Source organism: Capricornis sumatraensis, chromosome 13 (genome assembly GCF_032405125.1).
Source record: "Capricornis sumatraensis isolate serow.1 chromosome 13, serow.2, whole genome shotgun sequence".
In the NCBI taxonomy this organism is placed as follows: domain Eukaryota; kingdom Metazoa; phylum Chordata; class Mammalia; order Artiodactyla; family Bovidae; genus Capricornis; species Capricornis sumatraensis.
In genome coordinates this window covers 90,705,814-90,775,912 of record NC_091081.1, presented here as the reverse complement: position 1 = coordinate 90,775,912, position 70,099 = coordinate 90,705,814, and positions in this window count along the sequence as shown.

The following is a 70,099-nucleotide window of genomic DNA, read 5'->3' as shown; positions in this document are numbered from 1 at the left end:
GGGCTGGAAGGGCCCTGGGGGGCGTGGTCTGAGGCACCTTTGGGCAGGAGACTCCGGACACACGTGACCCTGCAGCCTGGAGTCGGCCTTGACCACTGGCTTGAGGCAGAGCCCAGAGGGTAGGCGGGGGCCGTGTGAGAGGAGGGGGTAGCAGGCATTGCTGAGAGTCTGAGTTTGGAGAACTTCGGGGCTTGGGGACGGGAGCTGGGCTGCAGGAGACCCAGAGCGGGGTGGCCAGTGCAGTGGAGGCGCGAGCCCATGGCACGGTGGAGCCCCAGGCCACCGGGAGCAACAGTGCGGGGTCGGAGGCCTGCGTCTGAGCATTTCGGGGACGGCCCCGTTGCAGGGTCAGTCTGGCACCCGCTCCTCTGCGAGGGACACTAGCCCGTGCCCGCAGGGAAGGGTCCCTGTGCCCCAAGGAGCTGCTCAGGCCAGGCCGGCCCGAGTGTGCACCTGCGTGCACACCTGCGTCTCTGCCTCCGCCCGCGACGCCTGCTCCCCAGGTGCCCGCGAGGTTCCAGCTGAGCAGGGTGCAGGTCTCAGAGGTGTGGCTGTGAGTGGCGGACGCCGGAAGCCGTTTTGCCCCCATCGGAGAATGAGGGGTAGTGACGGTGGAGGCTTGCGTGTGTGGGCGCTCGCACCCAGGGGGCCTTCCTGCCCCTCCCAGTCCCACTGCTTTCCCGGCTCCGCCGGCATGTTCCACGCGCCACTCCTGTCTGTGCCATCAGCGCCGCTGAGGGCTCGGGCCTCCCTGCCCACCTGCCTGGCCCCTGGAGGGAGTTGGTCCCGATCAGGACCCTCCAGGGAAGGGGCGATTGCTGTTCCTGGGGTGGGGCTGGGGTATGTGGTTTGCAAAAGCTTGTTTAACATCAGGCATTATTCTGTATTGGGGAAAAAGCAAAAGCTGACCTTTTCTAAGGAAACAACAAAACCCTGTTGGCTGTTTTGAGACTTCCAGGAAACAAGAATCTCCTCCTGACGTGTCCAGGCCTCAGAGCAGAGGCTTCTCCACGAGGCTGTCCCCCCAGGCTGGTGTTCAGGAGGCGAGGCCCAGCCTGGGAGGAGGAGGAGGGCCCTCGGGCCTGCTGGAGGACAACCCCCACGAAGTCGACACCTGAGAGCCGGGCTCTGCACGCAGCTGCCAGCACCTCTGGCTGGTCCCTCGCCCGCCTGGGGACTCTCAGCCAGCAGCCCTCGTAGGCGGCCCCTCCCTGACCACCCATCTCTGTTGGGCCAACGGCCACTCCCCTCAGGCTCCGTGGCCAACCCGTCCAAGGTGGGCGGCCATTTGCTGCTGACCGGGAGGACGGAAAAGTGCCTGTGCCCTTAGCTTCTGTCCACCAAGCCTCTGAACCCAGTGAGCTGACTCATGTCACAAGGCCAGTCGCTGTTCTGATTTGCTGCGACTCTTACACAGCGTGGTTGCAGGTCCGTCTGGAGGCCACTCCCCGCTCAGTCGCCCCTGCAGCTGTGGGAATCTGGGCAGCCTGGAATTCCTGCCCTGGGTGATGAGGGGGACTGTCATTGCAGCCACCCCTCTGGGGAGGGTCTAGGACAGGTAGGCCCAAGCTGCATGCCCTCTAATTAGCGGCAGCCTGTGGTCATGAGGGGTTGTTTGGGTTAACGGCTGGATTGGTGTTTAGCCTTCAGCCAGATAAGTCGCCACCTCTGTGAGTTCCTTATGGGCCCCCTGCCAGCTGGGCCTTCCGGTGACTCTTCCTGCACTTGGCAGACACCTTGCCCCCTCCTGATACAGCTCAACCTTCCACATAATCTCAGGAATGCTTAGGGTTTTCCCTGCAGGTTCCACAAGGAAGCATCTCTATGTACAAGCATCTGTCTCTCTGAGTCCCACCTCCTGGCAACCAGGCAGGGGATGAAGCAGGCCTTGTTCCTTTCCAGTTCTCCAGAGATTGGGTCTGCAGGGTCTGCAGGTGGGTCTGGTGTGGAGTTCTGCAGAGGTTTGCTGTGTGGGAGGGTCTGGTGTGGAGTTCTCCAGAGGTTTGCTGTGTGGGGAGGCCTGGCATGAGTGCTGATGAGCCTCCCAGTCCTTGCACAGACTAGAGGGGCTGGGCAGGGCTCCTGTGCTTTTCTCTTAATCTTCATTACCTGAGTTCTCCCTGTGACCTGGGCGAACCACTCACGCTCTGCTTCCTGACTGGAGCATGGCAGGTGTGTGCTCTCGCAGAGCTGCTGTGCTCATGAAATGAGGCCCTGGTTCCAAAAGTTAGTCAGAACAAGCTGTGGAGGTGTTAGACTGTGACTGATCATAGCACTTAGGCTGAGGCAGTGATCAGTGATCAGATGGGCCACTTGAATAAAGATGACCTGAAATCCCACATTTCCAAAGCAGAGAAAAGGGGAGCGGGCAGGCATGGGCCACCTGCGGCACGGCCAGCGCTCCTGCCCGGTGCCTCGTCATCCCTTTACCCTCGGGTGGGCCTGCGTGTGTCCCGGCTGGAAGGAAGTGGTCAGGGGCAGCAGCAGCCGGGCCCCCTGCCTGCCCCACGTCCTGCGTGTGGCTGCCGTCAGCCCCTACCCCCCAGCCCCGCGCAGGCCACTGCCCAGAGCCACAGAGGACATGCCGCCCGGACGCCGTGTCCCAGGGCCTCTCACATTGACTGTCCCCTCAGACACAACCCTCACCTCGGGGCCCACAAGAGGAAGCCCTCAGGAACCGGTTCTAACACCCTGGGTCCTGCCCCCAGGTGGCGAGCCTGTCGCTGCTTAAGAGACACACGGAAACAGCAGCCCCAGGAACCTCCGCCGGGAAGGAGACGACGCCGAGCGTCCAGCGGTCCGGGGAGACCGGCCACGTGTGGTGGCCAGTCTGCACGCCCGGTGGTCTGTCTGCAGGCCTGGGCCACCCTGGCCTGGTGGGGTGGGCTGCGCTACCACGTGGCTCTGGCCGCGGAGGCCTGGGACTCGCTGAGGGAGCAGGGAGCGTCGCGCCGCCCAGCTCGGCCCGGCTCGCGCTGCAGCCCCCTGTGCCGGTCTGGAGGGGCTGCGGCGGGAGCCAGGTGGAGGAGCGTGGCCCCCGTGCGAGCCGGGCTGGGCGGGGGCTGCCTGCAGGGCTCCCGCTCCGTGTGGCAGAGTCGCCCGCATGCATGAGCCTTCGCTCTCGGCACACGGCCTGTTGCGGGCGGGTCCGCGTCTCGGGCACCCTGTGTCTACCCGCGCCTTCCTCGGGGTAAACTCCTCCCCAGGCTCCTTTCCTCTCACTCTCTTAAGCAGGCTCGAGCTGTTTCTCTGTAGCCTGCCATTGCAATCCCCCAGTTACTGAGCAGGGTACGTCCTCCACTCAGTGGCTTTTGCGGGACCTTTCTTGGGCAGGACTGTCTGTGACTGTTACTTGTCGTAGAGCCCCACGTGCAGACCTTTCCTGAGGGTATACAGAGGGGCCTTCACGTCTGCACGGACTTTACGTTAGTTCTGATCTGTGGGCTGGGGCTGGGGACTCAGAGACGATGAGGTAGACGGGTGCTGGCTGTCTCCTCGCCCTGTTGCACGTTCAGAGGAAGTGTGACTGCAGCGAGGCGGGGTGTGAATGGGTATATGCTAGTTGGCCTTGCTTTTTGTTTCCTCTTAGCATGTGGTGACCTGGCTGCATTGGGCAAAATCTGGTATTTTCGTAGAGATGATGGCACCTAGTCTGACTGTTGGCTTCAGTCTCCAGAATTAGCTACTGAAAAACTGCAAGAAGAGAAAAGTGTGGGCTTGAGGGGGAAAGGCAGTGGGGCTCCAGTGGGAACCAGGACTGCTGTGTGTGTTCGGCTGTTGGGCCGGGGCTGGAGGCAGCGGCCGAGGAGGGCTCAGGGAGCAGGGCCATTCTCGTGCCGCCCCCGATGTCTGCTCAGAACCAAGCAGCTCGGCGTGTGCTCCGTGCAGCCGTCACCCCCCATCTGCATCTCCACCTGCACCCCCGAGTGGAGGACACGTCTGCAGAGGAGTGCCCTCTGGCCCCTGTGCTTCTAAGCATGGACACTCCCTAGCGGACAGGCAGCTGGAGGCCATGGCTGCCCGCCGCCCACCCCAACCCCAGCCCACCGCTCTCGTTACTTCCTTGTTGGGGACATGGTCCACGGCTGCTCCCGGCTCTTCTCTGTCCACTTCACCTGATGGGGTAGCTGGCCCCCCAGGGGAGCGTGAAGTCACAGGCCAGGACAGACCCCCACGAGGCACCGCCATGAGGAAGGGAAGGCAAGCTGAACAAAACACGCCAGTGGGGTGCCGCTAGACCTGGGCCAGACGATGCACAGATGAGGGCCAGGGGGCCCTGCATGAGGTGAGCAGCAATGCTCAGCTCCGTCCAGTCACTCAGTCGAGTCCGACTCTGCGACCCCATGGACTGCAGCACGCCAGCCCTCCCTGTCCGTCTCCAACTCACGTCCATCGAGTCGCGGATGCCATCCGGCCGTCTCGTCCTCTGTCCTCCCCTTCAGAAGACTAAATGCCCTCACAGAGGACAGGATGCAAGTAGAAGGAAGTCATGAAACGGGATCAAGTAGAATCATTAGGGCTGAAGCAACGGTAGTGAGCACAACCAAGACGGGAAACGGGGTAGAGAGCGAAGTTCTGACGCTTGTTTAGGAAATCAGTGGATGGGAGATCAAATCGAGGAACCTTCTGACAAGGCGGCACAAACAGATAAAGACTCAGAAGTGTGTGTGTGAGAGGTGGGGGGGCATTTACATGCACACGCACACAGACACAGGTTCATGTGAGTTGTGGACTATGGATTACATTACACCTAGAAACTGCTTTGAGCACATTCTAGAAACAGAAATGGTGGAAAAATATAAAATAAGCAATCAATTTTTAAAAATCTGTAGAACAAATCCACAGGACAGAAAGGAAAGCAGTTAGTAAGGGCGGAGAGAAGCTGAAGAAGCCGGGAACAGAGCGGCAGAGCCGTGCTGCGTGAGCCAGCCGCTCAGTCGTGTCTGACTCTCTGCGGCCCCGTGGGCTGTAGCCCCCAGGCTCCTCTGTCCATGGGGTTTCCCAGGCAAGAGCACTGGAGTGGGCTGCCCCTCCCTTCTCCAGGGGACCTTCTGACCAAGGGTGGGACTGGGGTCTGCCGGCACTGCAGGCAGATTCTGCACCACTGAGCCAGCAGGGAAGCCCCAGCAAAACGACAGAAGATGACAGCAAGCCTCTGCTCTGTTCAGCCGGCGTGTCTGTCTGCTCTTTGTGGCCCTGTGCCGTCCCGAGCACTGTGGTTTATAGAGAGTGCCGAGTCAAGCAGGGCAGCCCCCGGCTGCGTCCTTCTCTCTCCCCACTGCAGTGTTGTTAGTTAGGCCTTCTGCCTCTTTGTATAAACTTGGGAATCAGCTTGTCAAAACCCACAGAATAACCTACTGGGGTCTTGGTTTGGATTGCACTGAATTTAGAGGTTAAGTTTAGAAGAGCTGATGTCTTGAGGATGTTGAGTGAAGGGTCTTTCTCAGAGGCATTCCATACCTTGGTGTATAATAATTGACAGCGAGCCCAGTTCACAGTGGTACAGCCCACTGGCAGTTTCAGAGCACGGCTTCAGACAGGCCATGTGTACCAGGAAACACCTTAGCAAGTCTGGGAACCGTTGTGACCTTGAAAACCCAGCAGTGGCCTCAGGAGGTCAACGGCTGCTCTCTTATCAGGTGTAGCTCTCCCCACGGGGCTTTCACTCCAGCCACTGAGCTCCGGGGCACCTTCGGGCAGGTGGATGCAAGCGGGCCAGAAGTTCCCCGCCTCCCCTCCCAGGCCATCTCAGCCCACTTCCCTCCATTTCTTCTATCTTAGACTCACTTTCTCCTTCACTGAAGTGGGAACTCAGAGCGTGTAGCCTCAGGTGTGAGAGCTCCACGTTGCGGCCATCGGTAGCCAGCCCTGTCCACCTCCAGGCCAGGTCTGCTGCACAGACACACCACGACGCGCCTTCTGTAGACTCGGTGGGCCTCATGGGCTGTTCCCAGGGTCAGACTGTTAGAGATGAAGCTGCTACAACATTCATCTGCAAGTCTTAGGGGGGGCGCATAGTTTTATTTCTCTTGGGTAAACATCTCAGATGGAATTGTAGCTCTTAGGGCAGGTGTGTGGGCGCCCTAGATGGCCCGGGGTAAAGAATCCACCCGCCTGCCCATGCAGGAGATGTAGGAGGCAGGCTCAATCCTGGGCTGGGAAGATCCTCTGGAGGAGAAGATGGCGGCCCACTGCAATATTCCTGCCCGGAGAATCCCTTGGACAGAGGAGCCTGGCCTGCTAGAGTCTATGTGGTTTCAAAGATTCGGGTACGACTGAGCAAGTGAGTGTGCGTGCACACAGGACAGGTGCGTATTTATTTTGTAAGGAATCACCAAGCTTCTCTTCACTGTCCTTGGGTCAAATGTGGTTCCATGAGACGTGTGAGTTTTGTTGCCTCACATCCTTGCCAGTATTTGGAATTGTTCACACTTACCTTTTTAAAAATACGTGTGCATCCTGTGGCAGGAGCTTTCCTCACATCCAGCCTATTTCTGGAGCCTCGGACAAGTGTCAGAGTAGCTGTCTCAGAGTTCCCATCCCCACACCTATGGCCTCACTGGTGGGAGGCAGACCCTTCACACACATGGCGAGGAAGATAGGCGATCACACGGCCGAGGTCCTCACACCCTCAAGTGCAAAGTGCCTGGTTTCAGCTGAGAAAGAATCTCGAGCAGGCGGAAGTGTGGACCCAGAGTCTTGCCTTCTGAATTTGGATCCCAGATCCTCCTCTCACTGAGCGCCTCTCTAATCTTCACAGGAGACTGGATCAGACCGTGGACAGCACTGTCTAATAATGTGGGTGCTTAGATGGATGGTGCTGTCTGAGTTGAGTTCAGCGTCTGGCGCCCACAGGGCTCTGCAGATGAAGGCTGCTATTGTCGTTTCATTACCGTCCCAGCCATGCTCCCACACCCCCAGAGTGTTTGGACTTGCTAAGAGTCCGTGTCTTGTGATTCCTGGGACGCAGGAGAAAGCCCGGGTGGGCAGGCCTGGGTCCTGCCATGTCCCTGCAACCGGGCTTTCTGTGTGACCTTGGGCACATCAGGAATCCTGAGGGCCTTCCCCCGGGACATGAAAGCTGAACTAATGACTTGAGGGTTTTGAAAGTTTGGAGAAACAATATGAAGCACACTGGAGATATTCTCAAGCACTGAACTAATCTGAGGAGCCATCTCCTGTCCTTGAGACCCTTCCACGTGTGGAATCAAGACAGTGGCTTCACTGCCCAATCTATTAGGAGCCGGAGGAGTCGCTGTCCTCTCCACACCAACACGCCTTTGGCGCCCAGGCTCCTTCCAGTCCGAGGACCTGCTCTCTGCCTCCCAGCTGTTTGGGACAAGCTGTCCTTGTCCCCTACTCAGCGCCTGGCTCAGGCCCCTGTGACGGGGGCAGAGGAAGCCGGAGCGTGGCGGGCGGTTTCCGCCCTGGGGCTGGTGGGCCGGGCCCCACGGCCACCCTGCTCAGCATCGGCAGGAACTGGGGTTTCCTGCGCTGGTCCGCTTCCTCCCAGGAGCCCTCACTGGGCTGCGAGGCCGCCACACCCCTCACATCCTCCGGCCGGGCTCCCGAGGCCGCGGCCCCCCGGCCTGCAGGCTGGCGCTCTCAGCATCCGCGCCCTTCCGCTGCCCACCCCCTACCTCATACCCTTACTTATTGACCTGGAAACAAAGGCAAAGGGCAGGCTTGTGAACAATGCGGTCAAACTGGGTGCCTGGCCCGACAGCGGTCGGGGTCCCTGCCGGCCCCAGGCCCACCCCCAGCGCCTCCATCCTCCTCTTGGTCTTCACAGAAGCTCGCCTTGATCTCAGGGCATCGAGCTGCATTCCCTCAGCAGCTTCGTAGAAATCTGGCTCTGCGCAAGACGCCAGTGTTTGCTCTTCCTTGTGGCTGGTCAACCGCTGTCGCGCCTTCCCCACTGGTCACGCCCCACCCGTGTCAGTTCTCACTTTTGTTCTGAGATTTCGCTCCGTGTGCCTTTCTCTTCTAGGAACGTATAATCTGAAATCGTTGGGCAGGGAAAGACGGAGCAACAGGGAGCTGAGCCCAGTGGCCTCTGAACCCACACTCCGCCGCCACGGCAGGAGGAGGCAGCCCTGAGCAGGGAGGCGCCCGGGGCTGGGAGAGCCGCGGGGCTTCAGGGGCAGCCGGGCCTGCACGGCGGCGGAGGAGGCGCCCGGGGCTCCCGCGAGAAGAGCGGGGAGCGGAACGCACCGCGGGCGCAGGCCTGGGCGCCCCGGAGGGCTGTGGGAAGACAGTGGCCGTGACCCCTCGCTGTGGGGCGCACAGAAGGTGAGCCTGGCCGGCACCTGCGGGCTAGGGGTCCAAGGGGCGCAGTGCCGGCCGCACGGTCAGGACAGTGCCCACGATCCCAATGGGACTTGGATGGTCTGAACTCAGCGGGTGACGGCCGCCGGAAGGGGAGCTTGGACACGGTGACCCATCGGCCTCGTGGGAGCAGGCCGGGCTGGGGTGAGAGGCCGTTGGGGGGCGGGGGGGCGGGGCCCAGGGCCTCCCTCGCACCCCCTCCTTCTTCCCCTCTGCTCTCAAATATTCACAGAAGTAACAGGGCGGTTGTAACTTTGTTTGGTCAAATTCTTGATGGCATTTCCACCCTTGTTAATATTCCTAGGGTTTCCCAGTGAAATTTTTGCTTCCTCACTTCACTCTTCAGGGAAACGTCTTCTCAATTCTGGGGCTATGGTTCCGGGATCAGGTCAAGCTACTGTTGGTACTTGGGCAGTGAGCCTTCGAACCTGGAAGAGCATTCTGTTAGATTCTTGACATTTCTGTCCAGGCTGGTGGGCGACTGGGAAGGGAGCCAGGAGATGCCCATGTCTGTGGGGGCTGCAGGCAGCTGTGACTGAGCTTCTGAGGTCAGAGCCTTGATGACGCCTGCCAGTGAGCCCAAAGAACAGCGGGACGGCAGGGTGTCCTGGGTGACCACACGCGATTGACCACTGCTCCCATCTCTGTCTCAGGCTCCTCAGGGTGGACCGTGGACTCTGCCAGTCAGCAGAGAAGAGGGCGAGATGCCTGGCAGGGGCAGGCCCGACGCCCCCGCTGCCCAGGGCCATTGCTCTATCCTGGGTGGGAACAGCATTGTCTGTGAAGACATTCGCCTGTTTACCTGGCTCTTCCAGAATGATGCGTTTCCTTGCTTTGCTAGCATACACAGTGCAGGCAAGCAGACGCCAACGCTAGAAACCTCTCCCAAACCCGCCTTCCAGGGAGCGACTGGTCTCGCTTCTCGTGCTTGCACACGCACCCCTCCCTCTCCCAGGTGGAAGCCTCTTGTACAAACTTGTCACCCATTTTTTCACTTCAAAGTATATTTTGATCGGTTTTCCAGGCTGTTAAGCGTACTTCTGCAATGTGTCTTTTTGAATGGCACGCATGTGTGTGAGTGCCCGAGGGCACCATTCAATTCCTTTACCCCGCAGCTGCCTTGCTAGCCTTCAGACCTTTTCTGTATGTCACTACAGAATTGAAAACAAGGATTTGACGAGCACCGTGGTGCCGAGACAGTCCTCGGTGAAGCTCTGGCCCTGCCTTTCCGGGGAAGCTGTGCGATGAGAAGGCTGGGGAGGCATGTGTCTCTCTGGGGAGCAGGGGCGAGTGTGAGGACCATGCTCCTTACTGGTGTGTATGTGCAGGTGTGGCCTCTGCCTCGCTGGTGGGGAGGGCCTTGGGGCACCCTGACAAGAAAAGGCCATCTTAGCATGAGGATTCTCTGTCTCTTACCCACAGTCTTAGGTCTCTACCCCCATCCCAAGGGGGCATGGCAGCCCCTCCAGTTTGCAAGGACCGCAGAAACTCATGGAAACGCCCTGTGTTCCGGGAGTGGTGGGAAGCCCTGGCCCCTGCTGATGCCTCAGGGTGAGAGCCGCCACGTTCCTGAAGGCCTTCTCCACGGGACTGGCAGGCAGCCGGATCCCCGGCAGGCAGTGTGCAGCCGTGCAGCTGGGCAAGGGCGGCAGCTTCCCCCGACCGCCCCCACCTCAGCCCGCCACTCCAGGCGGGCCCTGCTCCCCTGGGGCTTCCTCCGAGCTGCCAGGAAGGTGCAGACTCTGCTGAGGCCAGTTCCAGAGAGGACTGAGTCACTGGGTCTGAGTCAGCGTTTGCTCTGCTTCCTGGAAGAACGTCAGGTGTCAGGCATCACTCCAAGCGGCTGTGAGCAAGAAGAAAGCGTTCCCGGAGGACGGGTGCGTGTGCCGTTACGCCAAGAGCCTCGCACACTCACCTGCTCTCGCGTCCACGGAACACACTCTGGAGGGGGAGGGGCCTTTGCGTGGGACCCTCTGAGCCCCTCCCCACCAGTGTCAAGGACAGGAAGCCCCCGCCCTGCCCTCGGGAGCTCGCGCTCCGACAGGGCACGAGGCCGCGAGTAGCCCAAGGCCCCCTGTGTTGCCCCGTGGGATGGAGGCCCGGGGAGGCCCGCGTCTGCCCCAGTGTCCTCTGTCTGCTGGTCCTCGTCTGGGCCTGTAGGACTCCGTCTCCTTGTCTGGATTCACCGAAGAGCAGACTGGGCTTGTTCACGGGCAGGAAGGGGTTAAGTGGCCAGCGGGGGGACAGGGCTCTGGGAACAGGCGCCTTCCTGGGGCAGCAGAAGCATTCCGAGCGCAGTGTTCTCTGTTCTAAATATGGACTTGGGAGACAGTTATTTTTAGGAAGCAAATGGTAATGATTAGAATTTTAAGATCTAAGTAGTCATTTAGTCATAAAAGCTGAATTCACATGCTACAGAAAAACAGTCTCTCCCCTTCGGTTGATGACAGGGTCCCTTCAGTGCAGTAATTGTTCATCGCTGCATGAATGGTCCGCAGACAAGGGCCTGTGATTAGCCTCCACCCCAGGCTCCCCTGGAAGAGCAGGGAGACGGCTGGAGGTGGTGAGCCTGCAGCCCAGGGCACACGCCTGCCCCAGCCTGAGTCTCGGGATCCATGAGCTTTCAGGGCTGCCTTGCCGGGTGGTGAGGAGACCGTGCCCCAGAGGCTCCGGTGGGCCCCGTACGAGGCCGTTCTGTCCACACGCGGGGTGGTGCCTGGCGCTAACCTGCAGGTGTAAGCCAGGCAGGCTGCGGACAAGGAGCGTAGGTGACGTCAGAAACCCCTGCCCAGGTCTGCTGGAGAGAAGCCTGTGGGGGCTCGCCCAGTCCCCGGAGTCAAAGGAGGGCCCAGAGCTGGGCATCCTCCTGAGGGAGCAGAGCCTGGAGGGGTCCCACCCTCCTGGGCCTGTCTCCTTGAAGCTCCTGAGGCTGGGGTAGAAGGCCATGGCTGGAGGGGGGGCCCAGGCTCTGGATGCCCCCGACGTGCCTGCAGGCTCCCCAAGTAACCCTGTGGGCCTTGCATTCGTTTCAGCCCCACCCCCGGTTTATTCTGGATAAGGTGGAGGTCAGTGTGGGTTTTCTCCACACAGGCCCCATATGCGAGACAGTCTCTCATTTCCAGAAGGGCAGGAGCCGTGTAAACACGTGCACAGCCACGAGCACCCCAGAGGGGCTTGTGCCCTACTACAAGAATTCTGCCTTAGGGAGGGGTCACCTGTGACGCCAGAGCCGGGATGATGCCAGCTGAACCAGAGGATGCGGCCCGACACGGAGATGCCAGGGGGCGGGGGGGTGGGGGGGGGAAGTGCGGCCTCTTTCCGGGAGGTCTCCTGCAGCTGGGCCTCACCTCCATGTAGGGACCCAGGAGGGGGTCACAGAGCTGGGAGCTGGCAGAGGCCTGACGACCATCCAAGCAACCGCTGCAGGCCTGAGTGGCAGGGCCTCCGGGAGGACAGCCGCAGGTCTCTCCACCCAGACCAGGCACAGTCCAGACACCGGGACAGGAGTTCTGGGGTGAGGGCCACCTCTAGAAAGAGCAGGTCAAGGGCAAAGGGACTGAGGGAGTTCCTGAGACTGGACATCGGCAGGAGGCAACCCCCGGGGCATCACAAGAGGTGACAAATGGGCTGGTGACCTGGACACTGGGCCCCGCTCCCTCCATCCCTCCCCTGGGTCACCCCAGAGCCCCTCCCTCCGACCCCTCACCTGGGTCCCCGGAGCCCCTCCCTCGGCCCCTCTCCTGTCTGGGTCCCCGGAGCCCCTCCCTCGGCCCCTCTCCTGTCTGGGTCCCCGGAGCCCCTCCCTCGGCCCCTCTCCTGTCGGGGTCCCCGGAGCCCCTCCCTCGGCCCCTCTCCTGTCGGGGTCCCCGGAGCCCCTCCCTCGGCCCCTCTCCTGTCGGGGTCCCCGGAGCCCCTCCCTCGGCCCCTCTCCTGTCGGGGTCCCCGGAGCCCCTCCCTCGGCCCCTCTCCTGTCGGGGTCCCCGGAGCCCCTCCCTCGGCCCCTCTCCTGTCGGGGTCCCCGGAGCCCCTCCCTCGGCCCCTCTCCTGTCGGGGTCCCCGGAGCCCCTCCCTCGGCCCCTCTCCTGTCGGGGTCCGGGCTCGGGAGCTGACGCCCCATCCTGCCTCCCAGTCTCCCGGGGAGTGCAGCGCTGCCAGTCCCAGGTGGGCTGCTGCTGCCTCTCCATCCAGGGTCTCTTGGGGGCTGGCTGGATCCTGAAGGGGGAGGGGGCGAGCAGAGGAAAGACTTAGGAGGGTCCTCGCCGTGGCTTCCTGGCTCTGGGCTGTGCAGGAGAAGCCTGCGTCTGTGGCTTTGAACAGGACGGACACCTCTGCCCCACCACAGGTGTGCCCCCCAGGAGGACCAAGGCCAACAGTGCCGGCCACCCGTCTGACCCTCAGCCTTGCACTGGCCAGTCGAGGAGCTGAGGCGCGTCCTCTGGCTTCTGGGGCCTCATCTGGAAACAGGGCAACTAGCACCCGCATCTGTAACATCCACGGATGATGAGCTGGTTGGTGATCGAATGCCATTTTGTGGGTGAGGCGACCAGCACAGGTGTCCTCGGGCGACCGGCTGTCTGCGCCAGCAGAGATCTGGGCCCGGGGGCTCCGCCGGAGCCCTGGGGAGCTCCAGGGCCCCAATGACAATATTGGCAGGACTTCGCCCACGGTGATGCCCCCACCACCCCTCCCCGTGGTTTTCTGGTTGCCGGCTGATGAGCTGTAGGAACCCTCTGCTCTGTCACCCCCTGGAGTTCTGTAGGGCTCGTGCCAACCCGGCTGCAGCAGCAAGGGCCAAATGGGAGCTGCCAGCTTAGCTGGCTCTGTATGGGGGCTGGGAGGGAAGAGGAACAAGGAGGCCCTGCGTCCAGAGACCGGCTTCCCCCAGCTGCTGTGCCTGAGCCAAGAGGAAACGGAAGGCTGATTGCAGAGGAAAGTCAGGGAGGGGCTCCTGGAGCTGCCAAGTCACAGTGACTGTTCAGGATTAGATAGGATTCCCAGAGCAAGTCACCCACTTTCGTGACGGTGGACGGAGGCAGGCAGGGAAGGAGCCCGCGAGGCCAGGCCTCCCTGCAGAGGCAAAGAGAGTGAGGCCCCCTCTCCTCTCGGCTCACCCTGCAGGCTGCCGTGGGCCCTCCGGGTCCCTGCTAGCAGCACAGATAAGACACAGCCGCGGCGCTGGCCGCCCAGCCCCTTGGCCCACCGCAGCAGCAGCCTTCGGACCCCAGGTCCCAGCAGATCGGCGAAGCCCCGGCCTGACCGGGTTTTAAAGCCAGAATAAAGCCTGTTTTCTTGCTGCCCGTGCAGAGTCAGGAGGGATTTGTGTTTCTGTTGCTTCGTCAGAGCTGGTTAGATTTTGGTGAGTGAGGCGTGCCGTTAAGATGCCATCCATGAAACATCGAAGGCCCGGTGGTTTGGGCTCCTGGGCTTAGCAGTGTGAGTCGCCTTCTAATGGGACGATCAGGAAGCCACCAAACCTGCTCAAGCCTCAGATTTCTGGAAAATGTGGAGTCTCACAGGCGCTCACGGAGACGACTTCTGCAGGCTTAGCCCCGTACCTGGACTAAGCAGGTGCTTATGGTTTTGAGACAGCCTGGGGCCTGGGCCCCTCTGCCAGAGGACTCGCATTTGGACAAAGGCTTCCTGAGCAGCAGACGCAGAGAAGCGATGAGGGACAAAACAGCTGGGAGCCTGTGCCGTGAACCGAGAGCAAGAAGACACAGAAAGGCCGAAAACCAACCTCCGCTTCCCAGGTTCTGGGAGCAAAAGCAGGCCCTGCCCTTGATCCTTGTGAGCAGCCCCTCCAGAGGGCGGGGAGCACCGCCTAAGCCACCCAGCGGGCCCGCCCCTGACCCCGCCCCTGGCCCCGCCCCTGGCCCCGCCTCATGGAGAGCCCCTCACGCCCTGCTCCCCAGGGGTCCTGCCCTGGCTCCTCTTGCTGTAGCCCCAGGAAAGACCTGCCTGAGCTCCACGTCTGGCCTCGTGTCAGCTTTTACTGATTAAAGGGTCCGAGGTCCCCAGTCGTAACAGAGCAGGCGTTTTACGATGACGGTCGCATCCATTCGAGTCAGGCCTCTGTGGATGAGAACGGCACTTGCCACATCAGCACATAAACAATGCTGCCGCCGCCCTCAGCCGCGCACCCTGAGGGGGCTCAGGACGGAGAAAAGCGGGGTGCTGGCCCCAGACAGCTGGAGTGAAGTGAAGTCGCCTAGTCATGCCTGACTCTTTGTGACCACATGGACTGTAGCCCACCAGGCTCCTCCATCCTTGGGAGCGGGTTGCCATTTCCTTCTCCAGGGGATCTTCCCGACCCAGGGACTGAACCCAGGTCTCCCACTTTGCAGGCAGACGCTTCACTGTCTGAGCCAGCAGGGAAGCAGAAAGAGTGGAAGTGGAAAGGCTGGCAGGTTCCACCAAGACATGAACTCGGATCACTGGATTCAGAGTCCAAAGTGGCAGCCGTTACACCATGGAGCCGTGCGTCCAGACAGCTGAGGAACCGTGAGAGGAGCCCCTCAGCCAGGCCAGGCTCCCGCAGCTCCCCGCGCGCAGAGCAGCGTAAGCTCACTGCCCTGTGACGTCACTCACTGCCCTGGCTCTTCATGCTGCTGCCGCCGCTGAGGCGCTTCAGTCGTGCCCGACTCTGTGCGACCCCGTGGACGGCAGCCCACCAGGCTCCGCCGTCCCTGGGATTCTCCAGGCAAGAACACTGGAGTGGGATGCCATCGCCTTCTCCTGGCTCTCCATAACCAACCCTAATCTTCTGATGTTTGGCCACCTGCTTTTGATGCAAAAGCTCCCATATACCCCACTCCCGCGCCCCCCTTGCCTTTCTGGAGCAGCCCCTCAGAGCATCCGAGGAGCTGTCTTGCCACGCTCGAGTCCTCAGTGTGTCCCCAAGTAAAACAGAATACTCAGCTTCTAGGTTGTACAATTCTTTCCAGTCACCATCTTGAAAGGAGGCTAGAGGTTGTAAAGCACGGAGGGTCCCACTGGGGGGGGGCACTCAGACTCGCAGGTGGGAACTGCTCTGGGGGCACCTGGAGAAGGGTGCGGCGGCCTGACCCAAGCCTGTCATGCTCGTGAGAGGGAACTCACTCAGGAAGAAGGCCTTTGCAAATGTGGTTGAGGGTCTGGCGATGAGATCACCCCAAGGCTTGAATCTAATGACTGGTGCCAGGCAGGCCCTGTGACCTTGGAGGTGACGTCAGCTGGTGTGGCCACAAGCAGGGATGCCTGGGGCCCAGCAGCCCGAGGAGGCAGAAGGGACCCCACTCCCAGGGGTCTCAGGGGAGGACGCAGCTTAGTCAGGACGGCCTCCAGGCCTGGGCAAGCACCGGTCTCTGGGGTGTAAGCTATGGCTCTGGCGACAGGCAGACTGGACGCTGGGCTCGGGCTGGAGTGCTGGGGGGGCACCGGCCTCTGGGGAGCGGCCACAGGCCTCGTGCCGGGGGCCTCAGGGGCTTCCAGCCCTGGCAGCTCTCGGGAGGGACTGCCTGGTGGGAGTGGGTGGTACAGCCATTTCCGGGCAGAACTGTGCTGAGGTGAGACAATCTACCATGTTACCTGGTGAGAGGGGTTCCCCTAGCCAGGGGGATTAGCCTCTGTAGCCAAGGCAGGACCCGTCCCCTAAGTCAGGGCCACCGGAGTGTGGCATGTGCAGGGCACCCGGCCTGAGGTCAGGAAGGGCAGTGAGTGTCCAGGGCAAACCCTGGCCCTGGGGCCACTCAGCCATCTGAGCCTCTGAATCCTTGTTGGAAAAGCCTTCCTCACAGGGAGCAGTGGTGTGGTATAAAATATGGGAACGCTGTGTTAGGGGCTCTGTGAACATCGGGTTGCCTGAATGTAGCTGATTTCCATTCGAGAGGTTGGGTGCTGGTTTGAAACTAAGCCCCACCCAGGCTCACAGCTGACCCCAGGCTTCCTCCACCCACCTGCCGCAGGTCCGCCCTGCTGACCAGAACACGGTCCGCTCGGACTGGCTGGAGGACGCTGGGAAGTGCTAGAAAAGGCAGCTCGCACAGCCGCTCCCTCGGGTGGAGAGACGAGCTGCAGCGGCACGCGGGCAGCCGCGAGGGGCAGGAGGCCGTGGTCTCTGGAAAAGGCAGCTCGCACAGCCGCTCCCTCGGGTGGAGAGAGGCGCTGCAGCGGCACGCGGGCAGCCGCGAGGGGCGGGAGGCCGTGGTCTCTGCTGGAGCGCGCAGGAGCGGTCTTGTGTGCCAGGCGCTTGGCCTTCTGGGAGGGCCCGCACTGGCATGTGTGTGTTTCCCAAGTCTGTGGTGTGTGGTGATGAACGTGTTGTCACCGTAGGGGTCTGGCGTCTGGCCGAAGCTGCAGTCCCGAGGGGTTAGGCTGACAGGGAAGGCCTCTTTCAAGAACCCAGGGTGAGGCTGGGCTATGCTTGGGTCCACTGGCCATGCTCTGGGCAGCCGGGCAGAAGGTGAGGCCCAGCTTCACCCTGAGACTCAGGATGTGGGTCCCTGCAACGCATGAGCACCATCCAGCCACGGGACCGCCCCCGCCGAGGCCAGGCCAGACTGACATGGGCCCGTCTCCCTGTCGGATCACGGCCTGCTCTCTGGAGGGATGAGGACCCACCCTCCAGGTCTGGGTCGGGGTAAGTGTGGGGCTACCTGGTCTGAACCTCACCTTGCCCTCCTGGCTCTTGTCTTGGGGCCACAGAGCTGTCCAGCTCTGGGCCGCCGACTGCTCCGTGTGCACTTGGGAGGCCCTTAGGGTCTCTGGGGTGGGCTCTGGGGGGTGCAGGGGTCCACAGCTTCCTGCTGGTGGGCAGTAGCTCCGGCTGGTCAGCTCCCTGGCCCCCAGCTGCACCCCAAGTCTACTTGGCGCTTCTCCCTGGAAATGAGCGCCTGAAAGTCTGGGCCCAGCTGCAAGGATGTCCCTCCCTCAATCAGGAGCCATGGGCTTAGCTGCAACTTGGGGGTCACGGGGTCACAGGCTCGCAGCAGCACCGCTGACCCCAGCAGCCCCGCTAGGCTGGAAGGGCTGTGGCAGGTCCGCGTCATGTGGAAGGCTCTGGTCCAATCCCACCTCCACCCCGCTTTTGCTCTTCACAGGCACCCCTGTACATCTCTCATGCTCGCTTCTGCTGGGGGAGGCTGCTCCCCAGAGAACCCCCTGCGGCAGGCGTCACTGCCCAGCCCAGGGGCAGAGGGCTTTTATTTGGCAGTGGGTGTTTTGGGAAGTGGCTTTGGTCAGCATGGAAACAGGCTGAAGTGGAGTGAGTCGGGAGCAAGCCGAGAAGCCGCGGCTGGAGCCCAGGCCCCCTGCTCACAAGAGCCAAGAAGGGAAAGGAGGGCACCAAACGTCGTAATATTTTCACAGAAAAGGACGGATGTGTGGAGCAGAAAATGAAGAAGGCGTGTTTTTTCAGATTGTTTGATGTTAAAGGTTGCAATTAACTTTGTAACGGCAGGGCAGTGGGGATGTAGTCAACTTTGTTCAGAACAGGAAAAAGGCCAGCGTGATGGCGAAGCCGATAACGCAAGAGTGAGAAAGTCCACTTCCTGCTCAGGACAATCAGCATAGGTGGCAGAGCTGGAAAAAGCCACAGTCACAGGCAGGAAAGGCGTGATAAGGGCGCCAGGCAGCAGGGAGCAGAACTCACGCTCGAACCCAAAGAACGTCGGCAGAGAAATCCTGACGGGTGGGAAGTGCCGAGAGGGACCTGCAGGCGGGGCGGTTGCAGAGGGCGCGTCGGGCGCGGCAGCCACAGGGCCCGGCCGGCTGTTCGGAGGGCGCGGCGGGCTCAGATGGGGCCTCCATGGGGCCGGGCTGGGTGGAAGGGATGGGGTCCAGGGTAAGAGCAAAGCGGTAACTTCAGGCCAGACCCAGAAGTTTCCAAGAGCTCCGAAGAAACCCTGGAAGACAGGCTGTCTGTTCAGGAGGAAGAATTAAAGGTTTAGAGAACATCCGCTGCCTCTGGGGCGGCGGTGGACAGCAGAGTCGATGCACCCCGGAGCCGCTGGTGCAGACGCCGTGTTGGGCCAGGTCTCCTAGCCCAGCCCCCGGCCCGGCCCACCTGCCCATTCCGCTCCAGGTCTGCGTCCTTGAGGAGGCTGGGTGGGTGCCCCTGAACCCAGCTCCTGGCCGGATGCCCTAGCCAACAGCGTGGGCCGGCCCGTGCCCCTCTGCCCTGAGACCCTGCGGGAGTGGGGGGTGACCTCCAGGGGCCCAGCTCCAGCCATCAAGGAGCCGGGCTCCCATCCTGCAGGGACGACCTGGGAGAGGCCTTCCACACCAGAGCCTTCCGACACCCAGCCCAGCAGCCTCGTGAGCAAGGGCCCAGCTGAGCCCAGACTCCCGACACAGAAGTGCCTCCAAGTGGGGGGCGGTTGGTGACAGAGACATAGAAAGTGAATGCAGGCATGAAAGCCACACTAAACAGACCCCAGAGGACCCCGAGACGCCGATTCCTGGAGTCCCGTCGGGTTCCTGTCACTCGGTCACGCGGTGGCTTTCAGCAGAGCATGAAGCACGCGGGACTCCGCAGGCCCCCGGGAGCGCGCAGGGCCTCCAGGGCAGACCAAGCCCGGGTCAGTCCTCCCAGGAGGGTCTAGGCTCCCCTTCAGTGACCGTCTGTGAGCCCGCCATCTGACAGGCTCACGTGGAGCTCTAGTCTGTCTGGAGTGAAGGGCCCTTGGCTCGGCCATCTGCTAGGTCCCAGGGTGGGTCTCCCTGCCCAGCTCTGTCCAGCCCCCAAACTGCTAAAGACCTGGGCACAGAGCTGCCCCTCCTGGGTCTGGTTCTCAGCGGTCAGTGGGGCAGCCGGAAGCAGGCAGTTGCCCCTCCAATGCTTGGACCGCAGTGGTGTTTGAGGTGGAGGCTGGCCATTCGGGGCCATATGCCTAACTGGACGGCTGACCGTGAGGTCTCGGTGGGAAGGGGCGGTCAGGTGAGGGCCCGGTTTGTGGAAGGTGCTGTGTGCCAGGCACTGGGCAGGCACGGCGGGTGTGGGCAACCTTGGAAACGAGGAGTGGCGGGTGGGGGACCGGCTGGAGGTGGGCTGGCCCACTGCGGCCGGAGGAGGGCCTTCAGCGGAAGGTGAGGTCCCTGGAAGCAGCCGGGACAGACCCAGTGGGTCGCGGTTCTGCCCAAGGTCTGGTCCACACTGAGCGGAGCCACCACCCAGGAGCCTCGTGGGAGTGTCAGCCGTGGGGCCAGCCCGCCGCCAGGCCGCAGGGCAGGAGCCTCGTGGGAGTGTCAGCCATGGGGCCAGCCCGCCGCCGGGCCGCAGGGCAGGAGTCCTGCTCACATGTGGCTCAAGCTGCCCGTGGACGAGGCGCGGGGACACAGCGCTCAGGCCATGACGGGCACCAGCCCAGGGGTCCATGGGGACGCAGCTGACACCCGAGCCCCATGGGGCAGGGGGCTCTGCCCGCTGCGGCTGGGCTGCGGGAGGAGCTCGGCCTGTCCCTGCAGCGGCCCCAAGGTGCCTGCCCCGCGCATGCCAGCAGCTGGAGGTGAAGGCCCAGGGAGGGTGCTGGCCGGGAGGGCGGCTGGCTAAGCGGCGCCCATGCCAGAGCTGTGGCAGGGCGGGGTCGCCGCCAGCAGAGGAGCCCAGGCTGATGGTGGGGGGAGGGCCTGATTGCCCCCCTCCTGGGCAGGGACAAGAAGCCACCGTCCCTTCTGGACAAGCAGGGCAGTGACGGGTGTGATACTCACTCCTAGTTAAAGGCCAGTTGGTCCCCCAAAGGCAGCAAAATCAAAACGAAGCAGGGCTGGAGAACAGCCCCAGGGCCGTCCTCGGTAGCCCCGACCCAGTGACTTCACAGGAGAGAGCCCAGGTCCGTTCATCAGGGACGCAGGGGTGGGGGTGAAGGGCAGAGCCCAAGGTCGCCTACCAGGGACGCAGGGGTGTGGGAATTCAACTGGGCTGCTGAGGGTGGTCTTGCCAGCAGGTGGACAGGACCAGGTGCAGCGGACCCGGGAGGAAGCCTGAGAGACGTTTCTGAGGCCGAGGAGGGGCAGCAGCTCACAGACCCCCGGCTGCACCCCGGAGGTCGAGGGTTTTCAGACGGCACAGAGGACTCCGTGCCCCCAAACCCCCAACTACACCATTTACAAAATCAGATTCCACAAAGGGGCGAGACCAAAGCAGAGAAGGCAAGCATTCAAGAGCCGTGGAGAAAAGGAGAGCGTTTATGTAGTCTTGGGGGCAGGGAACACCTTAAATGGTGAAGAAAACTCAGGTGGGGAAATGGAACCTGGTGGAGGGGGCTGTGCGGCTAGCGTGGCCAAAGTGAGGTCAGCGAGGTGCACGAGGGACGGGCCAGCACCGGGGTCCAGAAGGGTCAGGAGAGGAAGGCTTCCCACACAGCAGAGACGAGGCCAGATCAAGATAAACAGTTTACAAGACCAGAAAAATTCCGACAGGCTGTGAATGTCTGAAAGCTGCCCTGTCTCACGGACATCAGGGAGAAGCATATGGTTCCCCCTCAGATTAGAAGACATGAAGGTGCCTGACGTCTAGCTCTGGGGAGCCAGCTGTGAACAGATTCTTCCAAGTACTTTTAGAACTTGGAACTGGAAAACTGGGCTTTCGGCAGCGCTGACTGGGGTTCAGCGTGGCCGGCTCAGGGCCCCTAGGCCCTTTGTAAAGGTTTGCCTTGAGGAGCCCAGCCCCTGGGGAAGCAGCAAGTGTCCCCAGGGCGTGAAGCTGCCCTTCGCCGCGTCTGGACGCAGTGCCTTGGGACGGGAAACGGGCTCCTTGGTCTGAGCCACACCCTCCCCAGAGCTCAGCACCACGGAGAGAACTGGGGCGGCCTGGAGTGCGGGCGGGGGTCTGCAGACCTCCTATCTGTTGTGTTGTGCTGTTTTCCGGGGAAGGCTGTGTTGAGGTGAGATTTCGAGGCTGAAATACAGTCGCAGATGAAGCAAGCTTCCCAGGTGGAGGGGACGCTGACGTGGTCCGAGGAAGGGGCTGGGCAGCGGAGTCAGGTTCAGGACAGGGAAACCTCGAGGGTCCTGGGTGCTCAGAGTGGCCACAGCGTCTTGCTCAACAGAGGCCGATGCGATTATCCAGGGACTGACCCTCTGAAATAAGAAGGGTGTTTAACAATCCTCCCTGAGAAGGACGCTGGCACCCTCACGACCAGAGAAAGCAGGCCAACTTTGTTTTCAAGTGAGGAGGGGAGACAGTGGAAAATAAATGCCTGTTACAGCTGGTTTTTAAACTGAGATGTTTTACTGGTAAACAAAATTCAGTTTTTCCAATGCAAAAGCTGTATACCTGCATTAAGCCAATTTTAGAAAGCCACACTCAGACAGAAGGAAAATAGACGGCCGCAATGCACTACCCAGAAAGCTAGCGCCTGTTGCATCGCCAGCTGCTCCTGCGCGGAGACTGTGGCCGCTGTTTCATGCGCTCAGCTCACTATCCGGTTGTTTTCTTACTTGCCTTTTATCAGTTTCTCGCGTTTTTCCCTTGTTTAGAAGTCCCCTCTCGGAACTGCCTTCAGAGTCCTCTGAAGCTTTCTCATCTTTACTGTCAATAAAGTTTTATTCTTCAGAGGATGTCTTTCAACTTTGTGAGCAATTATTAAGAGCCAGTTCTGGAGAATTAACCCCAACATGGACTGACAATGAAGAATGACTAAGACGCTTCCCGTATGCAGGTCCTTAAGGGTCTTTAAAATGACTCAGAAATTAATCAAAAGCAGTTTCACACGAATGGATATACTTTTAAGTCATTTGAAAACATACACTGTGATTTTTTAATATTAATAAAATTGCATGTAATCAATTTTCTTACTTGGGCTTCTTGGCTAAAATTTTCCTGTGTCGAGTGAGAAATTAAATAAATAGCAATAGAAACTCCTAGAGTTGCTTTCGGAGAAGGCGATGGCCCCCACTCCAGTGCTCTCGCCTGGAAAATCCCATGGACAGAGGAGCCTGGTGGGCTGCAGTCCATGGGGTCGCTAAGAGTCGGACACGACTGAGCCACTTCCCTTTCACTTTTCACTTTCATGCATTGGAGGAGGAAATGGCGACCCACTCCAGTGTTCTTGCCTGGAGAGTCCCAGGGACCGGGGAGCCTGGTGGGCTGCCGTCTACGGGGTCACACAGAGTCGGACACAACTGAAGTGGCTTAGCAGCAGCAGAGTTGTTTTGAAAAACTGACTGATCTTACGATTTTCGTTTGTAGATGCAAACCGGGAAATAGCATGCGAGCAGGGGCAGCTGGCGTGTGGGGGGGACACACACCCACCTTTCCCTGAACTCTCTCCCTCGATTCCCAGGTTTCCTGCACAACCCGAGCGTCACAGGGAATTCGTCACAGCAGAAGTGTGAGGAACAGATCTGAGCTGCTCAGAGTAGTATTTTTTCAGGAAGTCTCGTCTGGTAGACGGACAGGTCAGCTGTGGCCGCTGTCCACTTCCTACGAACCCCCAGTGCCTCTGGGAGGCCTCTCTGTGCCCCAGGTCCCGAGCGGCACGGCCTCTAGAGAGCGGAGTTTTTCCCCCGCAGATCTGAGATCCTCCTTTTTAATAAAACTGCAGGACATGGACAGGGTTGGAGGGAGATGGCACCTGCTGCCCGGTGGCGGGGCCCGTTTCAGCTGTGCTGTGACTGCCTGGGGAGACCTCGCCTACAGCCAGAGGGGCACCTGGTGTCTGCAGCCTGGGGGGATCTCTGACCAGCAAGAGCTGAGGAGGAGCACAAGGAACCCCAGACAGGAGCCGGGGGAGTCGCCACAGATACCCCACCCACGGGGTCAGGCCGGGCCAGCCGGAACCGCGGATCCAGATCCCAGGCCCCAGAGATGAATGGTAGGACGTGCCGGAACCGGGGGGAGGCACGGTGGACGGGCGCCTGGCCTGTACCCTCCACCCAGGACCTGCAGCCCCTCCAAGCGAGGCCGACCCAAGGGTCTCCTCCCCTGCTTCTGACGGAGGCACCCCCAGGCTCTGTAAGGGAGGGGTCATGCTTCTGATTGAGGCATCTCCAGGCTCTGGGGTGGGAGGGGGTCCTCTCCTGCTTCTGACTGATGCCCCCTCTTGTTCCCGGGGGCCGCCCGACCACCCCAGCTCCGAGTCCGCATCCCGGCGGCCCCACAGGGCACCCTCCTCTTCCTCGTGTCTCCACTAGCTCCACGACACCCTCCTTTGCTTTAAAGGTCTCCCTGACCTCTCCAGGCTCACTGCTAGAACTGGCCTCTGTGGAGGCGCAGTGTCCCCAGGGCCGGAGCCCCCATATCCTGGTCATTGGTGTGTACAGCCAGGACCCCAACCCGGCTGTGCACCGAACCTTCATCCTGCCGGAAGCCTGGGTTCTGCGTCTGCGCCTCCCCAGGGAGCTCTGAGCACCCTGCTCCACCCACCCTTTCTGCACAACTCCGCTCCACCCAGTTCATCTTGACGTGTGCGTGAGACCAGTGTCCCCTCCTGTCCCCTCCTATCCCCTCCTGTCCCCTCCTGTCCCCTCCTCTCCCCTCCTCTCCCCTCCTGTCCCCTCCTGTCCCCTCCCGTCCCCTCCCGTCCCCTCCCGTCCCCTCCCGTCCCCTCCCGTCCCCTCCTGTCCCCTCCTCTCCCCTCCTCTCCCCTCCTGTCCCCTCCTGTCCCCTCCCGTCCCCTCCTGTCCCCTCCCGTCCCCTCCTCTCCCCTCCTGTCCCCTCCTGTCCCCTCCTCTCCCCTCCTCTCCCCTCCTCTCCCCTCCCCTCCCCTCCTGTCCCCTCCTCTCCCCTCCTGTCCCCTCCTGTCCCCTCCTGTCCCCTCCTATCCCCTCCCGTCCCCTCCTGTCCCCTCCTGTCCCCTCCCGTCCCCTCCTGTCCCCTCCTCTCCCCTCCTCTCCCCTCCTGTCCCCTCCTGTCCCCTCCCCTCCCCTCCCCTCCTCTCCCCTCCTATCCCCTCCTCTCCCCTCCCCTCCCCTCCTGTCCCCTCCTGTCCCCTCCTGTCCCCTCCCCTCCCCTCCCCTCCTGTCCCCTCCCCTCCCCTCCTGTCCCCTCCTGTCCCCTCCTGTCCCCTCCTGTCCCCTCCGGGCCCTTCACTCCCCTCCTGTCCCCTCCTCTCCCCTCCTGTCCCCTCCTGTCCCCTCCTCTCCCCTCCTGTCCCCGTTCTGTCCCCTCTGTCCCTTCCTGCTCCCTGCACTTTCCTCTTTCTCTCTAAGGGGAGTGTACATTCCCCGAGCATTTGATTTTGCGGTCCTCCTGACAGGCCCCAAAGCCGACCCAGGCCTGCAGATGCAGTTCTCGGGGGACAGGTCATCGGTGGGGTGTCCCCGAGCTCACTCTCGAGAAGCCCCCACTCAATCTGCCCAGCAGGGCAGCCGCCTGTCCATGTCTCGTGGCCCGGCTCCCTCGGGCCAGCCCCGGCCCTCACCCAGGGCCTCCTGCCTGCTTCTCTCCACGCCCCACAGCCATCCCTGGTGTGTGGCACAGACCAGCGCCTTCTGTGGTTTTCTGTGTGCAATGCACCCTATTGATCTGTGAATGTAAGCGGTCAGTATAAAGACAGCTGGAAAGAATCGAAAAGCAGAGATGAGATTAACGGTGTTGTCCCAGTCATCAGCAATTTCTTGAACATGTTGTTTAAGCAGGATTCTCTTTTCTTCTGGTGGGAAGAGCAATTCATGGCCATGTCACTACAATAGCCTTCACACCCTCCAGTCTCCAGTCTGAGAAAGAAAAGTAGGTCAGGCAAACCCAGAACAATGACCTTGCGAGAGGCCAGGAATGGAAAATTCAAGGAACATCTTAATCCACCTGTCTTTTATTATTGGGTAAAGAAAGGCTTCATAAGAAGACAAGGAGGGGACTTGGAGTCATTACTTAATTCTTTTGTTCAACACACATTCATTGGACGGACTTGCGGTTCGGGTGCAGCGCAAGGCTGTGTACGTTAACAGGCTCCTGGCTCTTGAGAGCCTCGTGCTCGACTGGGATATGGGACGGAAGAGAACAAAGGCCGCAAACGTGTTAATGGGGCTCAGAAGACGGTGGGAGCCGAGCGGACGGGAGCAGTGGCTCAGCAGGAGGTCTGGACGGCTGGTGAGGGCGGCCGGGTCAGGGGGCACCCGTTGTGGGTGAACCCTGAGGAAGAGGGGGTCTGGGGTGAGGACTGAGTGGGGAGCCTGGGGGAATGGGGCGTCTGGGGTGTCCTCTGAACGCAGGTCGCGTCCCATGTTTACAACCAGGGCTGCGCCGCGCCTCCGGGACTGCGTTCACTGCGGGCATGTGAAGCAGGGAGGGGCTGCCCTCAGTTTCTCCAAAGGCTCCAAAACAGCCTTGTGTTTTCAGGACAGCTAAATGTGGCAGCCTGTGATTTGGGCGGTCTATGCTGCAGAAAGTCCTCACAGACGTCTTTTACTTTGAAACATTTAGCGGAAGAGGGAGTCAGGATGCCGCAGGACACCCAGAGGGGTGCCTGGTAGACTCCAGACCCTAGCTCGGGAAGGACGTTGACTTCCGTGCTGGGCAGATTTCTCGGCAGGAGGGGAGCGGACGCCGATGTCCCAATCGGTGAATCTTCCGGCACGTCGCTGAGGTGTTGTGCTTTCCCAGAACTCTGGGGCCTCAGGAAACACTGAACTCTTCCCACAGGATTATTTCAAGGTGTGTGATTAACTGAAAACACCACGTAGGACAACACTGAGCCTGGGCTGTTCCCTGGATGGGAGGGTGTCTGGGCTGCTCATTCGGACCCGCTGGCTTTTGGAGAAGTCTGTGCATCCCTCCCGGCAGGGAGCCAGTGAGCAAGTCTTGGATTGAGGGCCAGCCCCGCCCCGAGGCCAAGCCGGCAGGGCCGCTCTCCACGCTGCTCTCTGCGGAAGGCTCCCTCCCTTCTGCTGGCCACCTCCCTCCCTCTCAGGGCACCGCTGATGGAGTTCCGCCCTCGCCCCCTCCAGGCACTGTCTTGCTTCTTCCCCCTGGGGGCTCGTCTCTGGTTCCTGGAGTCGCACGTGGAACCCAGGGTTGTCCCTCCGGGGTTGTCGCCCAGTTCCACCACCACCACCCACGTCTGGCAGCATGAACGCCGTGTACATTGTGAACATTCAGCTACAAGTGGAGGTGGACTCCAGCCAGTGTCCCGGCTCCTCCCCGAGGGCCGCCTGACCCCCAGGAGCACCGTGCAGGAGGGAGGGGGAGCAGGCTGCCTCTCGGGGCTCTGGGCGTGGGGAGGGTCCACGTCCACGACCCGCACGTAGAGGTGCCTGGGCCTCCTCATGTCCACAAGATCCAGACACGGGCAACGTGCTTGCAGTCCACTGAGGAATCCGGTCAAGGACGGCCTGCCGCTTTTATGCCAGACGTGGAGGCGGGTGTGAGGGCGCACGACGCCGCAAGTGGGCCTTTCCTAGCGTCTCCAGACCGGGAGCTGCGCATGGAGGCCCAGGCCCTGGCCTCACTCACATGGTCTGCAGCCTCCTCAGACTGTCTCCTTGCTGCCTCGAGGGTCCTTCCTGGTTGGAGCGGCTGGCCTAAACCTCACTGCTGTCCACGGAAGTTTGCCTTTTACTGTTAAATTGACCCTGAGAATTCTGTGGCCACACAATTCTTGATTTATTTAAGCCTCATTTTGTGGGAGGAAATGTCTCCTGAGAGCCAGCCCTCAAACCAGAGATTGCAGGCTGCCAGCCCGGCTCGTCTGGAGCTCTGGGTCGAAGGCACCGCCCGTCCTGGAAACGTCCCGCCTCCGCCCCACAGTCTCGGTGAGAGCCCCACGGAGCCAGGACGGCTGTGAGACCCACGTCCTCTGCAGGCGGACTTGCTGCGCCTTTGAGGATGCCACTGCTCTGCCCGCCTGGCCCGGCACGGTCACCGTCCTGCTACAGGTGGCCTGAGCCTTCCAGGGTCCTCCACGAGAAGGTCTGACAGGGAGGCAGACGGGCCTGCCCGGCTGGCGACCAGGACGAGTGGGTCTGGTGCAGCTGCTGAGCGCCGGGCTCTGGAGCCCACGCGCGCAGGGAGGCCCTGTCCCCGGCCCCGGCCTGCAGGGTCCCCGCAGGCCACTCAGGCCTCCCTGGCCAGCTGCTCACTGCGGTGCTTCCCCGAGGGCCCAGGGGAGAAACCGGAGCCTATTTTGCTGGAATGCGGCACGGCCAGCCTGCGTCATCCTGAAGCCCCACAGCTGTGCCCACCCAGCCCTCAGCAGGTCACAGTGGCCACCCGCTCCTGACATGCAGGCCTTGACTTTTATTTACTCAGAAGATGCTGTGGGTGAGCCGTCTGTCGGTCATGGGTGGACTGCAGGGAGGCAGCGCGAGTGGGGGCCTCCGTCCCCAGGGTCACCCAGAGCCGGAGCTGGGGACCGGCCGGCTGCCCTGGTGGTTCTGAGCCCTGTAGATGCTGCCTGAGCTTGGCGGCCCAGCTGCGTCTGGCTAGGCCTTCTTGGGGCTCAGGGCTCTGGGGTCGCTTGGCTCCCCTTGGTCTGCCCCAGCCCGCACCCCACCCGCCCCCAGCCCACACCCCGCCAGCCCAAAGCCCGACCTCCCACGAGCCGGGCAGTTTCTAGCTCAGCCACCCCCCAGCAGCAGGGCTCAGGCTCCGGAAGGCTCCTAGTGACCGAAGGGCAGATTCTTGGACTGATCCACTCTCCACCACTTCAACACTGGACTCCCCTTGCAGACATGAGCCCCCGCTCCCCAGCCCCCTGGATGGCCCCCAGACCGAGGGGTTCCCACACTGACTTTGGGGGGGACTCCTCACAGGAGAACACTTCCTTTAGTGGGTGTGAGGGACACACTTGCAAATGAGCTTCCAGCCTGGCCTGGAGAGGAGGGCCCCGCGCGCTCTACCCCGCAGTCTCCCTGCCCTGCCCTCTCCCCTCCCCTCCCCCAAACCCCTCCCGTCCCCTCCCCTCCCCACTTCCCTCCCCCACCCAAACCCCTCCCATTCCCCTCCCCCAATCCTCCCCTCCCCCTTCCCCTCCCCTCCCCTCCCCTCCATCCCCCGGGAGGGCCTGGGAGGAGGAGGAAGCGTCCCTGGGCTGGAGGGACAAACTCTGTGGACCTGGGGGCCCAGGGGTCAGGAGGTCACAGTGAGCGGGAGGGGCCGGGCAGCAGATTGGGAGTCCCCTGCCCCTCCAGCATCATTTAGACAAACAAGCAGATGGCAGGTGTCAGGGGGACAAAGAGCCATCTGTGCAGCGAGGCCGCCCGCTCTCTCACAGGCGCTCCGTGAGAGCCGCGCCCAGACACGGGGCTGCCCCTCAGCCATCGGCGCCCTCCTCGGAGGCTGCGGGCCGGCCCTGGCGCAGTCACTGGGCTGTGGGCTCTGGGCCGTGTCCCTGCTGGCCATGCGGGGCCGTGGTTGGACCATAGGGCTCCCCGCCCCCTGTCCTTCCCTCTTTCCCCCTGGAGCAGCCTCCTCTCACGTCCCAGGTATGCCCCGCACGGCCTTGGAAGGCTGCCTAAGAGGCCACCATCCTTCCCCAGCCCCGGCCCCTGTTCCAGCCGTGCAGGGCTGCTTCTGGGGCTCGGGCCTCAGGCCAAGGGGCTGGGTTGTGTCCGTGGCGAGTGGGCAGCACCCTGGAGGTTCAGTCTGGGAGGCCCCATGAGAGGTGTAGCCGCAGGACCTGGTGCAGAAGAGGGAAGGTGGTTGCAGTCTCCACTTGGCTATAGGGCCCTTGGCACTCAGGTCACGGGGGTGCGGGGGGCAGCGTCACTCTTGAGACTCGAGGAGGAACCTGCCCTGGCTTCCCGGGTGCAGGTCCCGGAGCTGTGTCCCCTTGACTCCAAACAAAAGCTCGCAGCCCCGGTCCGGACAGCTGGTCCCCATGGGCCCCCGACCTCCCGACCTCCCCTACAGCCGCCCTCAGAAGGTCAGCACCACCTGCAAGGAAGGCTGAACACGTCTGCTTCCTGTCAGCTGATACTGGTGTAAAATACGACAAAAATGACGTACTACAGAAATAAAAATGCGAACATTTGAAAACATAGCCCCCAGTTTTATTATTATATTCAGCAGACATAAAATTACGTTTCAAATGGTAAAATCAAAGCAAAAGTAAAAATATGACAACAGAAAAGAATCTGCGAAGACGCATGGGGCGCCGCTGAAGGCGCGGAGCCTCCTCTCAGCCCTCTGCTCGTCCCAGAACCCCAGGAAGGGACGCCCGGCGCGTGCCCACGCCACGCCGCGCGCCCAGCACCTCCGTGAGACCGACGAGCTCCCCGCTGCCTCCGCTGCTCCCCCACCGTGGGGGTGGGGCCGGGAGTCTCTGGTTTCCGTTTCACTTCAGCAGCTGCCATAGCCGAGAAATGTCGTCAGTGTGCTGATGGGAGGCAAGGAGCGATTTTTAAAAGTTCAGCAGCCTAAGGCAGGCACACTGTATCCAAAAGGCAACGATAGACTTTCTGTTTTCAAACTGGCCTCAACCCTTCGTTTGCAGACAGTCCCAGCGATGCATATTCAAGTTTGCAGTCAGCTCTAAACTGATGCAAAGGACCTGGGTCCCAGGTTCTAGGAACTTGGCTACAGTCGGCGGTGGGGCGAGGTCCCGCAGGTCAGGCGCCTGCACGCCGGCATCCAGGGTGGCCCCGCCTGCTGGGGGCCATGGGGCCCAGGGCCAGAGCCGCAGACAGACACCCTCGCACCCCCATGGAGCGGGCAGCCCTCGGCGGCGTGGGCCGAGGAGAGGGGCGCTGGATGGGCGGGCTCTCGCGGCCTTTCTCTGCCCGCTCCCTGTCGGCAGAGTCCCTGCGTGACTTGGGTCAGGAGCCCGGGAGGAAGCAGGCAGAGACCGTCCATCTTTCCACTGGGACGGCTGGCCCTGGGTGTGACTGCCACCTTCAGGACTGGCCCCCGAGCCCCGCTTCCTCACCCCCAGGGAGACAACCACCCCGACTTATCAGGTGGCTGGCAGACTGAGCAGGGCCTCAGCCTCCCCGCGACCCTCGCGGGGAGCGCCCACCCTCAGCCCAGGCGGGGCCTGGCGGGCCTCGGGGCCCCCGGGGCCGCTCCTCTGCCCCACTCTGACCCAGGGTCCGGGAGCTGGGTGTGAAGGGCTGTGCCTCGTGGCTGCCTGCAGGGCTGGCCCTCCTCACAGGCCTTCGGGGCCCTCGGGACGAGTGTCTCTAAGTGTCCTCAAGGGCGCTTATGAAAGTTTATTTCGAAACAGGGAGTTGAGTTTGTTTTCTCTTGGGAATAAACCAGATCATACTCTCAGATATTCCTGACCAGCCCAGAGTGAAGCCCAGGCGTCTTCACCACTTCTGAAACTCCCCCACGTGCTCCTCAGGGGGAGTCAGGGAAACAGGCCGGACCATCAGGCAGGACCGAGAAACCCCGCCTCGCCCTGACCCCGGCCAGGACAGGAGCAAACAGTTCTGAGGCTGAAGGGATTCCTAGTCCATTCTGTTCCAGGAGCTCCGGCTCTTCTGGCCTCAGGGGATCTAAGCTGAGGGCCCCTCCTCCCAGGAGGCCGCCCTGCATTCTGTCTCCATTTCCTCGCAGCTGACCTCTGACTCTCGACCCTATACCTCCCACCGGCCCGCCCCCCTCAGCCTCTTCCCTGAACCAGGCCATGGGGTGGGCTTGGACAGCCTGCCTTCAGGGTCCGCAGAGGGGGGGCTTCCCCCCAACCCCCTTCCCAAGGGGCCCGTCCTGCCTTTGCCCTGGGGGGAGTGGTCGTCCTAAGCCAGACTTCAGGGTGGCTGTCTCCTCCGGCCGCCCCCTGCCTGCCCCCCGGGCCATGTGCCTGGGCTCCATCCACTCCTGCAGGACGGTGGGCCCCCCTGCAGCTGTGTCCCCAGCTGCCGTCCTGCCCTGCCCCAGGCTCCGATGCTGAGAGCCCTGGGAGGTCCCTCCTCCCCTCCTCAGTGACCCCACGTCTCACGCTGCCGTATGGAGGACGGGCCTCGCCGGGCCAGGTCCTAGAGCCCCACCTGCCAGCACCTCCTCCCAGTGACGCCACAGCCCTCCAGGGCCCTGAGCACAGTCCTGGCCCCAGCACCTGACGCTTTGGCGTGCTATCACCGCAGGCATCCAGGACCAGGTGGGCGTCACACAGAGGCCTCTGGGTCGTAAGCCCGTTCTTCAAAGGGAGGGCGGGGACACCGTGAAGCGAGTCTCAAGGTCAATGCAGTCTTGGGTCAGCCAGGCCCTTGCACCTCTGATTCCGCAAGTCCCGCCAGCATCAGTCCTTCTCTCCAGCAGAGATGGTTTCAGTGTCTGACACACTGAGGACCGCTCGGGCCTTGGATCAGGAAAACAAGCAGCTGTGGCCCTGATTTTGATGGACTCACAAACTAGGGGTGAAAACCGACATGGTGAAAGTCACGGGTCGGGCTTGTCACGGGCACCTGCCGGACGCTGAGGGCGCCAGAGGCCAGTCCGACTGCAGGGGCTGGGCCAGCCAGGGGCGCCTGACCTGAGGCCTCTGGGCAGCAGGGGAGCCCAGTGGCAGGTGTCCGGCCGCGGGAGCTGCCTGTGCGGGGCTGAGGTGGGAAGATCAGGGGGCCTGGAGCCTGGTCCTGGCTAGGAAGGCCCTGGAAGGGTTCTGACGGACGACGAGAGGGCGGCCCCACTGGCTCGGGTGCAGGAGGGAGGCGGAGGTTTCTCAGGAGGACGCTTGTGGCTGTCGCTCGAGCACCACCGCCTCTGGGCACATGGACGACACCTGGTCATGGGTCTGCGTCTCTCTCAGGTCTGGTTACAGACATCAGCGTGCGTCTTCATTCTCTCAACACACACAGCCAGCTAGCTAGCAGCTGCTGATGCTGGGTGCCCACCAGGCGACCCCCCTGGGGACATCCCTTCCTTTCCTTTCTGACCCTCTCCTGGCTCCAGCTCTGACCGTGGGGTGGGGACGGGGCAGGGTGGGAGTCGGGAGAGCGGAGGGAGGTAAACACGCGGACGCTCCTAGAACGTCTGCAGCTGAGCCTCCAGTTCTGCGCGTCTTCCTCCCCAGGGCCAGGTGCTCCTGCTCGCAAAACGAGGTCAGACGGAACAAGACGTTCAAGTGGACGTTCCCCCAGCCCCACTCTCAGAGGCAGGTCGTTTTCTGAACCAACAAGCTCTTCAGGTAGTTCTGTGTGTGCGTTTCATCGGTCGACCATCCTGAAAGGTGTTGAACGGCTGTGGCCTGTGTGTGAGAGCTGCCACTAGGCACCAAGGGATGTGAGGCGCTCCACCAGGAGCTTGCACCCCTGGCCTGTCTCCTGCCCTATAAAGCGCCACATCAGCACTCTCTCCTGAGAATCTGATGAGACAGACAAACACAGCGGACAGAAGCACAGAAACAGAGCTCAGCCCGAGGCGGCTGCTCGACAGGGAGCTGCTCTAGCAGGAGGGTATGGTGTCTGCGTGGCTGGTGGTGTTTTAAGTTCTTGTGTGTGTGTTCAAGGGTGCATCTCTGTGTGTATGGTGTATGTGTGGTGTGTGTAAGTGTGTGTGGCATTGAATGTTTGTGGTAGGTAGGGTGTGTGAATGTGTGCACAAATGCACGCGGCTTGTGTGAGTGTGCCATGAGGTGTATGTGTGAGTGTGTGTGGTGCGTGTGGTGTGTGTGATTCTACGATGTGTGAGAATGTGTGTGGTGTGTGTAAATGTGTGTATGAATGTGAGAGGAATATGTGAACGTGTGTGGTGTGTGTGAATGTGTGTGTTGTGTATGAACGTGTGTATGTGAATGCATGTGTTGTGTGTGAACACATGTGTGTGTGTGAACGTGTGAGGAATATGTGAACGTGTGTGGTGTGTGTGAATGTGTGTGAACACGTGTGGTATGTGAATGTGTGTGGTGTGTGTGAACACATGTGGTGTGTGTGCATGTGTGTGAATGTGTGTGGTGTGTGAGAATGTGTGTGGTGTGTGAGAATATGTGTGGTGTGTGTAAATGTGTGTTAATGTGTGTGGTATGTGTGGTGTGGGGGGGGGTGTGATTCTCTGATGTGCGTGAATGTGCGTGTTGTGTGTGAATGTGTGTGTTGTGTATGAACGTGTGTATGTGAATGCATGTGTTGTGTGTGAACACGTGTGTGTGTGTGAACGTGTGAGGAATATGGGAACGTGTGTGGTGTGTGTGTCTGGGGCTCTGTGGTGCTGGCCTGGTGGTCAGGCTGCTGAATGTTCTGCGACAGGACCCAGGAGGCGGAGGGGAGTCACTTCTTAGAGGTCAGCTGAGGGATCCTTCTTTAGATTCTGAAACAAAGACTTTATGTTGGAATTTGACCTCCAGCAAGATGGCCCCGAGCACGGGTGCCCCAGGAGCCCACGTCTTCCCTTCCAGGGCCTGCCCTGGAGTCTGACGGCCCCAACCGGAGGCCTGAGCCAAAGGGCAGTGGGGCCCAGCCTGCGGACAAGGCCGTGTGCTCTGGGCGACGCTCTGAGACCTTCCCGTCAGCCACGCGGCCCGGCCCCGGGAGCTCAGGCGGTTCCCAGCGCCTCTCTACCGGAGGCACGCGCATGGGTTGTGTTTTGATGTAATAGGGTAGCTATTATACTGCTCAATGGACACGAATGACTCATGAGAAACACATTTCTTGAGGTTTTCCCCATAAAAGACAGACATCTAGTTACACTGTGGCCCATCCTCAGTGCATGCGTTTTTAATAACCGACTGGTCTGCTCTGAACAATGGCCTCAGAGGCCTTGGAAACTAGATGAGAAGCGTGTTTAGAAGCAGCTGTTGTGACCAGACTGGCTTTGAGGGCCGCCCTTCTCCCTCCTGTCGGGTGCCCAGGGTTCCAAGGGGCTGACTTGAGGCCATGTGGGCCTTGCAGCCCTGGAAAGGCCACAGGGCGCTTGGGTGGATGAGCCTCTTCCCTGGAGGTGCCAGGCCTCAGGAGGAAGTGAGGAGGCCATGGGGACCTCTGAGTGCTTGCCCCACCTTCTCTTGGTTCCTTCGTGCTCCTGTGAATGTTTCAAGGCTCTCCTGTGCTCACCTCTCACGGAGGTGTCATCTGAGTGGGGAAGGCGCAGTCATAGGGCTGTCGTGCAGGGGGATGCCCTACGTATGGAGAGCGAAATGTAGGGGCCTCGATGGGCCTTCAGAGAGTGCCTTCTGGGAAGCCCTCTCTACCTAAGGAGGATTTGGTCCACGTGAGGGCCAAGGACAAGTGCGATGTCCCTGAGACGGGACGATGGGGACGCCCCTGTGTGACAAAGCCAGGCTGAGCAGAGCATGAGCAGGGAGAAGGAACTGGCTTTATAGTAAATCAGGGCCGAGCTGGCGAGTGTGTGTGAACAGGACGAAAACTCCTCCACTTTACGGGGAAAAATCTGTCACAGCATTTTATACCCACTTGATTGAGGCACAATCCGTGTCCCATACAATCTGTTTAAAGGAAGTGGCAGTGGTTTTTAGCACTTTCACAGAGTTGTGAAACCACCATGCATCCTAATCTTAGGAAACTTTCATCATCGTGAGGAAAGCTGATCCTCACTGCCCATCTCGCAGCATTTCCTGCCCACACCCTAGCTCAGAGAATGAGCTCCATCTGCCATCTGTGTGGACTCCCACACTCTGTGTGCTCCGTATAGACAGGTCCTGTGCCGCACGGCCTTGCCATTGGCGTCTTTCCCTTGGCAACGTCTTCAACGGTCATCTGTGTTGCTTCACTGCTTTATTACGTTCAAAATCTAAGACCATGGCACCTGGTCCCATCACGCATGGCCAATAGAAGGGTAAAAACTGGGAGCAGTGACTGACTTCATTTTCCCGGGCTCCCAAATCATTGTGGATGGTGACTGCAGCCATGAAATTAAGAGATGCTTGCTCCTTGGAAGGAAAACTGTGACAAACCTAGACAGCTTATTAAAATCAGTTGTCACTTTGCCAGTAAAGGTCCGTATGGTCAAAGCTATGGTCTAATAGTCATGTACAGATGTGAGAGTTCATCATGAAGAAGGCTGAGCACTGAAGAATTGATGCTTTCAACTTTGGAGTTTGAGAAGACTCTTGGGAGTCCCTTGGACAGCGAGGAGATCAAAACAGTCAGTCCTAAAGGAAATCCCTGAAATCAGTCCCTGGAAGGACTGATGCTGAAGCTGAAGCTCCAATACTTTGGCCACCTGATGTGAAGAGCCTACTCATTACAAAAAACCCTGATGCTAGGAAAGATTGAAGGCAAGAGGAGAAGAGGGTGGCAGAGGATGAGATGATTGGATAGTATCACTGATTCAATGGACATGAGTTTGTGCAAACTCCAGGAGACAGTGAAGGACAGGAAAGCTTGGTGTGCTGCAGTCCATGGGGTCACAAAGAGCTGGACACGACTTAACAACTGGAAAATAACCCTACAGTAAACAAGACACTGTGGTATTGGCAGCTGATAGGCAAATAAATCAACGGGATAGAACCAAGAGTCCAGAAATAATTCTGACAAAGTTTCAAAGGCGTTTCAATGGAGTAAACTTAGCCTTGTCAACAAAAGTGAAGCGTGAAAGTTGCTCGGTCATCTGACTTTTTGCGACCCCCTGGACTATACAGTCCATGAATTCCATGGACTCCAGGCCAGAATACTGCAGTGGGCAGCCTTTCCCTTCTCCAGGGGATCTTTCCAACCCAGTGGTTGAACGCAGGTCTTCCATGTTGTACAAGGATTCTTTACCAACTGAACCACAAGGGAAGCCCAAGAATACTGGAGTGGGTGGCCGATCCCTTTTCCAGGGGATCTTCCTGACCCAGAAAAGGAACCAGGCCTTCCTGCATTGCAGGCAGATTCTTTACCAAAGATGCTGGCAAATTTTGACATCTGTATTTGAAAACAGAACACTATGCCATGTACCTAAACGAACTCAAAGTGGATCATAGACTTAAATGTAAAACCTGAAACTATGGAACTCCAAAAGAAAATACAGGGGATACTTTTGTGACATTAGGTAAAGATTTCTCAAATACAACACCAAAAGCATGATTTATAAAAGAAACTTGATGAATTATAGTTCTTTAAGAACTGCTTTGTGAAAAATGGACTTCCCTGGTGGCTCAGATGATAAAGAATCCGCCTGCAATGCAGAAAACCCAAGTTTGATCCCTGGGTTGGGAAGATCCCCTGAAGGAGGGAATGGCAACCCACTCCAGTATTCTTGCCTGGAGAATCCCACGGATGGAGGAGCCTGATGGGCTACAGTCCACGGGGTCACAAGAGTCAGACACGACTGAGTGACTGACACATTCACTTTCTGTGAAAAACCCCATCAAGAAAATAAAAGGACAACTACAGACTGGGAAACCCTGCAAGCCACACATTTGGTGAAAAGCCTGATCTATAGAGCGCTTGAAAATGCGTGAGCCTACAGCCCACTGGGACGAGAAGAGACAACTTGATGCAAGCTGGCAAGAAGTGTGACTTGGCACACTCCTGACATTGGTGTACAAGTGTCAGAGAAGTGTGTAAATGGTGCTGAGTGTCTCCAGCCCCCAGAAGTGTGTGCACAGCCCTGTGGGAACTAGAACGTGTAAGTTAGGGGTGCTGCAGCCGGGCTGGGGTGACATAGAGGCTCCGGGACCTTATTCACTGGCGGGCACAGCATGCTGCAAGTACTTGGAAACACTTTGTCTGTGTCTTGAAAAGGTAAACCCATGTCTCCTCTGTGGCCCAGCCATCCCCTCCTCGCATTTCCCTCAGAGAAGTTCAAGTATTCTTCAAGGAAAAGGTTTGTATACGAATGCTTATAGCAACTTTATGTGTGATAACTAATCACTGAGAAAGCCCAAATGTTCACCCACAGGAGAAGGGGTGAAGAGCGTGGGATGAACTCACACACGGAGGGATCGGGTATTTTTTCTATAATTGTTTTTATTTATTTCGGGGCCTTTGCTGGGTCTTTGTGGGGAGCGGGGGCTTTTCTCTGGTTGTGGGGAGCGGGGGCTTTGCTCTAGTGGGGAGCGGGGCTTCTCACTGCAGTGGCTTTTCTCGTAGCAGAGCACGGGGTCCGGGGTGTGCGGGCTTCAGGTGGTTGCAGCGTGCAGGCTCCGCGCTTGCGGCTCCCGGGCTCCAGAGCGCAGGCTCGGTGGTCATGGACAGCGCCTCAGCTGCCTCACGGCATGTGGGGGCTCCCCCAGCCGGGGACTGAGCTGGTGTGTCCCGCACTGGCAGGCGGGCTCTTGTCCACTGGACCACGAGGAAGCCCCGGGGGTCAACTGCTACCATATATTAACAGCCTTGGTGAGTCTCACAATCCTGCTCAGAGAAGGAAAGCAGATGACGGAGTGTGTGTGTGAGTGTGAGTGTGTGTGTGATTCACACGGCCCTGTGAACCGCAGAGCAGTTTATGGTCAGAGAGCAGCCTGCAGGTTTCGGGGTGAGTGTGGGGCCGGACAAGGTGCCTCAGAGAGAACCTTGTGGGTAATGGGTTTGCTCAGTCTCCGCACTGAGGTGATGGATCCATAGCCATCTGTCTGTCAGACTCATCAAATTACAAACTTTACACACATCTGGTTTAGCTGTGTCATGGTGAATGTCCATAAAACTGCCTCTGAAGGTGAGTTTCACGGGACAGACTCAGAGGGACTGAGCTGCTTGCTGGGGCCACAGCGCAAGGCGAGGCTTGGCTGGCATCCTGAGAGCCTTCCCCCAGCCTCCAGTTCCACACGACCCTACCCCGGCCGGCAGGTCTGGGAGCTCCTGAGCTCCAGGGAAGCCCAGGGCCTGAGTGGCCCCAGCTGCGCTGCAGGTCGGGTCTCCCTGCGGACCTGTGCTCCCTCTGCGGGGCCCTCACACCAGCATCCCTGGACGGGGTGGAACGAGGCCCCTCCCCGGTGCAGCCAGTGGCCGGGGTCCCCTGGTGGGGCCTGAGCGGCTGTGCAGCGGAAGCTGGTTCCAAGGCATCTCTCAGGCAGAGGGCACGCTTATGGGGCTGTGTTAGCTCCTGGCTGCTGCTGTATCAAACCCCGCAGACCGAGGGGCTCCCCCAGCAGAAGCTGTCCTCTCCGTCTGTCCTGCGTCCTCCGCGGGCCTCTCGCTGCCAGCTGGCCATGCAGCCCCTTGGCTCTGGGTGCGTCTCCACAGCCCCCTGGCCCCTCCGCGTCTGTGTTTCCCCTCTTGCGAGGAAGCCAGTCCCGTGCTTGGTCCCAGCTTTCTTCGGGACAGCCTTCTTCAGAGTGGCCCCCAGGATGGCCCCCGCCCAGGTGAGCCTGCAGGCTGAGGTTCCAGGGGACGAGCTGAACTTGGAGAGTGCATCCAGCCTGGATCAAGGGCTGCAGAGCGGTGGGCCCTTCTTCTCCTCCAGGTCCCCATGTCCTTCACAGTCTCCTGGTGGCCTCTTCTGACCCAGGTCAAAGGAGAGAGCAGCCAGCAACTCCCAGGAGGTTGGCCCTGGGGAGAGGCCCCATGTTGGGAGGCCGGGGAGCCATGAGTGGATGCTTGTTCAGCTCTGACTGAGGTCAGCGAGACCAGTGTCCCCAGTTCTTGCTCTGGGGCCCAGCAGTTTCTGGACCAAAAGCCACAGCCTGGGTTTGGCCTGGGTGCAGTGGGGCGGGGCCTGAGCTGGAGCCTGCCCCACGGGCTCAGTGTGTCCAGGCCGTTTCTTCCCTGGGGCCACCAGACTCCTATCTGGGGCTTCATTCCCCGAGCCGAGCCCTGATTGAGCCTCTCTGTTCTCAGCAGGATGAGGTGATGAGGCATGAGATGTGTCCTCTGGGGAAAATAAAGCCTTCCAAGCTGGCAAAGAGCTTCGGAGCCATAAAAGAAAATGGATTGGCTGCCTGCTGTTCCCAGCGTGGCTTCATGCTAATGAGCCCCCATGATGCCGTTTACAGAGAAACATCTGAACCAGGCTCCCTAGGTCCAAGTGGGTCCCTGCCAGACACAGATCAGCTCAGCAGAGGACGCCGTCCGCTGACAGGGGCTGCAGCGCCTGGGCGTCACCGCTGTAGCCGCAACGCCTCCCAGGTATGGTCTCCACGCCCTCAGCGGGATGGCCAGGTGTTGTCCTCTGTGTGGCCCGTGGCGGCCCCTGCTGAGGGGAAGCTGTGGTTCAGGGCCTGGGTCAGCCTGGGTTGCCCTTGGGCCCTGGGCCGCTGGGCCAGGCTTGGCCATGTCCTGACCCCGTGGGCACAGCAGCCAGTCAATGGCAAGGCCTTTCGGGACTGCAGAGTTGTGTGTGCCCTGAGCAGAGGACCTCTCCAGGACTCACAGAGAGGGGTGTGAAATCAAATGCGAGAGTCCCCAAGCTGGGACGTCCCAGAGAGCCGGGGCACAGGCATGCGGATGGGGCCCCCTCAGAGGTGCCCTGAGCGCCCTGGCCGGAGGTCTCCGGAGCATGTGCGTGCAGGGCAAAGGCTGGGCAGCCCCATCCGGGGCCCGGGAGGAGCCCTGTGCGAGGACAGGCAGGCTGCCAGGGTCCTTGCAGGGTCGGGGTGGGGCCGGGAGGCTGACGAAGGTCGGCTGTGAGGACCTAAGTGCTGAAGCCTTCGTGGGTCCAGAGCTTGGCCCAGAGACAACCAGTCACGTCTCCCCCGGAGCCCCGGCCAGGGCCAGCCTGCGCCATCCTTCCTGGAACCCTCCTGGAGCGGCCCTCATCTGCACCGGGCAGGGGCTCACCAGAGCCCTCTTCCCTCGGTCCAGGCCGGGGCCCTAGCAACCGTGGCGTCTCCGACCCTGCAGCCCCGCAGGGCAGGCTGGCTGGTCAGCTCCGCTACATCCTCCTGTCTTCTCTCTGGTCCGTTCAGGAGGCGAGGCTGCAGACGCTCCCGGGGTCCCAAGTTCCCACAGGAGGGAGGCGGCCTCAGACGGGGAGGGGCCTCCGTCTCACGGCAGCATCTGGCTAATCATGGCCCCGGGCCGAGGCTCTTGTCCACACACATCTGCCAACCCCAGCCACTTATTTGTTAAGGGGCAATTAAAGCTCACTTCACAACCATGAGTGACATCTGCGGAGAGTGGGGGCACAGTGGGTGCCCTCTGTCCCTGTGCTTCCACGTCCCAGGGGGCTGCTCCCCGGGGGGATTCCACCCAAGCCCACGGCTGGCCCCGGCCCCGGACAGGGACCTCGAGGCCCCCGGGGTTAGTGGTCTGCGCTGCAGAGAAACAAGCAACACAGCGGCCACAAGGGTGGGACAGAGGCCAACAGCGCATCAGCAGCTGCAGAGGAGGGCCTCTCCCAACAGGCGACAGCACCCAACAGAGAGCAGGCACCCCGACAGTGAACACCTCAACGGACGGCAGACACCCCGAAAGAGACACCCCGACAGAGACACCCCGACGGACGGTGGGCACCCCGACAGACACCCTGATGGACGGCGGACACCCCGAAAGAGACACCCCGACGGACACCCCGACGGACAGTGGGCACCCTGACAGACACCCCGACGGACGGCGGACACCCCGACAGCGACACCCCGACAGAGACATCCTGACAGAGACACCCTGACAGAGACACCCTGACGGACAGCAGACACCCCGACAGACACCCCGATGGACGGTGGACACCCCGACAGACACCCCGATGGATGGCGGACACCCCGACAGGGACACCCCGACGGACGGCGGACACCCCAAGAGACACCCTGACAGACAGCGGACACCCCGACAGGGACACCCTGACAGAGACACCTTAACAGAGACACCCTGACGGACAGCAGACACCCTGACAGAGACAGACACCCCGACAGAGACACCCCAACAGACAGCGGACACCCCGACAGAGACACCCCGATGGACAATGGACACCCCGACAGAGACACCCCAACAGACAGAGGACACCCTGACAGAGACATCCCGACGGACAGCGGACACCCCAACAGAGACACCCCAACAGACGGCGGACACCCCGACAGACACCCCGACAGATGGCGGACACCCCGACAGAGACACCCTGACGGACGGCGGACACCCTGACAGAGACACCCCGACAGAGACACCCCGATGGACAGTGGACACCCCGACAAGGACACCCTGACAGAGACACCCTGACGGACAGCAGACACCCTGACAGAGACACCCCGACGAACAGCAGACACCCCGACAGAGACACCCCAACAGACAGTGGACACCCCAACAGAGACACCCCGACGGACAGCAGACACCCCGACAGAGACACCCCAATAGACAGTGGACACCCCAACAGAGACACCCTGACAGACAGCGGACACCCCAACAGAGACACCCCAACGGACAGCGGACACCCTGACAGAGACACCCTGATGGACAGCGGACACCCCGACAGAGACACCCCGACGGACAGCGGACACCCCGACAGAGACACCCCGATGGACAGCGGACACCCTGACAGAGAGTGGACACACTGACAGAGACACCCTGCCAGATAGAGGCACCCCAACAGCATACATCCCGACAGTGGACACCCCAATAGATGGTGGACACCTTGACAGAGACACAACAGACAGTGGACACCCCGACAGAGACACCCCAATAGACAGTGGACACCCCAACAGAGACACCCCAACGGACAGCGGACACCCTGACAGAGACACCCTGATGGACAGCGGACACCCCGACGGACAGCGGACACCCCAACAAGGACACCCTGACAGAGACACCCTGATGGACAGCAGACACCCTGACAGAGACACCCTGACGAACAGCAGACACCCCGACAGAGACACCCCAACAGACAGTGGACACCCCGACAGAGACACCCCGACGGACAGCAGACACCCCGACAGAGACACCCCGATGGACAGCGGACACCCCGACAAGGACACCCTGACAGAGACACCCTGATGGACAGCAGACACCCTGACAGAGACACCCCGACGAACAGCAGACACCCCGACAGAGACACCCCAACAGACAGTGGACACCCCGACAGAGACACCCCGACGGACAGCAGACACCCCGACAGAGACACCCTGACAGACAGCAGACACCCTGACAGAGACACCCCAACAGACAGTGGACACCCCAACAGAGACACCCTGACGGACAGCGGACACCCCAACAGAGACACCCCAATGGACAGCGGACACCCTGACAGAGACACCCTGATGGACAGCGGACACCCCAACAGAGACACCCCGATGGACAGCGGACACCCTGACAGAGAGTGGACACACTGACAGAGACACCCTGCCAGATAGAGGCACCCCAACAGCATACATCCCGACAGTGGACACCCCAATAGATGGTGGACACCTTGACAGAGACACAACAGACAGTGGACACTCTGACAGATAACAGACACACTGACAGACAGCGGACACCCCGACTGGTAGCAGACATCCCGACAGACAGCGACACCCCGACAGACAGTGGCTCAGAAGCCCAGCCAAGGGGGCTGAGGGCCCCGCCTCCCAGGGCTGACAGGGACCCGCCTCGTGCTGGGTCCTCATGGACAGAATTCTTTACCCTGGGTCCTGGGGCAGGGGCATGCTCATCTTACAGGCCAGCAGGGTCTTCGTGGAGCGCAGACGTTGGCCTGATTTCAGCCTGGCTCAGCTGGCTCCAGAGGTTCCTGCTAGGTCGAGCTCATCACGCCTGCCCTTCGTGTGGGCCTCCACTGGTCGCTGAGGAAACCCCGGGGGTCTTGTGGGAGAGCCCGTGGCTCTGTGGTCCTGGGTGGTCCTGGCTGGTGACAGCTCCCCTGGCCGATTTCAAGAGTTTACATGTTAGAACAACACGGCAACATCCTCCAAGGACACTGGAAATAAGAGGCAGAAAGTGTCTCATCTGTAAACATGCTCACATGCTCTCAGACACACACACACACTCACCCAGACATACTGTCAGACACATGCATGGCCACATGTACACAGATACACTAAGACACACTCAGACACACACACTAAGACACACACACTCACACAGGCTCACATACACTCAGGCACTCACACTCAGACACACTCACCAAGACACACACATGCTCACACTCAGACACACAGGCTCACATACATTCAGACACACACACATACTCACTTGCACTCAGACACACATATACACAGACACACTCACACAGGCTCACATACATTCAGACACACACACATACTCACATGCACTCAGACACACTCACACACACTCAGACACACACACTAAGACACATGCATGCTCACAGTCAGACACACTGATTCACATGCATTCAGATACACACACACAGACTCACATGCGCTCAGACACACACACACAAGCACTCAGACGCACACACACATACTCACACAGGCTCACATGCACTCAGACATATTCACACACACATGTACTCAGACACACATGCTCACACTCACACAGGCTCACACACACAGACACACTCACACGCGCACACACGACTGGGAAGCTGGAGGAGCCCTGTGCTGGGCGCACACCCACATGTGATGATCACCCGAGTGCGGGGGGCCTAGGGCCTCTGCTCCCCTCGCTCCAGGAAGGCCACACCTGGGATGGACTTCAGGGCTCGAAGTGTCTGTGGCTCCTTGGAAGCTGAGCCAGAGGGCGGAGCCCCCAGTCTGCCTGCAGGCGTGGGGCTAGACCCGGCTCTGCCCCTCCTGTGCCCCCCAGGAAAGCCCCTAGTAAACAAACAAGGCACTCATGTGGGTTGGGCATCTCCCCCTGGTCAAGGCCTGGCTTCTCTCTCATCCCACCGGTGCCCTTCCCTCTGCAGGCCAGCACCAGCCCCTCCTACGGCAGGGCCCAGACCTAGAAGGGCTCTGCAGACCTTCAGGGAGCAGCTTGGGTACAGACGCCGGGAGACCCAGAGTGTTCTGGGCACGGCCGGGCTGCAGCGGGGCTGGGGACTGTCCCCTCCGACGCTGTCCGCAGCACAGGGGCCCAGGCAGCCTCTGGCCCCACTCAGCACTCAAGCAGGTGGAAGGCATAGGTTTCTCCGGACCTGTTGACCAGCAAGGGGCCGTGAAGAAGGCGCAGAGGGCAGAGAGGATGCGGGCAGGGGGTGTCCCCTGTTCCACAAAGTCTTCTGGGCACCAAGCCATCCTTTCAGTCTTGAGAGCCAGGGATATCCTGGGGTGCAGCCGAGCAGGTGACGCTTGAGAACCCGGGTCCTCGGGCCTGGCAGGAGCTCGACCGTGGACAGAGGCTGGCCCGGAGGTCTGTGTGTAGCGGGTCACTGTGGACCGTGGCTCCTCCTGAGGAGATGGGGGTCCTGGGCCCAGCTGCCACCCACTGACTCAGCACGGGGAGGCCCGAGGCCGGCGGGCTGGCTTGTGACCTCAGAGCTGTGCCGCCTTCTATCCTGACAGCCCCGAGGAGACTCCTCAGCAGGGAGAAGGGCCTGGGGGTGGGGCAGGGCCCCGGCCTGCAGCGTCCAGAGGCCAAGGGGCCGTGGGGTTTGGTTTCTGGGAGTCTGGGCTCCACGGAGCCCCTGGAGTTTGCTCAGCTGCAGTGGCCATGGAGCCCGGGGGTCAAGGCCCCCTGGGAGTTGGGGACAGACCGTGAAACCCCAAAGGGCTCCTGCCCCGAGCCGGGCTCTTCACAGGCTTTGCAGTTGCCCCTCGCGGCCGGGCAAGCTGTCTGCCTTGAAGTTGGTCAGGCGCCCTGCTCAGCAGAGGGGAGAACGCTGACTCCCCCAGCCCCCTGCTCCCTCAGCTGGCCGGCAGAGGCCGGCAGGATTGTGAGGTTGGCCGCAGCCGCTCATGAGGGCAGCCAGGGGTGCAGGCTCCCTGCAGGAGGGGCCCGGCTGACCACAGGCAGGAGGGACGGGGTCATCTCGGGCCGCACCATCACCCCTGCCCCACCAAGCTCACTGCTCTGGCGCTGCGTCCCAGGGAGCGGCCGTGGGCTGTGCACTGGCCCCCGCTCCGTCCTTGTGGGGCCAGGTAAGCAGGGGTGGCCCAGGGATGCCTCCAGGAAGGCAGGGCTGTCTCCACAGCACCCAGCGTGGCTCCGGGAACCTTGGGTGGCGTGGCTGCGTGACCACGTCCCCAGCAACGTGCTGTCCGTGTTCTGGCCGCCTCCTGCCTGGCACTCCCCCACGCTCAGGGGAACGCGCCTTGAGAAAGTGCCGCCAGGCTTCCAGCAGAGCCAGCAGCCCGGCTCCGTCTGCCGCCAGCCCACACACACATGTTCCCCATACCCTCTGCGCCAGAGGCAGGCCGGAAACCCAAGGAAGCGACGGGCTGGCCTTCTGGCCCCGACGGCTGGAGGGTGTCTTGGTTTTGAAGCCTAGACAGGCCTCCAGGGCCTGCACTGTGGCCACGAAGCCCGCAGACTCGACGTGCAAGCAGGCTGTCTGGGGACCGAGGGCCATTTGCAGAAAGCTGGGTCCGGGCACCCACTCTGCAGGCTCTGGTCCGAACTGAAGGCTCTGCGGCTGTGTAGATGCTCGACCCCTGCTGCCCAGGTGGGCGGGCCCACGGCTGCCAGCCCGACCTCCGGCCGCCCTGCTCACCACGCTCCCCGCCACCCTCAGGCTTCCCTTTCCCCATGAGAGTGAGGCTGCTGTGACGACAGGAGCAAAGACAGAGACTTGCAGAGCAGGCGGCCTGGGGGCGGCAGGCTGTGTGTGTGGCTGTGGTGTTGGCTGCAGGGCCGCCTGACCCATGCGGGACTTCACGGGCCGGACACACAAGAGCAGAGAGCCTTCTGTCAAGGGCAGGTTGGGGACACTAAACTAATTCTGGCAACTTAAACATTTGTCCTGTTTTAAGTAATTTCTGACTGGTTTTATATTATAGAAATAAATAAATTGGCATGAAAGAAGTGGAAGCAGCGTCCCACACAGTCTAATATAGGGCGCAGAGCTCCCGCCTGGCCCTGCTCTCCGGGTAACAGTCATGGGAGGGGACTGGGCGTCACCTGAGCGCGCTCCTTGCTGCTGCCTCCCCGCACCTGCGGGGCCAGCTGGACGCGCTGTCGTCCTCCCAGGCCCTGGAGGTGTCAGGCTGTTCCTGGTTAGGTTCTGACACTCCTACACGGCTGGGCATCCATGCATTTCTCAGCACTTTCCTTGGCTGTTGCACAAGTTCTGGGACAGGAATCCTGGGATCTGAGGGTGCCAGACTCCAGTGCGCATTGTCAGACCTCCTGGCTGGCGGCCTTGAGGCCAGGACACAGGACAAAGTCTGCCTGCATCCTTGGGCACAGCTCCTGGGAGGTTCTGAGCACTGACGGCAGACAAGTATCCTCAAGTTCTCTAGCTGTGCCCAGGGACGGGGCCCTGGGAGGTCACACTGCCTCCCTATGTGGGCACTTTACAGAATTGCTGGGGAGGCTGGACACCTGGCTGCTAAAGGCTGGCTCCACCCAAACTCCACACAGTTTTCGTTTGTTTGCCAGCGGGACACAGAACCCCCAGGTCAGAGTTCACGTCACTGTGGGAGGGGTAAGTGGAGAAGCCCTTTCCATGAGGGTAGGTTTCAGAGACGGCTTGTGAACTCAAGGGCCTCTGCACCTCACACCCTGCTGTCTGACGGGCAGCCCAGTGGGAGCCGTTTGAAGAGCCTTCTCTCCTTCCCTCAAGCATTCTGCTTTTAGGACAAAATAAGCAATGGGGACGCTGGGCCCAGAAGGGGCAGCTGTTGGTACCCCAGGGGCTTGCTGTCCAGTTCATCTAAAACCCAGCAAGCACCAGGCCACTCTCCCCTCCGAGGACTCTGGTGGGCCCCGGGGCAGCCTGGTAGAGTTCAGGTCTTATGCAGCAACGCCGCCCAGGAAAGAGAAAGTTCCCAACTCTGTCCCTGGTGTTCGCCGGCTACGTGGTCCACGGAACTCAGACCGTCAGTGTTCAGAACATTCAGGCAGCAAACCCCGGGACAAAGTCATCACATCTCTAGCAGCTACTTTGGGAAACGTTTAAGATCAGATTTGTCTTCAGGGGCCAGTCTGCAAGATGGCTGGGAAATTTGAGAAGGAACAAGTTTTTATCACCGGAACGGGCCCCTTCTCCTCCCCTAAGAACAGTATCCCTGTGTTAACAGAGGAGGGGGCGTCTCGGCTGCTCTCGGGGGTGGCAGGAACTCTGCTCCCCCTGGTAGGCCGAGGTGCCCTCAGGTCAGTATTGAGGCCAGACGCTCAAGGGTGTACAGACCTCTTGTCCAGTGGATTAGCTACTAGATTTGGGGAGAAATCATTCAGTTTGTAGACAGACATTTGGCTATAAGATGTTCTTTGTGCTGTGCTTTGTAACAGGGAAAAATTGAAACAAGAAAAATAAATGTTTCAATACATTAGGGGGCACTGACCCGACAAGAGGATAAATGGATACGACATCATTAAATGTTGCGAGTGGCCTGAGGTGCTTCCCGCCTGGCCTCGGCTTCCAGCCCCACCGCTTAATTCTGTGTGACCCTGGCCAAGGCACGCATCCTCTCTGCACCACAGCCTCTCGGAGCACAGTGGGGCTGCGACAGCACCTGCGAAGGTTGTGACAGTTCAGGAAACAGCCCGCGTCGGGCAGCGCCTGACACACACCCGGGGCTGCCATCACCGCGTCATGAAGGACGGACAGCTCTTGAGGTTGCACGGGCAGTTTTATGGTTTTAGAGACCACGTGCTCATTAGAAGACTGTATATTTGTCAAATCAAATCTACAGATGAGAGATGTAGTCAGACATGCCGAAAAGCTCTAGAAAGATACTCACAGTGGTCCTTTTGGGGTGGTGAGGTTATGGGACTGTTTTTAATTCTCATCAGTATTGATCTGTGTCTTGTTTGTTTTTCTGCAATGGACATGTGGTGTTTTTGTAATAGTAAGAAGTAAACACTGGTTAATGTGAGGAATGTAAACTGTATCCAGATGACCCCCATGCCAGTACCCAGCCCTCCTTCCAGGAAATCCTTTCTCAAAATTCCAGGATTTCATTGGTGCTGGTCTGCAGAGCTTCCGCTCCCTCCACTGATAATCCATGACTTGCCAGATATTTGTCAACATCTTCAGTTTCAGATTTCTCCCAGTGAGTCACTTCAATAGTTTTCAGCAAACTCAAAAAACTGGTTTTCTCTTTGTTCACGACCTGTCTCTTTCTCTCCCTACCCTCCTTTCAATTACGGGTCATTTCTTTTGTATCAGAAAACTGTGATGGGGAAGGATACATAGAGCACTGATGTTCTCTGATCTTAGGGGATGACGGGAGAGCAATGATGAATGAACACATGGTTACAGTCCTGGACAGAGCCAGGGAATCAGGTATTTGCAACAGTAGCTTCTGCAAGAGCCCGGATGAGAAACGTCCAGGGGTTGCGCGTCATTTGTGGGTCCTCAGGCTTCCCGCTTGGAATTCTCCTCCCTTCCGGCCACCACACGGACTGCAGCCAGAGAAACTCCATGAGTGGGCTTGGCCCAGGCGTGTCCTGCTGGCGGGCCCGCCTCCTGCCAGGCCTCAGGCCCGCAGCTTCCCTGAAGTGGCCTCCCCTGTTCCTGTGGGAACCTGGCGTCGAGGCAGGACCCTGACCATATCCTCTAGGGCGTGCCACACCCACCCCCCTGAAAGCTGTGATGGTCTTTCCTCGGTCCCTGGTATTTGGGCTCCCAGTTCATTTTTCTGCACTTTCGCTTGTCGATAAATACCCCTGAGTTTGCGCCGATTTCTGCCTGGATCAGTCATCCTCACGTTCTTCCTTGTGTTTTGGGCTCTAAGGCCCTTCAGGGCCCAGAGCTCCATTCCCAGTAGGAGCTGCCCACGTGACTTGCAGGGAAAAGCGCGGCTGGGCGCGAACCAGTCCCTGAAGTGCTTGTCCAGCCTGCGCTTTCGCCCTAAGAATCCGGCTAGACTGTCGTGCTGAGCTTGGACTTCCGGAGCAGCCCTGGTGCCTCTGCCGGTCTCCTGGCTCCAGCCGCGGCAGGACACCCCGATACACCCTGAAGAAGAGCCTCTTAGCGTTTGTCCCAAGGCCTACTGCCCTCACCTCAGCTCCAACTCTCCGAGCCAGCCACCAGCAACCACACAGCTTCTCCTCACCCTCAGTAACCTCGCCCCACCTCACCTCACCCCCTCCACCCCAGCCGCACCTCACCTCACCTCAGCCCAGTTCACCTCACCTCACCTCACTCCGACCTCCGCTCAGCTCACCTCACCCCCCTTCACCATGACCTCACCTCACCTCACCTCAGCCCAGTTCACCTCACCTCACCTCACTCCGACCTCCGCTCAGCTCACCTCACCTCCCTTCACCATGACCTCACCTCACCTCACCTCATCCCAGTTCACCTCACCTCACCTCACTCCGACCTCCGCTCAGCCCACCTCGCCCCCTCCACCTAACCCCTCCCTCATCTCGTCCCATTTTACCTCATCCCACCTCACATTCACCCGGGCTCACCTCACCTCCCTTCACCATGACCTCACCTCACCTCACCTCAGCCCAGTTCACCTCACCTCAGCTTCACCACAACTCACCTCACCTCACCCCCAGACCCCCCACCCACCTCACTCCATCTCACCTCACCACTCCTGTCTCATCTCACCCCACCCTGTGTTCACATCTCACCCCACACCACATGGGGGCCCCTCACAGCGAAAACACACCCCACAGAACACGGGGGAAAGTCGCAGAGACAGCACCCCCCACACCGCGTCGTGAGGGCCCCTCACAGCAGCGCACCCCACACCATGTCATGAGGGCCTCTCACAGCAGCGCACCCCACACCGCGTCGTGAGGGCCCCTCACAGCAGCACACCCCACACCGCATCGTAAGGGCCTCCCCACACCATGTCATGAGGGCCCCTCACAGCAGCGCACCCCACACCGTGTCGTGAGGGCCCCTCACAGCAGCACACCCCACACCACGTGAGGGCCCCTCACAGTAGCACACCCCACACCACGTGAGGGCCTCTCACAGCAGCACAGCCCACACCGCGTCGTGAGGGCCTCCCCACACCACGTCATGAGGGCCTCTCACAGCAGCGCACCCCACACCGCGTGAGGGCCTCTCACAGCAGCACAGCCCACACCGTGTCGTGAGGGCCTACCCACACTACGTCATGAGGGCCCCTCTCAGCAGCGCACCCCACACCGCGTCATGAGGGCCCCTCACAGCAGCACACCCCGCACTGCCTGGGGACACATCGCAGCAGACACTGGCTCTCGGGGCCCTGGGGGCTGGGTGTCCATGGTCGAGCTGCATTCTGCGTCCGCTGAGGCTGTCCTCACGTGGCAGTCAGGGTGAGGGAGCCGTGCGGGGTCTCTGCCATCAGGGCCCTCTCGTGACCTCGTCACCCAACACCACCACACGGGGTTCCACCTTCAGAGCACGGATCTGGGGACACAGCGTGCCATCTGTGGCACCGTGAGTCTCCGAAGGTGATCAGAGGGAGCCAGCTCATCATCATCCTCCCAGCAAGATTCAGCCTTACCCACGGTGAATCAGACTGAACTGAACCCAACCTCTAATGGGCTTCGAGTGAGACTTTCAGGTGTGCCAAGCGAAGCTAAGATCCACAGACTGTGGAAAGGGCACTACTTCCGCCTGACTTCTTGGCTGATTACATGTCAGAAAAGTGCAGCCTGATGGGCAAAGCCGTGCGATAGGCCTGACCCCAGAGCTGGTGAGTGTGGGGTCGGCCCAGGTCAGGGCCTGACCCCAGAGCTGGTGAGTGTGGGGTCAGCCCAGGTCAAGGACTGACCCCCAGAGCTGGTGAGTGTGGGGTCAGCCCAGGTCAGGGCCTGACCCCAGAGCTGGTGAGTGTGGGGTCAGCCCAGGTCAAGGACTGACCCCCAGAGCTGGTGAGTGTGGGGTCGGCCCAGGTCAGGGCCTGACCCCAGAGCTGGTGAGTGTGGGGTCAGCCCAGGTCAGGGCCTGACCCCAGAGCTGGTCAGTGTGGGGTCAGCCCAGGTCAGGGCCTGACCCCAGAGCTGGTCAGTGTGGGGTCAGCCCAGGTCAGGGACTGACCCCCAGAGCTGGTGAGTGTGGGGTCGGCCCAGGTCAGGGCCTGACCCCAGAGCTGGTCAGTGTGGGGTCAGCTCAGGTCAGGGCCTGACCCCAGAGCTGGTGAGTGTGGGGTCAGCCCAGGTCAGGGCCTGACCCCAGAGCTGGTCAGTGTGGGGTCAGCCCAGGTCAAGGACTGACCCCCAGAGCTGGTGAGTGTGGGGTCGGCCCAGGTCAGGGACTGACCCCCAGAGCTGGTGAGTGTGGGGTCAGCCCAGGTCAGGGCCTGACCCCAGAGCTGGTGAGTGTGGGGTCAGCCCAGGTCAGGGCCTGACCCCAGAGCTGGTGAGTGTGGGGTCAGCCCAGGTCAGGGCCTGACCCCAGAGCTGGTGAGTGTGGGGTCAGCCCAGGTCAGGGCCTGACCCCAGAGCTGGTCAGTGTGGGGTCAGCCCAGGTCAAGGACTGACCCCCAGAGCTGGTGAGTGTGGGGTCGGCCCAGGTCAGGGCCTGACCCCAGAGCTGGTCAGTGTGGGGTCAGCCCAGGTCAGGGCCTGACCCCAGAGCTGGTGAGTGTGGGGTCAGCCCAGGTCAGGGCCTGACCCCAGAGCTGGTGAGTGTGGGGTCAGCCCAGGTCAGGGCCTGACCCCAGAGCTGGTGAGTGTGGGGTCAGCCCAGGTCAGGGCCTGACCCCAGAGCTGGTGAGTGTGGGGTCAGCCCAGGTCAGGGCCTGACCCCAGAGCTGGTGAGTGTGGGGTCAGCCCAGGTCAGGGCCTGACCCCAGAGCTGGTGAGTGTGGGGTCAGCCCAGGTCAAGGACTGACCCCCAGAGCTGGTGAGTGTGGGGTCGGCCCAGGTCAGGGACTGACCCCCAGAGCTGGTGAGTGTGGGGTCAGCCCAGGTCAGGGCCTGACCCCAGAGCTGGTGAGTGTGGGGTCAGCCCAGGTCAGGGCCTGACCCCAGAGCTGGTGAGTGTGGGGTCAGCCCAGGTCAGGGCCTGACCCCCAGAGCTGGTGAGTGTGGGGTCGGCCCAGGTCAGGGCACTCGACACACGCCCGCCACCCTGGTGCTTCTCGGGGTAACCAGTCCTTCTTGGCTGAAAGCTCAGTTCCTCTTATTAAAACATATATGGAGTTGAGTGAGTTATTGAAGGTTTTCAAGCCTCAATTTTGTCTGAAAAGAAAAAAACAGGAAATCACACAACGTGAGCGCAGGTTCTCGTGAAGCTGAGCAGAGACAGAGCGGAGGGTCTGGACTCGCTGCTCACATGGTTCCCAGGCGGCTCCCGTGGTCCCCGCGCCCACCCGCTTGAAGCGAGTTCCCAGGGCAGTTCAGCTGGGTGTCCTGCTCCACATGGGAAACCTGAACGTTCCCGTCACGTCTGGAACAGGCTGCTTCTGGGCAGAAAAGGGCCCAGGGCAGGGCTGGAAGGCAGCCCTGTTGGAAGGCAGGTTTGACCAGTATTTTAAGCTCTTTACTTATTGGTGCCATGTTGGATAAAAATCCAGGGGACACTCCTGACCACAGGTGGTCACTCTAACCCACAGGACCAGGACCCAAGGCCTCAGGGTGTTGGGCCACCACCACTTCTGAGCTCAGTAACTTGTAGTTTTCTGATGAAACTGCCTACTTACAGAGGTGGAGGTGTGTGGGGCTGTCTTCTCACCTGCGGAGGTGCTTAACTCCGGCTTTTGAACTCTGAATGTGGGTGAACCCGGCAGGAAATTAGCCAAGCAGATACGCTCAGGGAACTTGCCCCGTCACCTCACATGCAGAAGCCTGGAAGGAACAGCCCTCAGGAGAGACCAGGTCGGCCTCACGGAGATGAGCCCCGTGGAGGTGTGAGCACCACGTATATGTATGGGGAGGAGACGGAGACGGCCAACAGCCAGCAAACAGGAGACAGACCCAGCCGAGGGGCCTGCACAGAGCACACCCTCCCGCTCTGCAGGAGGGCCAGCAGGCGGAGGAAAGGACAGTCCAGGGGCAGGCGTGGTGGGACGAGGGCTGGGGGCCTCAGTGGGCAGTGAGGTGTCAGGGCCCTGTCTTCTGATCCTAGGGCTGCCTCTAGTTGGGGAAGCAGCTCACACCCAGGAAATGCTCTGTGACCCTGAAGTTAGTGCAACAGAAAAAATTAGGAAAACAAAGTGTCTGACATCATTCAAAATCCTTTGCCCTTCAGTTGGAAACAGAAGGAAATGGGCATGCCCCCCCACCCCAGCCCCATCTTGGGAGGCGACAGGAAGTAACTCATGGCACCTGTCTAAGGTTAACCTGATGCAGCAAAGACCAAATTTGTGAGCACAGGTGTGAGTGTTTCCATCTGGTCTGCCTCTTGGTTGCCTGGTCCAACCAGGGAAGGTGTGGGAACTTTCCAGGCAGGTCCCGAGCCTTCCCTGAGCCTCCCCTCCGAGCCCGCAGAGCAGCCCTATTTCCATAACTTTCTCCAGGTGATTCAAGGCAGAAGATCCCTGTCTTATGAAATGTGCCATTGTGCGTCGAGAAAATTCACTGAAGAATTAAAATGTGGCTTGTAAAGGTGGTGGCTGGCAGGCACGTTTCTGGGCTGTGACGACTGGGTCTCCACGACGCGGGAGATGAGTGAGGCCCCTACCTCACATGCACGGGGTCGGGGCGTGCTGGGTGGCCAGGGTCCCGACACCCAGCAGTTGTCGCCCGGGGGCAGTGTCCCTCACCTCCAGGGCCCCGTCCTCTCTGAGCGCCCCTGACCCCTGACCCCACCCCCTGCCACCCCGGGGAAGGTGCTCTTCCCGCTTCTGTGAAGCTCGCTCTCCCCGGGGCCCTCCTTTCCGTCTCCACTGCCCCCTGCCCTGGTCCCCGCCAGCGCTGTACCTCCTGCTCGTCACAGGTGACCACTGCCCGCCGGCCCAGCCCTCCCGTGTGCACATCAGGAGCGCCGGGCATCGTCTCGGCCTGAGGCCGCGGCCCCTGCCTGTCCCAGGATAGCACCACGAGGGACCCTGCTGATTCCTTTCTCCCTGGACACCGAGCTCCTCTCCCTTCTGCAGAGGCTTCCAGGCCGACAGCAGACCCTCACCTCCCGGTCCTGGGTCGGGCAGGTGCCTGACCGGGCAGCTCCCAGCAGCTCAGGGAGGCCAGGCGCTTGCGGCCGCAGGGTGCCCCCCTCGGGGGCCAGTGCGGGGAGTGCCCGGTGGGCCGCCCCTCCCGACAAAGCCTTGCTTAGTTCATGCAGGGACAGCCGAGGCTCATTTGTCCCCCCCTAATGGTGACAAAGTGGCAGGAAGCAGCTTCTTGATGCTTCTCAAGGAGAGCCAGCTGTTCCATGCCTCCATGAAGGTGCCAAACTCTGGGTCATGTTTTTGGAATGGAACGTTTTAATTAAAATATTTGGCTGAGATAAATAAGACTTTCAATCTGTCTCATTTGCTAAAAAGTTAGGAGGTGGGAAAGCTTTGGAGGGTCGGCGAGGACAGGAACCACAGCACTGGGTGCCACCTCCACTGGGGTCTGGACGGGTCGGGAGTGGAGAGCGGCTCAGCCCACGGATGCCTCCTCCAGGAAGGCCCCCTCGGCAGGTGGGGAAGGTCAAGGGTCTGGCCCCCAGGAGCTGAAGGCGATGATCGAGCCTTGTCAAGGCCAGTGGGAGGGAGGAGCTGGGAGGACAGGCCAAGGGCGCGGGAGGCGTGGAGTCCACAGGGAAGGCCAAGGGTGGAGAGCCGGGCGGGCAGGGGCCCTGCACTCTTACGGCACCCACGCTTCCACGCTGGGGCTGAGCTCCAGCCGTGCTCAAAATCAGACGAGCGTGAGCCCCGAGGAGCCGGAGCCAGACTGGAGAGTCTGCTCAGGGGCTCAAGGTGCTGAAGGACGTAGAGGCGTCAGTTTCAATCTTCAAGTAAAAGTCAAGAAAGAATCATTAGAAATATGGTTTCCTTTCTGAAGAGGCCAGTTTGAGAGCCTCCCTTAAGTGCAGAGATTCTTGGGGGTAGTGAGTGTGCGGGTTGGTCTCTTTAGAGTTCTTCATTCCGGGGACCACCACGCTATACAGAGTCACCGTCCCCTTTACTCAGTTTTAGAGAGTTTCCATGACAAGCATATATATTTTTTTAAATTTGTTTATGACCAACCTAGACAGTATATTCAAAAGCAGAGACATTACTTTGCCAACTAAGGTCCATCTAGTCAAGGCTATGGTTTTTCCTGTGGTCGTGTATGGATATGAGAGTTGGACTGTGAAGAAAGCTGAGCGCCGAAGAATTGATGCTTTTGAACTGCGGTGTTGGAGAAGACTCTTGAGAGTCCCTTGGACTGCAAGGAGATCCAACCAGTCCATTCTGAAGGAGATCAACCCTGGGATTTCTTTGGAAGGAATGATGCTGAAGCTGAAGCTCCAGTACTTTGGCCACCTCATGCGAAGAGTTGGCTCATTGGAAAAGACTCTGATGCTGGGAGGGATTGGGGGCAGGAGGAGAAGGGAACGACCGAGGATGAGATGGCTGGATGGCATCACCGACTCGATGGACGTGAGTCTGAGTGAACTCTGGGAGTTGGTGATGGACAGGGAGGCCTGGCGTGCTGCGACTCATGGGGTCGCATGACACGGCTGAGCGACTGAGCTGAGCTGAGCTGCTGTGCTTTGGGCCGCGCGGAGGCTCCCTCTCACGGTGGAGGTCGCTCCCGGTGGCGGTGGGCCGGCCTCTTGTTTGCGGCGTTTGGGCCGAGCACGGGCTCCAGGGCTTGCAAGCCTCAGTGGCTGCAGCCCGCAGGCTTAGCTGCTCTGCGGCTCGTAGACTCTTCCTGGGCCAGGAGCTGAACCCGCGTTCGGCATTGGCAGGTGGATTCTTAGCCACTGTACCAGCAGGGAAGTCCCAGTCATGTATTATTTGACTTAAATCGATAGTGGTTATTTAGGAAGAACAGCTGACAGACATTCAAAAATCGCAGCAATTCTGGAAATGAACTTCAGGGTGATCGTGAGGGGTTTCCAGTTACCAAAATCCCTGGACAGCAAGTGCGTCGGGCACTGTGAGAGTCGGAGGGTCTCCCTCCCGATCCACGGGGACAGAAGGAGAACGCAAGGACCCTCGTCCCTGACTCGCCCTCCACTCAGGGTCAGCACAGGTCCTCACACCAACAATGTGCTATCCACAAAGAAGAGCTGCCGGTGTCCCCGGGCCTGTGTCCTTTGGGAACAAGACACACAGGGAGGAGAGGCCTAAGCTTTGAATCATGGTGTGAGGGCATAATGCATGAAAGCAACTCCATAGGTTAATATACATCCAGTCCCTCAGTACAGCCCAATGATTTGTCTTAAATGCATTGCTGTATCATGAGGGCTTTTTTACACTAATTGAATGCAAAGAAAACATATATTACTTGCTAAATGAGGAGCTCACATGATTCTTATTAATGGTCATGTCTAAATGAACTTTATAATACATACTCTAACAGTAGATAAATGTAAAGAAATTACTGGAGACATCAGTCACTTGGCAGGAGTCGGGGGAGAAGGGTCAAGAGAAGGTCAGGACAGGGCAGGCGGCCTAGGAGTCAGATAGGAAAGATACGGTCACATGCCAGCTTAGCCCTTGGCTCCAGCCCAGTGATGTTGATTTAAAAGTGGAGGCGGGCCTGGAACAGAGGGCCCCATCAGTCGAGGGCCATCAGAGGAGCTGTCCCTGGCCTCCGTGTCCTTTGACCTGGGGGCAGGTACCTCCCCAGTGGCCCTTTGCCCTGCATTTTGGGCAGTGTCTGGGGAAGTTTTTCTCTATTGGCACATTCCTCCACCCAGTGGCCAGGCTTCTTGAGAGCCAGACACAGGCTTGGCCTGCAGTAGCGGGCCTGGCCCCCCAACTGGGCTCTCTCCTTGTAGGGCTGCTAATAGGTCTGCCCACGCTCCTCCCTGTTTCTCCTTCTCTGAGCCTTGGCCTCCTCTTCCTCTTGCTCTCGGTTATAAACGGTGGTGGTGGCTGCTGCCAAGAGCTCCTCCGAGAAGGTGTTAGACGTCGTGTGAGCTATTGGAGCTTCCTCTGGGTGTCTGGAGCAGATTGGGTGAGGAACTTACCCTTTAAAATAATCATTCCCTCAAAAGAGTCCAAGCTGAGGTTGGTGTGTTTGATTTGCTTCAGTTCTAGCAAGGCCAGAGGCGTCCCTGGTGGCCCAGATGGTAAAGAATCCCCCTCAATGCAAGGTACCCTGGTTTGGTCCCTGGGTTGGGAAGATCCCCTGGAGAAGGGAATGGCAACCCACTCCAGTGTTCTTGCCTGGCTAATCCCATGGACAGAGGAGCCTGGCAGGCCACAGTGGAATACAGTCCATGGGGTCACAAAGAGTCAGGCACGACCGAGTGACCTTCTCTTCACTCAGCACGGTCGAAGGCCGTGAATGAGTTAGGCCTGCGTTCCGCTGGGGCCTGCGCTCCGCTGGGGGCACGACCTGTCCGGGGTCTGGCTTTCCTGAGTGAGGAGGCAGAGGAGCAGCCGGGGGAGGTGCTGGGAAGAGGACGGTCTGGTGGCAGAAGGGGTTCTTTAGGGCCCTGCCTTTTCTCCATCTCAGTCAGCTCCCCAGCGAGCAGGTGGCGTAGGTCCCACCAGAGCCGATGCTGTAGGCTCTGTCCTACAGCCCTTGCAGGGTTCTGTCTGTCCCCAAGGGCCAAAGAAGGCCCTCATGTAGGGGACTTCCTCCATCCCCTGCCTCTCACGGGGCAGCGCAGCTGAAGGGAGGTGCGGTAGTCAATGCTACCACTGGGGGCATTTCTCCTGGTCTTCCCAGCTCATGTAGGGGCTGGGTGGAGTTACAGAAAAAGATTACTCCCTCTGCTTTAAGGTCTCAAGATCAAAGCCTGACCAGTGTTTGAGGATGCAACCTAGGGGTGGCAGGTGCAAGAGGCCAGAGCTGTGGCTACCAGCTGAGAAGAGAAAGCACTGGGATCAGGGCGGTCCCAGCCTCTGATGTCCCTGACCGTCAGGATTCTCCTCCTGAGGCCTGGAAGAGGCCATCCTTTCCTTCCTGGATTCACCTGCAGTGCTAACGGCTGTGTCAGCACACACCCGGCCCTGCCTTCCAGGCTTCACCTGGAGAGCCCGGCCGTTTCTTCCTGGATTCACCTGCAGAGCCGACGGCTGTATCAGCGCACATCCGGCCCTGCCTTCCTGGGTTCACCTGGAGAGTGGACGGCTGTGTCAGCGCACACCCGGCCCTGCCTTCCAGGCTTCACCTGCAGAGCCCGGCCCTGCCTTCCTGGGTTCACCTGCAGAGCTAACGGCCATGTCAGCGCACACCCGGCCCTTCCTGGGTTCACCTGCAGAGCCGACGGCCGTGTCGGCGCACGCCCGGCCCTTCTCCTGGGGGCCTTGTGGCTCTGTGGCCCTGCCCTCATGACGTCAGCTGTCCTCCTGCCCCCACCGCCTCCTTTTGGCTGCAGTTCCCAGGTGGAGAGCAGTGCTCCAGAGGCCGCTCTCCTGAAGGTCCCCGGCACCCTGGCCCCTGATGGAGACTGTAGAGGGACAGTGGTGGCCAGGGAAGGTGTGGGGGCCCAGGTAGGGCCCTGAAAGGGTTATTTTACTTTTTCCTGTCAGCTGGGCCCTGCCAGCAGGGAACATGGATCTGTCAGAAGCCCTCATGGGTCACAGGAAAAAATGTCCTGAATGGTCACCAACTTGATTTAGCAACAGAAGGAATCCCTTCAGATATTCAGAAATAGAGAGAGAGAGCCCCAAAAGGAAATGGAAAAAGTATTGCCCAAATCCTATAACTGAATTAGGTTCCAGCCACTGGTGGAAGAAGTTGGAGGTCCCAGCATACACTGTCAGAAAGATTTTTAATAACCTAATTCAAGGAGTCCTGCCAGAGAGCCTGGCTTTGCAAGGGAGGTGTGTGCCTTTAGCAAAAGCAGCAGGCTCATTTGTCCGCTGGTGCCTTCAGCAACCTTGGAGGAAGAGAGGTCGGTGAGGAGAGGCAGGGGCGGGAGAACAGAGAGTGTGGCGTTCTGGAGAGCAGCACGCGGGTCTTGGAAGGCTGGCTTCCCTTCCTGCTCGTGTTAATGGGGAGTGCGGGCACGAGAGACACAGGAGATGAAGGCCGAGCAGCCACCACGCCGCAGTCGAAAGCCTGGTGGAGCCGCAAGGCTGCACAGACTCACCTTACAGCATCCACGTCACGGAACCAAACTGTGTTCCCAGGCAGTGTGCGTTGTGTCAAAGAGTATCAGGCAAGGAGGCCTGCAGACAAACCCAGACCAGCAACCTCAGTCCTTGTGACCATAAGCAAGGAATTACAGGGGACACTTCAGGTTCAAGCTCGAAGCAAGATTCACTAAAGCAGAGACGTGCTCTGGGAGAGGGAGCGGGCTGGTCTCTGCGAGTGAACCCAGCTCCGCTATTCAGGCATTGGTGTTCACAAGGGCTTCAAACCTGAGGGTGGGTGTCGGTTAAGATGCTTGACAAGGTTTCGTCACTTGATGACTGGTTGCACCATGCATACTTTTACCAAAAATTCCAAGTTCTTACCCAGGATTTGCTAAAGCCCATCAGGGATGATAAAAATTGCTCTGTCATGTCCGACTCTGCGACCCCATGGAGTATCCAGTCAATGGAATTCTCCAGGGCTGAATACTGGAGTAGGTAGCCTTTCTCTTCTCCAGGGGATCTTCCCAACCCAGGGACCGAACCCAGGTCTCTTGCACTGCAGGCAGATTCTTTACCAGCTGAGCCACAAGCGAAGCCCACTCGGGGAGAGGGAAGAAAAACCACAAGGAAACTCGCTACGGCGATGGTGTGGTGGGGCTGGGGTTGCCCCGGTTCTCGCCTGGCTCACGTTGCCCCTTCATGCCTCAGGGTCTCCTCCCGCTTCCCCTGGTGGTGCTGGTCAGGCTGCCCTCAGCCCCTCGTTGCTGGGAGGCTGGGGCTCCCACCCCCTGCTCACCTCCAGGGCGTGCCTGGGAGAAGGCAAGTTGCCTCACTGTGGACCAGGGTGAGCCTTGTGGGGTCAGACTGGTGTCAGAACTCCAGTTTCCAGCAAAACCAGAGGACACAGGGCAGGAGAGGGTGGGACCCAGGCAATGTCGCTGAAGCCACCTGCTGCCCAACCTGGACCGCAGCCCTGCCCAATCCCCTGCCCCTCAGGGTGACCGCTGCCAGCAGGGAGAGGCTATCGGGGCATCAGTGGGAGGGCTTGACCAATGCCTCGGCCAGTGGAGTGGCGCTGCCTGAAGAGGCCAGGTGTCGGCGGGTGAGCCGTGCCCTCTCTCTTCTCTTTCCCAGGCACTTGCTCTAAACTGGGAGCAGAGGGCAGGGCCCAGCACTCGAGGGCGGGCCTGGAAACTGCCTCGTCCCTGCCTGGCTTGTCCTGTCGGCTCCTCCCTGCAGGGTGGACGTGGGCGCTCGTGGGCCCGGGCCTGGTGAGGAAGATTCATTTCTGGGTCCTCGCTCACCTTGCAGTCCTTCCTGCTTCTGGTACCCGCTTCCTTGGCCACCAACTAGGCAAGATTCTTCCTCCCTGATGTCCGCCTGCAGGCCAGGGGACACTGGGCCCTTATCTGTGCCCACCGGAGAGGAGACGGACAGCCCCCGGGGGACGGCACTCACTCCTCTGGGACCCCTGACCCCAAAGGCCCTGAGAATCTGGCCCCAGCCGCTGCTCCCTGCCCACAGGAGCTGCTGTGTCAGCACCAGCTTGTTCTGCCTCCCTCCCCGAGTGCCGGGTCTCCCACAGGCACCGGATGCCCCGAGCCACGGCCCAGGGTGTGGTTGAGCCCAGACGCCCTCTTTTGTCCCCTTTGGGTCTCAGGTGCTGGGTGTGGCCCTCCGAGGATGCCCAGCTCACAGGAGCCTGTCTGTCCTCGGCCCCGGGGGGCCTGGCGGCCTTCCTGCAGGACTCCTGGGGAGGTGGGCCACCCCCGCCAGCCGTGACGACCAGCACTCGCTGCACTGAGCCGAGCGCTTTGGGTGCTATGCACACATGTCAGAGCCACACGTCCCCAAATCACACTTCTTCACGCAGAGCATCACAGAGGGACACGAGGGGCCGCCTCCTCCCATGAGGGGACCAGGGTCTCATTCCTCCAACTCTGGGTGAAGCACCGGGGCAGCCGTTGGGCACCGTGCAGAGGCGGCACCCACCCCTCTGGACGAGGGTTCAGACCTTCAGACCTGGTGCCAGCCGGCTGGGCCCGTGGGGCCGGGTGACCCAGTTAGCAGGGAGCTGGGGGAGAGCCAGGGCTTGGGCATGTCCCCGTCGAGGAATTGCAGAGGGGCTGCCTTCTGTTTGGCTGACAAGTTTGCTCTGCAGAGAGGGAGCAGGATGCCCAGCGCTCTGCTCGCAGAGCCCGGGGGCCCAGCCCCGCCCATCGGGAGGGTGTCCTCGCGCCCGGCGGGCCCCCCACCCACCTCCAGCTGTCCAGCTGCGCCCAGGCGAGGGCCTCTCAGCCGCTCTGTAAATATTTACTGGGCGTCCAGGCTGCATGCTCGGAGGCTGTTGCCACATCACAGAACAAGCAAGTTCCCGAAAGTGGAGCCTCAGAGGAGGGCAGGGGTCTGGCCGAGGAGGCCCTGCTCTGGCTGCCCCTGGCTGCCGTGGTGGAGAGGGGCTCACTGCCACTTTTCTTCCCACCAGGCAGCTGAAGAATGAGGCTCTGAAATCTGTCCAAGTCAGGCAGCTGCCGGTGGCCTTGTCATTGGACCAGCGCTGGGATGTTTACATGGACACAGAACAATCACCCGAGGTTTAGCCCGTGCTTTGCTGCTCAGCGTTTACTAGCCCCTGCCACCACCCAGCTTTAACGTGTCATAAAACATACCCAACACGAGCTTCGCTCTCTCACAGGGGGCTCCTGGTGAACCACAGTGAACTGTCGATACCCACTGCCTGAGCCACAGAACGACAAGCCGTGCGAGCTACCTCTGTTGTGCTGTTTTGTGAAACGAGAGGGGAGAGAAGCCCTGGGCGTCACAGGACCTCCTCCTGCAGGTGTGACGGAGGCCCCGCCGCCCCTGCGTTCCCCGAGCACCAGCCTCTGGCATCTGCAGCTGCCCACAGAGGAGACCCCGCAGGCCGGGGGTGACGCCCTCCCGGGCCTGCCCTGCCATCCTGTAACCGTGCGTGCGGCAGCTCCTGGGAAGCTGCCGGCCAGACCCAGAGCTTCCAAACTGGCACCTGCACTTTCCTCGGGCTCAGCCACCCCGTCCTCCTTCAGCCATGATGGGGCATGGAGCCCACAAGAAGATGGGGCGGGGCAGGGGGTCCAGCGGGGCCGATGGCTGGCGGGGAGGCGGCAGTGCCTGCAGCCGGATCAGGCTGTGTTCTTTCACTCCGGAGCCTTCCAGTCACCTGGAGGGGCTGGTCATCCTTCAGGTCACGTCCCAGCTGCCATCTGAGCCAGCAGCACCCCGCCCTCCCCCCACCAGTCTCCCTCCTCGGGGGTCTGCAGTCCTGGTTTGGCCGGATCAGAACAGGCTGGCTGCACCCTCCCTCCTCTGAGGAGGTGGAGAAGATCCCCTCTGTGTTCCAGCAGCCAGCCCAGCTCGTGCCATTCTCTGCCAGTGTGTGCTGGGTGTGCAGGTGGGTGGGGGACACTCCAGGCTGCGGGGCAGAGGCATAGGTGGCCACACGCATGTTTACGTTTGTGTCTTCCATAAGGAGACCAGGAGGAGGGAAGACCTCAAACCCTGAACCCACCCTCCCTGTGGGGCTCCACCTCTTCAGCCCATTCGTTCTCCTTTGACCTTTCAGCGGGGTGTCTGGGGAAGGTGGTAGCCTCGGTGACACAGGGCTCGGGCTCTGGGGTCAGATGGACCCCCAACCACCCCCTGAGCTGTGGGGTCCTCACTGTATGCAGAGGATTGGTCTAGCCTCACGGATATGGCGGGACGTGGTGGGACGTGGTGGGGCGCTGTGGACGTGGTGGGATGTGGTGGACATAGTGGGGCGTGCTGGGCCAGGAGGAGGGATCGGCCCCGCTCTGTCCTGGGGCAGTTGTTGTCACCAATGAGCAGCACCCTGAAAACACTGGAAACGTGGACAGAGTTACTGAGACGGACGGACAGACAGGCCTTCACTCACCGTAGATCAGGTGTCTGCATCGAGCCTTGAGCAGGCACACAGCGCAAGCCTCGACTTTGACCGGGGGCAAAGGGGCCTTGGCGGTGCAGGAAGAGGAAGTGATGTGCAGGGCAGACCTGGGAGGAGCTGAGGCCAGCACGAGGTGGAGAACCGGCCTCTGGAGCTCACCTGTGACCCCCTGGGGACCAACGAGCTCTGTGTCTGAGGCGCTTGAGGCCCAGAGGAAGTCCTGCGGCTCCTGGAAAGTTCCTCCTTGTCCCACTCCTCCAGGCCCAACCTGTGTAGGACGTGTGTCCAGCGTGGGCCTCAGCGGAGACGGCAGGTTGGGAGGGTCGGGCGGGGTCCTTGTGGGTGCGGCTGAGCAGCTGAGCAGGATGGCTGCAAGCGCCCCTCCCGTTGTCCTGCCTGGGCTGGACAGCACAACCCCCTCAGCCCCAGACCCTGGAAGCCCCCCTTCTGTCTCGCTGCGTCTGGCCTTTGCTGCCACACGAGTGCTTCTGGGACCTGCTGGAGGCCAGCATGGGGCTTGACTCGGGGTCCTGCCCCGTGGGGACGACAGTCTGCAGGAAGCTGAGCAGAACTCAAGGAGCCACAGCCGAGCAGCTCGCTGCAGCTGCCCTGGGTGTCCTGAGGTGGAGGCAGCTGCCACTCTGGGTGCCCAGGAGGGAGGACTCAGGACCGGGGCGGACAAGGCCGTCATGCAGAAGACATCAGCAGAGCCCTGAAGGGCCGGCGGGAGTCTGTGGAGGCTGCGGACCGAATACCCAGGCGGAGGACGGTCACAGGTCACGGGCAAGGACCCCAAGGCCCAGGCAGTTTGAGACTCAGGACCTGGGCTCAGTGGGATGCAGGCGTGGCCCGAGGCAAGCCCAGTGGGAGGGCAGGTTCCCGTGGGAGGGAGGCCAGGTGTCCCCTAATTGAATGGTATCTGTGGCCATGCAGGTGAGTGTTCACCCTGGAAACCCGGGGCCTTGGTGCTTTTGAGAAGTTCATCAAGATTGCCAGGAGAAATATCAATAACCTCAGATATGCAGAGGACACCACCCTTATGGCAGAAAGCAAAGAACTAAAGAGCCTCTTGATGAAAGTGAAAGAGGGGAGTCAAAAAGGTGCCTTAAAACTCAACATTCAGAAAACTAAGATCATGGCATCTGTTCCCATCACTTCATGGGAAATAGATGGGGAAACAATGGAAACAGTGAAAGACTTTATTTTTTTGGGCTCCAAAATCACTGCAGATGGTGATTGCAGCCATGAAATTAAAAGACACTTTCTCCTGGGAAGAAAAGTTATGACCAACCTAGACAGCATATTAAAAAGCAGAGACATTACTTTGCCAACAAAGGTCCATCTAGTCAAGGCTGTGGTTTTTCCAGTGGTCATGTATGGATGTGAGAGCTGGACTATAAAGAAAGCTGAGCACTGAAGAATTGCTGCTTTTGAACTGTGGGGTTGGAGAAGACTCTTGAGAGTCTCTTGGACTGCAAGGAGATCCAACCAGCCCATCCTAAAGGAAATCAGTCCTGAATATCCATTGGAAGGACTGATGCTGAAGCTGAAACTGCAATACTTTGGCCACCTGACGTGAAGAACTGACTCATTTGACAAGACCTTGATGCTGGGAGGGATTTGGGGCAGGAGGAGAAGGGGACGACAGAGGATGAGATGGCTGGATGCCATCACCGACTCAATGGACATGAGTTTGGGTAAACTCTAGGAGTTGGTGATGGACAGGGAGGCCTGGCATGCTGCAGTCCATGGGGTCGCAAAGAGTCGGACACAACTGAGTGACTGAACTGATCCTCGGGGCAGCCCTGCCACCTGGACCTCAAAGCTCCCTACCCAGCCTCCCCACCCCCCGGGCGACTTCAGCTGCCCGTCACCACCTCCCTTCGCCTCCAGCCCTCCAGGTGCTGTCTCACCAGGTCCTGCCTGAGGCTATCCGAGGCGCATGTGATGCCTCCTCTCAACCCTGGGGTCTCAGTGCCTGCTGCTCCCTGGCTCATCGTGAGTCCGTGAAGCCCCTCGTGGCCTGTCTGGCCCTCATTCACCTCTGCCCCTCAGCGCTCGCCCTCCTCTCTCGCCCCGTGAAGCTTCCTTCGCCATCGTGGACTCCCTCCTGGTTTGAATTCAGGGTGCCCCCTTGCCTGGGCCTTTGCAACACCTCCCTCCGGAAGACACCCCCCGTCTCCCCATCCTGTGTGAGGCTCCGGCGCCCCCTCTGTCCATCAGGCCTGAGGCCTGCAAACCCCGGACACCCTCTCGAGTTCACCCCTGCGCCTCCCGTCGCCCGTGAGGGCCTCGCCATGACATGACCTACACCTCGGTCTCTGCACCCAACACAATGCCTGAGCTACAGAAAGGAGCTCAAAAAAGAAAAGAATTGTACATGAAAAGATGACTTTCTGTTTCTCTCTGACTCTTGGGGGAACCAAGGGACGTTCTTGCATCACAGGATCTGGACTTGGTGGTGCTGATTGACGAGCTGGGCGGCAAAGCGCCCGAGTGGAGGAGGAATTTGAGAAATCAGGGCCCTGGGTCTCGCAGGGAATTTCCTGAAAGCCCCACGTTAGTGAGCAGGAGCTAGTTGCCATTTCAAGGAATGATGAGCTCTCCTTTTGGCAACACTGGTCTCTAAATTTCCACATTTAGCGGTAAGCTTTGCTACAGAACAAAGGCTCAGCAAACCTCAAATTACGCCTCTGTGGCTGCTGGGTTTGCTAGAAAGCCGGGCCAGGGCTCCGGCAGCACTCAGTGAGAAGCGGGGCCTTCATGCCTTGACGCCTTGTGATCTAACTTTCTGCGTCGCTCACCCTTGCTGCACAGCTGATGCGCCATGCCCTCAGCCCTCGCGCGCACTGGCTTATCATCCCTCAGAGCAAGCCTGTGGCACGAGGGCTCGGCCCTCACCACCTGACCGCTGAGAACGCTGACGCCTAGAGAAGCTCACTGGCCGGCCCAGGCCATAGCTGGTCAGGACGAGTGCCCGAATGCACACTCAGGAGGCCTTGTCACGGTCAGCCAGGACTCCACAAGCTCGTGTTTGCTGTAAGTCTCTCCAATGGCTTAGCTTGCAGCCAAGACCCTCGTATATACATAGGCGTCACATGTGGCTCTTTCGAAGTGGTCTTCCCCTTCAGGGGCCTTTGTCCCTTCTTCTCCTCCAGACCCGTCACCCCATGTATGCCTGGGACCTGAGGTCACCTGCTGTCTCTGCCCCTCCTCATGGTGTGTGCAGGGCGAGTGGAGGGGCACTGCCGGCTGCGGGGGAGGCTCAGAAGCAGCAGCCTCCCAGCCCCTCAGGCTCACCCCAGCCCCTCTCCCTGACTCCAGCCCCTCAGGCTCACCCCAGCCCCTCTCCCTGACTCCAGCCCCTCTCTCTCACCCCAGCCCCTCAGGCTCACCCCAGCTCACTCCTCTCCTGCCAAGCCCTTCCGTGGTCTCAGGACACCCACAGTGGGGACACTGGCAACACCTCCCTGAGCCGCGGCTGACAGGAGACGTCTTTCCTCCCTTGGAACCAGACACTCCCGACCCTGATGCTCTGCACAGAGCATGTCAAATCCCTCCTGTCCACACCACAGGGGAGGGGGACAGTCCCCCAGGGGGTCTGAGGCAGAAGGACCATCCCCCGCAGTGTCTGAGGAGGTAGTACCTTCCCCGTGTGGTCCAAGGGCTAGGACCGTCCCTGTGGGGCCAGAGGAGGTATGACCCTCACCTGTGTGGTCCGAGGGGCAGGACTGTCCCCAAGGGTCTGAGGGGGACCACCCCTGCTGGGCCCGAGGGTGTAGGACCGTCCCCCGTGGGGTCCAAGCAGGTAGGACCTTCCCCCGTGGGCTCCAAAGGGTGGAGGACCGTCCCCTGTGGGGCCCGAGGGAGGAGAATCCAGCCTTTTCTAGCGGCTGAAGGAGGAGGCCTGACCTTCGCTGAAGAGACTCCCCTGAGCCGTGTGTCTGCAGGCCTCGTGCCCTCTGCAGCCTGGGGCAGTCATCTCTGGTGCGTCTCTGGGTCCCGTGGGCCCCCCCGGGCCTGCGGCTTCCTCTGGACGTGGGTGTTGTCAGCGGGTAGGACGCAGGCCTGCCGCCGGGCGGATCCTGGGCTCAGGGTCGCTCTCCAGAGGCAGGAGCCATCCCGTGGGCTGTAACTCCCTCCTGCCTCCAGCTGCAGGGTCGCCGAGTCCCCCCCTCCTCCCCGTGGAGGTGTCCCCATCACTGGCTCGGCCTCTGCCCCCCGCGGGCCAGGCCTGTGTGCTGGGTGCGTGGCCTGTCTGCAGCAGCAAGTCAGGCTGCCCTCTGCGCGGGGCCCCTGGGAGGGAAAGACTTCCTCCAGCAGGTCGGCCAGAGCCCCTCGCCCTGGCCTGCGGCCTCCTCCCTGCCCTGCGGCATCCAGGGGCTGAGGGGGCAGCACCTCTGGGAAGCCCTGCCTAGCAGCCGCCTGCTGTCCTCGTGGACAGGGAGCGAAGGGGGGTCCTTTCCTTTTGCTGGGTGGCCCCAGCTGGCAAAGCTGCCCAGGCTGAGACAGGGGCTCAGATCAGTGGGGGCACACTGGCCCAGGACCCCCGTCTGGGCCCTTCTGTACTTAGCCCCTGGGCACGCCAGCAGCGGGCAGATTCTGGCTTCTCCTGGGGTGCCCTGGCTCGGAAGCCCCTCAGCTCTGCGCCGAGGCCCCCCTCGCTCCCCCTGCGCCCCCCTCCCCACCCTGGCCTAGTTAGTCACATTGTGGGGGGACACAGTGAACCAGCAGGAGCTGTCCCTGGACGCAGAGCTGTAAGGGGATGGAGCCGAGACTGCGAGTCCTGGGCGGGAGCCGTCTACAAAGACCCAGGCAGGGGCCCTGGAACCGTCTCCCCAGGGAGAGGCCGCACCCAGAGAGGTGTGTCCAGCCTCCCCGGAACCTCAGTGACCCCTCTGCCGGCTGAAGCCTGGCCTCTGAGCTCGAGGACAGAGTTCTCCTGCCGTGGACCTGGGCCGGCAGCTTAGGGACTTGGGGTGGACTGCTGGCCCCTGAGAGGATGACTGCCCAGTGCCGCTTCTTAATCAAACACAGTCAAGGCAGGGCATACACACCGCTACTCAGCTAGGAACTGTGAACACGCAGAATCGGAGGAGGACAGCCACCCCGCCAGCAGCACGTAGGAGTGCGTCCTGCCAGGCCTTGCCGGGGCCAGAGGCTGTGTGCAAACCAGCGCAGAACTGAGCCTTCTGACTGGCGATACGTCCTGAATGCCTTGATAGTTACATGTCATTCAGAATAAATTTCAGAGTGAAGTCTAAGAGCCACATATATTTATAAAAATTGACAGAATATATAGTGGACAGATTGTATTCACTTTGTGAACCTCCAGATATTAAAAGGCTAGTCGCATTGTGTGTGTGGGAGGGTGAAGAGTTGGTTATACTTACTCATTTAATAATACCCCACTGAGTAAATACTAGGTATGAAGCACTGTTTGGGGAACTGAGGCTACATCTCTGAGTAAGAATGACTCAAGTGAGGTTCTTGTCTTATGAAATGTATACTCTGGTTGCTATGAATTTGGCCATTTCTGAATCTCACTGCAGTCACTCACTCATGTCCGACTCTTTGTGACCCCATGGACTGCAGCACGCCAGGCCTCCCTGTCCATCACCAACTCTCAAAGAACGTTTAAAGTCACATCCATCAAGTCCGTGACGCCACCCAACCATCTCATTATCTGCTGTCCTCTTTCCTCCCTCCTTCAATCTTTCCCAGCAACAGGAGTCAGTTCTATGCCTCAGCATCAGCATCAGTCCTTCCAGTGAATATTCAGGACTGATTTCCTTTAGGATGGACTGGTTGGATCTCCTTGCAGTCCAAGGGACTCTCAAGAGTCTTCTCCAACACCACCGTTCAAAAGCAGCAATTCTTCAGTGCTCAGCTTTCTTTATGGTCCAACTCTCACATGCATACATGACCACTGGAAAAACCACAGCCTTGACTAAATGGACCTTTGTCAGCAAAGTAATGTCTCTGCTTTTTAAAATGCTGCCTAGTTTTTTTCATAACTTTTCTTCCCAGGAGTCAGCGTCTTTTAATTTCATGACTGCAGTCACCATCTGCAGTGATTTTGGAGCCCCAAAATAAAGTCTTTCACTGTTTCCATTGTTTCCCCATCTATTTGCCATGAAGTGATGGGACCGGATGCCATGATCTTAGTTTTCTGAACGTTGAGTTTTAAGCCAGCATTTTCACTTTCACCAAGAGGCTCTTTAGTTCTTTGCTTTCTGCCATAAGGGTGGTGTCATCTGCATATCTGAGGTTATTGATTTTTCTCCCAGCAATCTTGATTCCACCTTCTGCTTCATCCAGCCCAGCATTTCTCATGATGTACTCTGAGTGTAATTTAAGTAAGCAGGGTGACGTTATCCAGGCTTGATGTACTCCTCTTCATATTTGGAACCAGTCTGTTGTTTCATGTCCGGTTCTAACTGTTGCTTCTTGACCTGCATACAGGTTTCTCAAGAGGCAGGTCAGGTGGTCTGGTATTCCCATCTCTTGAAGAATTTTCCATAGTTTGTTGTGATTCAGTCAAAGGCTTTAGCATTGTCAATGAAGCAGAAGTAGATGTTTTTCTGGAACTCTCTTGCTTTTTCCATGATCCAGCGGATGTTGGTAATTTGATCTCTGGTTCCTCTGCCTTTTCTAAAACCAGCTTGAACATCAGGAAGTTCACGGTTCACGTATTGCTGAAGCCTGGCTTGGAGAATTTTGAGCATTACTTTGCTAGCGTGTGAGATGAGTGCAATTGTGTGGCAGTTTGAACATTCTTTGGCATTGCCTTTCTTTGGGATTGGAATGAAAACTGACCTTTTCCAGTCCTGTGACCAATGCCAAGTTTTCCAAATTTGCTGGCATATAGAGTGCAGCACTTTCACAGCATCATCTTTCAGGATTTGAAATAGTTCAACTGGAATTTCATCACCTCCACTAGCTTTGTCTGTAGTGATGCTTCCTAAGGCCCACTTGACTTTGCATTCCAGGATGTCTGGTTCTAGGTGAGTGATCACACCATCGTGGTTATCTTGGTAGTGAATATCTTTTTTGTATAGTTCTTCTGTGTATTCCTGCCACCTCTTCTCAATATCTTCTGCTTCTGTTAGGT